General features: G+C 36.4%; 3 protein-coding genes across 4 annotated transcripts; 1 reads left to right on the top strand and 2 right to left on the bottom strand.

The window, feature by feature from the left end:
• Window positions 1–11379: 11379 nt before the first annotated feature.
• On the top strand, window positions 11380–16469 carry LOC120857979 (C-type lectin domain family 1 member B-like). Its single transcript, XM_040233897.1, has 3 exons — window positions 11380–11472; window positions 12617–12768; window positions 16359–16469. The coding sequence occupies exons 1-3, from the start codon at window positions 11400–11402 to the stop codon at window positions 16467–16469; spliced, it is 336 nt and encodes a 111-aa protein (XP_040089831.1). The 5' UTR covers window positions 11380–11399.
• Window positions 16470–27567: 11098 nt separating this feature from the next.
• Window positions 27568–34820, bottom strand: LOC120858838 (NKG2-A/NKG2-B type II integral membrane protein-like). 2 transcript variants are annotated; one of them, XM_040235176.1, is made up of 7 exons: window positions 34583–34820; window positions 34093–34191; window positions 33563–33616; window positions 32863–33014; window positions 30097–30197; window positions 29663–29783; window positions 27568–27742 (listed from the first exon to the last, which is right to left on the bottom strand). In XM_040235176.1, the coding sequence occupies exons 1-6, from the start codon at window positions 34764–34766 to the stop codon at window positions 29666–29668; spliced, it is 708 nt and encodes a 235-aa protein (XP_040091110.1). In that variant the 5' UTR covers window positions 34767–34820; the 3' UTR covers window positions 27568–27742; window positions 29663–29665. The 2 variants fall into 2 exon arrangements, with proteins under 2 accessions (XP_040091110.1, XP_040091109.1); XM_040235175.1 differs by lacking the exon at window positions 27568–27742 and having other exon boundaries at window positions 29052–29783; window positions 34583–34816.
• Window positions 34821–63029: 28209 nt separating this feature from the next.
• On the bottom strand, window positions 63030–67716 carry LOC120858813 (NKG2-A/NKG2-B type II integral membrane protein-like). The gene is made up of 6 exons (XM_040235136.1): window positions 67512–67716; window positions 67026–67124; window positions 66482–66535; window positions 65806–65957; window positions 63633–63733; window positions 63030–63310 (listed from the first exon to the last, which is right to left on the bottom strand). The coding sequence occupies exons 1-6, from the start codon at window positions 67696–67698 to the stop codon at window positions 63193–63195; spliced, it is 711 nt and encodes a 236-aa protein (XP_040091070.1). The 5' UTR covers window positions 67699–67716; the 3' UTR covers window positions 63030–63192.
• Window positions 67717–72089: the final 4373 nt, after the last annotated feature.

The following is a 72089-nucleotide window of genomic DNA, read 5'->3' as shown; positions in this document are numbered from 1 at the left end:
TCTATTCTCTTACAAATTCTTTTCCCATTTATGTTTCTACAGACTATTGAGCAGTGTCAAAGTGAAAGAGGAGAGGGGAAAAGTTGGCTTAAAGCTCAACATTCAGAAAACTAAGATCATAGCATCCAGTCCCATCACTTCATGGCAAATAGATGGGGAAACAATGGAAACAGTGGCAGCGTTTATTTTTTGGGGCTCCCAAATCACTGGAGATGGTGACTGCAGCCATGAAATTAAAAGATGCTTACTCCTTGGAAGGAAAGTTATGACCAACCTGGACAGCATATTAAAAAGCATTTAAAATGCAAATCAAAACCACAATGAGGTACCACTTCACACCAGTCAGAATGTCTGCGATCCAAAAATCTGCAAGCAATAAATGCTGGAGAGGGTGTGGAGAGAAGGGAACCCTCCTACACTGTTGGTGGGGATGCAAACTAGTGCAGCCACTATGGAGAGCAGTGTGGAGATTCCTTAAAAAATTGCAAATAGAAATGCCTTATGACCCAGCAATCCCACTGTTGGGCATACACACAGAGGAAACCAGAATTGAAAGAGTCACATGTACCCCAATGTTCATCGCAGCACTGTTTATAATAGCCAGGACATGGAAACAACCTAGATGTCCATCAGTAGATGAATGGATAAGCAAGCTGTGGTACATATACACAATGGAGTATTACTCAGCCATTAAAAAGAATACATTTGAATCAGTTCTGATGAGATGGATGAAACTGGAGCTGATTATACAGAGTGAAGTGAGCCAGAAAGAAAAACACCAATACAGTATACTAACACATATATATGGAATTTAGGAAGATGGCAATGATGACCCTGTATGCAGGACAGCAAAAAAGACACAGATGTGTATAGCGGACTTTTGGACTCAGAGGGAGAGGGAGAGGGTGTGATGATTTGGGAGAATGGCATTGAAACATGTATAATATCATGTAAGAATCGAAATGCCAGTCTATGTCTGATGCAGGATATGACACGCTTGGGGCTGACGCGCGGGGATGACCCAGAGAGATGTTGTGGGGAGGGGGGTGGGAGGGGGGTTCATGTTTGGGAACACATGTACACCTGTGGTGGATTCATGTCAATCTATGCCAAAACCAATACAGAATTGTAAGTAAAAATTAAAAATAAATAAATACATAAAAAAAAGAGGAAAAAAAAAAAGCATTTAATATGCTTTTTTTTTAACCATTACTTTGACAACAAAGATCTCTCTAGTCAAGGCTATAGTTTTTCCAGTAGTCATGTATGGATGTAAGAGTTGGACTATAAAGAACACTGAGCACAGAAGGATTGATGTTTTTGAACTGTGGTGTTGGGGAAGACTCTTGAGAGTCCCTTGAACTGCAAGGAGATCCAACCAGTCCATCCTAAAGGAGATCAGTCCTGGATGTTCATTGGAAGGACTGATGTTGAAGCTCAAACTTCAATACTTTGGTCACCTGATGCAAAGACCTGACTCATTGGAAAAGACCCTGATGCTGGGAAAGATTGAAGGTGGGAGGAGAAGGGGATGACAGAGGATGAGATGGTTGGATGGTACTGACTCAATGGACATGAGTTTGGATAAACTCCGGGAGTTGGTGATGGACATGGAGGCCTGGCATGCTGCAGTTGATGAGGTCGCAAAGAGTTGGACTTGACTGAGTGACTGAACTGAACTGAAATGAAATTGTGCCATATAGTCGGTCCTTTATATATTTGAAATATACATATTTCAAATGAACAGTGTACTCATTAATTTTTTTTTCTTATTGTGATTGAAGTCAGATAGTGTAAAACATACTATTTTAACCATATTTAAGTGTACAATTCAGTGGTACTAAGTATATTTACATGGTCATGCAACTCTCCATTATCCATCTCCTGGATTTTCACCTTCCTAAAGTGAAACTGTGCCCATTAAATACTAACTTTCCATTCCCCCTCCCCATCCCTTATCCTCCAGCCCTGGCATCTACTAGTGTATCAGTACTTTCTGACTGTATGAATTTGTCTATTCTAGATACCTTGTGTAAGGGAATCAAACAATATTTGTCTGTACCTAATGTAAATTGGCTTCCCTGGTGGCTCAGTCATTAAAGCATCTGCCTGCAGTGCAGGAGACCTGGGTTCAATCCCTGGTTGGGAAGATCCCCTGTAGGATGAAATGGCAACACACTCTAGTATCCTGGCCTGGAGAGTTCCATGGACAGAGGAGCCTGGCAGGTTACAGTCCATGGGGTTCCAAAGAGTCAGACATGACTGAGCGATTTTCACTTTCATTTTCACAGTATATTGGAATGCATTTTTAAGGCTAACTGAATATTTGTCCTACAAGCAGATTGTACCTTTTTATTTACCCCTTCATGCTATACACAATACAGTGTGTACACGTTAATCAAACTCCCACTCTATCACCTTCTTCTGTTCTTCCCCCTGGTAACCATAAATTCTTTCTCTAAGTCTCTGAGTCTGTTTCTGCTTTGTAAGTAAGTTCATTTGTACCATTTTTTTTTTTTAAGATTTCACATATAAGTGTACAGATGAACGTGTTTCTGGGGCAGGAATAGAGACACAGAGGAAGAGAATGGGTGTGTTGACACAGTGGGAGGAGAGGGTGAGGAGAATTGGTAGATTAGAATCAACATATATACACTATCATGTAAGACAGCTAGTGAGAATCTGCTAAAAAGCACAGGTTGCTCAGCTCGGTGCTCTGTGATAATCAAGATGGGTGGGGGTGGGGTGGGGAGGGAGGAAGGTCCAGGAAGGAGGGAACATATGTATACATATAGCGGATTTGATACGTTGTACAGAGAAACTAACACAATATTGTAAAGAATTATATTGCAATAAAAAAGTTACTAAATACCACTAGTAGACTCCTTAAGTCTCCCAACAGACTACATTTGTGGGAAGGTATTCCCGATGCTGCTGAAGAGGATGAGGCTTCCAAAGTTAGCTGCCTCACTCACTCTTGCTACAGAGAAAGTCACAAGTATGAACTGCAGTCAGCTCTTACCACTGGATGATATCACTGCACTGAGAGCATTGAAATCATATGTATTCACCCCTACAATACATGTTCAAAGTCAATTTACTGTCTTAATTATACTTTACCAATAAGAATGCTATTTAGTTGCAAAACAAACAGTTATCAAATGCATTTCTGTTCAATGATACATTTTAGGATTGGAGAATTTGACATAGAAGGTGTAAATTGAGATGTACCACAGCCAAGTAGAGTAATTACATCCGTGAGCCTTGAAGTTCATGGCACACAAGTATGCCTAAAAAGTAAGCTTTGCCTTTATGAGAAAGTCCTCATGCATGGAGAATTTCTAGAACACTTTTCTTGTTGTCTTTATTTATGTCAGAAACCTCCTCCCCAAAAGCAAACCATTAGATCCTAGCAAAGAAAAATAAGTCAAAGACAAACATACAAGGACAAAAAATAGAAATTTTCATATGTGCTACCATTATTTAAAGAAGATAAGACAGTTTTGCTTTGGAGGCAATGGGGGAAGGAAACATAAACCATGGAAAAGTGCTTTTGAAAAGACTTCAAACAATACAGCTGACACAGAAGTGGGTTTTGGTTATTACTATACATTTCTAAGAAGAATTTTGAAGCATCGGACATAGGGGTCCTTTGATGCACAGATCAATGTGGTTGATAAAAAAAAAAACAACACTTTTATTCCTGTCTAACACATACTTCTAGGGTTAAATGGTGCATTGAACTATTCATTGAATTAAACAAATCATAATTTATAAATACATGCTCTGACAATTTTGACTATAACAAGAACAGATGATTTTTTACTCTGATGCCTTAAAAGGACTACATTCCACCCCACTCAACATTTTGAGCTTGTCGCTTTGTTTCTTTCTTGATTTCTATTTATTATTTAAACAGAAAATCTGCTTCTTTAGATAATTTAAAAAGAAGATAAGAAATAACTAGAAATCTATTATTATTCAAATTGGCCAGCCCAATCATGTATGTATTTATATTACTGCAATCTGTCAAGCAATGTGGTTATCAAAATGTTTGTTAAAGATATAAGTTGCTTGTGCACATTTTGACATATACTTATTTTCACAGTTTTTATCTCATATATGTATCTATACATATTAGGGATTTACCTTCATTCTTTAAAAAGAAAAATGTATGAATCATGTCAGGTAGAACATGGGTATTTCCCCTTTTGTTTTTATTAATATAACCTTTATTTTGTTGTTAACCATTTTCTAATCTCATGAGATCCTGAGATGACCATTTTATTTCCTATTTATGGTAACTGCTACAGTTCAGACTTGAACTGATCTACAGATGTCCTCAAAATTTGGGGCTTTAGTTCTTTGTGACTCTTGTCTGACAGAGTGTGGAGTAAATGAGATACTGACACCAGTGGAAACTTTCTGTGTGGGAATATTGAAGGCCGTTTGATCATTGGCTATCTTTTTCTCTGACATTGTCTCTCAAGGCCAGTCATACATTTCCACAAGGACGTCCTAGTCTCAAAGCAGAAGTGAAAGGCCAGCAGAGTGAGCTCATCCCAGCTGTGCTCCTGACCAAGCTTGTCCTCCTGTTGGTGAAATCTCAAGGCATAAACACAGGTACTCTCAGGCACTGTGGGTGTGCCTTTGCTGTCACGCTGTTGAACAAAGAAGGATAAAGCAGGTAAAGGAGAATTTGCTAGTGGGAGACCATGTAGAAAGTTACAAGGATTTTGTATCATTGCAAGAAAGAATTCACTCTGGGGTCCATGTTAATTAATATCTAATGTTAACCCTGTTTGACCCTATGGGTCAAAATATTTAATATGCAGAATATGAATTTTAAATATACTCAAATGTTTTGGGGAATATTTAACTCTTTTTTAGGTAATATAAATGTGTGTTTTTTTTTCTCTCACCTCTAGGGGTGGCAGCCAACTGGTTAGCAACTAATTATGCAAAGCTTGAACTCCCTTGTCTTAAAGTTAAATGCAATAGAAAAAGTTCAAGTGTTTGGATAATATGATTACTTTTCCATTAAAATATACCCAGGCTTATATAACAAATGTATTTTCTTGTTATTTGGATAGACGGTTATTGAATTATAAAGTAACTAAATAAAAATCAGTGAGCTAGGAAAATATGTCCTTGAAAAAGGATTTACTTTGTAATTTGTCACTGTGGGAGAAAGAATATTTGTTGAAAAATAATTGGTAGTATATTCATACATCTTATCATAATTTGATGATTGTTCAAATCAAGTTCCCTCAAATTATAAAGAAATTAAAAGGTGAAATACTATAATATTAATATTTTAAGAACCAAGAATAAAATCTATTTAGGAAGACCAGTTATCTGGTTCTTTCTATCGAGTTACCAAAAACATTATTTTTTGAAAGATGTTTTTCCTCTTTAGTCATTATTTATTTATATTTCTAGGGAAATATGTATTTTTTGTGGAAGTGTTTATATAAACTAAGTGTAGGAGAAAGATCATAGTTTTGTAATTTTAGAAGCAATTGATATAATGCACATATTTGAACTAAATAGATATTACATATAAAATATATACTTTGATATGTACTTATATATATTTATTCATTTGAACTAAATACTTTTGTTTATAACAAACTGTGGAAGAATCTTAAAGAGATGGAAATACCAGATCACCTTACCCCCCTCCTGAGAAACCTGTATACAGGTCAAGAAGCAACAGTTAGAATCGGATATGGAACAATTGACTGATTCCAAACTGGGAAAGGAGTACCTCAAGGCTGTATATTGTCACCCTACTTATTTAACTTCTATGCAGAATACACCATGTGAAATGTCGGGCTGGATGAAGCACAAGCTGGAATGAAGACTTTGGGGAGAAATCTCAATAACCTCATATATGCAGATGACAGCATCCTTATGGCAGAAAGAAAAGAGGAACTAAAGAGCTTCTTGATAAAGGTGAAAAAGGAGAGTGAAAGAACTGGTTTAAAACTCAACATTCAAAAAATGAAGATCATGGCATCTGGTCCCATCACTTCATGCAAATAGATGGGGAAACAATGGAAATAGTGACAGACTTTCTTTTCCAAAATCACTGCAGCCCTGAAATTAAAAGATGCTTGCTCCTAGACAGCATATTAAAAAGCAGAGACATTACTTTGCTGAGAAAGGTCCTTCTAGTCAAAGCTACAGTTTTTCTAGTAGTCATATATGGATGTGCGAGTTGGACCATAAAGAAAGCTGAGTCCTGAAGAACTGATGCTTTTGAACTGTGGTGTTAGAATTACAAATTATGCCTCAGTTGTTTGATGTTACTTCCTAAAATGCCTTTTCTTGAATCCTCCTACAATTTCTGCCTTTTTCTCAAAATGAGAAGATTGTCAAATTTGAGTGTGTGTGTGTCTGTCCTAAAGGGGGATTACCTATTCAGTTTCAGACTATGGTTACCATTTGGGCATGATATAGGTACTAAGTGACCAAATACAAATTTGCAAGAGAAGCTATAATTCTAGATATTTATATAAGAATGAAATATACCATTTCCTAAATTGTTGCAGTGAATTCATTTATTTTAAAAACAGTAAAAGCTTAACATAACATGCCCATGAACTGTAATGGCCTGTTAATTAATCATGTAGAGACCATTGTAAGTCATCACAAAGAGAAAATTTAGAAGTATATTTTCAGATCAATAATTACTTGGCATCACTTATTTCAGATTATCATGCTGATCATTCATTTAGCTCTTTCTATTATTTCATGATAAATATTGCCATTTTTCAATGCTATTAAAATGCCTTATTCAATGCTGCAAAGGATTCTTGCTGTGTTCTTTGCCTCCAGCCCTCAGAAATGAGCCAGGAGAAAGTGATATACATGGAGCCCAAATTCCTGTATTCAAAGAAAAAGAAGGACAAAAGATATCAGAGTCACAAAAGGAGAGGTAAAGTTTCTTTTTCATTTGTTTTCTTGTTCTCTGAGAATATTATGATGTTAATTAAGAAAAAATGAAGTCATAATTGTGTCCACACATATGTGATATTACATGCCTAGTTCTATTATATACTGAGATGTACAGACGTGCTAAGTTGCTTCAGTCATGTCTGACTCTTTGAGACCGTATGGACTCTTGCCTGCCAGGCTCCTCCGTCCATGGGATTCTCCAAGCAAGAATCCTGAAGTGGGCTGCCATGTCCTCCTCCAGGGGATCTTTCCCACCCAGGGGTCGAAACTGTATCTTGTGCAGCTCCTGCATTGCAGGTGGATTCTTTACCACTGAGCCACCAGCGAAACCCTTATATGTTGCTTTTCAGTCAGTCATGTCTGATTCTTTGTGACTCCATGGGCTGCAGCATGCCAGGCTTCCCTGTCCTTCACTGTCTCCTCAAGTGTTCTCCTGTCCATTGAGTTGGTGATGCCATGCAACCATCTCATCCTCTGTGTCTCCTTCTCCCACCATCAATCTTTCCCAGCATCAGGGTCTTTTCTAATGAGTCAGCTCTTCTTATCAGGTGGCCAAAGTATTGTAGTTTCAGCTTTAGCATCATTCCTTCCAATGAATATTCAGGGTTGATTTCCTTTAGGATTGGTAGATTTGATCTCCTTGCATTCCAAGGGACTCTCAACAGTTTTTTTTGAGCGCTTATATACTGAGGGATAGAAAAACATAATAGTAATGAGATTTGTGGTCACAGTAATTATAGGTATTAATTTTAAACTCCAGAACAAAGTTCCATTTTGTTCCAATTCTGTTTTTCTTAATGCTTAATGCTTTATATATGTATATATTTATATATATTTTGCTTTTTGATTTTGTACAGAATCTCCATGGCATATCATTGCAATAATCCTGGGAACTGTATGCTTGTTTCTCCTGCTGGCAATCACAGTCTTAGGATATATGTGTGAGTACCATATATATACATTTCTTATGAGTGAAAAGAGCCAGGATGAAAAATGAGATACTATAACTAATGAACTTCTGTTGATATAAAGTTGTATAGAAATCATTAGTGATCATGGATGGTGTTGATGATAATATTGAAGATGATGGTTTTATTATTTTGCTGTCACTGAATGTTTATGCCACACAGAATAGTGTGATAAGTGTAATGGCACAAAAATCTTGCTGAGTATACAGTGTTGTTTACATACACAGTGGAAATTACCTTTCAAGTAGGATGAGGTTTTCCATATGACCAAAGAGTTAGGAAAATATTTATTTGAATATTACTTTTATTATTATATGCATTAAGCATACTGTTATATATTTAAAGATAATGATGTTTAAATTACAAAGGAAAATAAATGATTTATTTCTATATGACTAAATGTTATCATTTTACATAGTTCATATAAATTTTCAAAAATTCTTATACAATGCTTGTTTCCAACATCTTTTCCTCATGATTATTAATTCTTTGTTTCACTCATTGAACAAACAATTTTGAGGAACTCTTATGTATCAGGAACTATGTATGGCATCAAAGATAACAAAAATTAAAGGAAAAGTCATATTTTCCTTAAATATATATATATATATTTAAATGACACAGACTAGGGGTGAGAATTTCACACTTGTTCAGTGGGAAGCACAAATTTTTTCTGCAATAAATAGATTGATGGATACCTATGTGTTTATAAAAACGGAAGCAAGAAAGTGAGGGGAACTTAGCCTTGATGGGGATTGTTTTTATGTGAAGTTCTGATAGCAGATGAAGCCATCTTTTGAGAGAGAGTCAGGAGGGGTCATAGATAATTAGGAAAAGACTGAATAGCTATTGAATTAGGGAAAGAATGTGACTCAATAAACACATTGTGTAGTATTGAAGAGCATAATGATGATGAGAATTGTAAATGTCAATCAGCACTAGTTTGTATCTGAACAGTTTTGCAACATTTTTGTCATTGGACTTTCAGAAGTTTGTGGGAAGGCAATGTGATGAGATGAGTGATACATGTCTATCAGAGTTGGCTATTTTCAGATGTGCCTAAAGACTCTTCTGCAAATTGTTGGAAGTCTTGCCCAAATTAGTTCTCTACTGTGTGGCCTCCAGTTCAGTTCAGTCGCTCAGTCGTGTCTGACTCTTTGTGACCCCATGAACTGCAGCACGCCAGGCCTTCCCTGTCCAACACCAACTCCCGGAGTCCACCCAACCCCATGTCCATTGAGTTGGTGATGCCATACAACCATCTTCTCCTCCGTCGTCCCCTTCTCCTCCCACCCTCAATCTTTCCCAGCATCAGGGTCTTTTCAAATGAGTCACCTCTTCACATCTGGTGGCCAAAGTATTGGAGTCCAGCTTTAACATCAGTCCTTCCAATGAATACCCAGGACTGATCTCCTATAGGATGGACTGGTTGGATCTCCTCACAGTCCAAGGGACTCTCAAGAGTCTTCTCCAGGACCACCATTCAAAAGCATCAATTCTTTGGTTCTCAGCTTTCTTTATAGTCCAACTCTCACATCCATACATGACCACTGGAAAAACCATAGCCTTGACTAGATGGACCTTTGTTGATAAAGTAGTGTCTCTGCTTTTTAATATGCTGTCTAGATTGGTCATAACTTTCCTTCCAAGGAGTAAATGTCTTTTAATTTCATAGTTGCAATCACCATCTGCAGTGATTTTGGAGCCCAGAAAAATAAAGTCAGCCACTGTTTCCACTGTTTCCCCATCTACCTGCCATGAAGTGATGGGACCAGATGCCATGATCTTAGTTTTCTGAATGTTGAGCTTGAAGCCAACTTTTTCACTCTCCTTTTTCACTTTCATCAAGAGGCTCTTTAGTCCTTCTTTACTTTCTGCCATAAGGATGGTGTCATCTGCATATCTGAGGTTATTGATATTTGTCCAGCAATCTTGATTCCAGCTTGTGCTTCCTCCAGCCCAGCATTTCTCATAATGTTCTCTGCATGTAAGTTAAATAAACAGGGTGACAATATACAGCCGTGACATACTCCTTTTCTTATTTGGAACCAGTCTGTTGTTCCATGTCCGGTTCTAACTGTTGCTTCCTGTGTTAGCTTAGATAGACAAAAAGGAAAGGGAGGTGGGTGTCTACTAATCACAAGAAATGGCAGTATTTAGAAACTAGAAGTCTTGGTGTGTTTTTTACATTCAGGTCCAAAATATAAACTTTGAAATGGATTAATGAATTGGAGCAACAGTGATATTTATTGTAACCAAGAACATTAAGAGACTGTGCAATTAATGTTTCTAGTGGTTTTTTGGCACTCCACTCTAGTACTCTTGCCTGGAAAATCCCATGGACAGAGGAGCCTGGTAGGCTGCAGTCCATGGGGTCGTTGAGGATCGGACATGACTGAGTGAGTTCACTTTCACTTTTCACTTTCATGCATTGGAGAAGGAAATGGCAACCCACTCCAGTGTTCTTGCCTGGAAAATCTCAGGGACGGAAGAGCCCGATGGACTGCTGTCTATGGCGTCGCACCGAGTCGGACATGACTGAAGCAACTTAGCAGCAGCAGCAGAGCTTTTTTACAAGTAGACATTGCATTTGGCTGAATGGTGATGAGTGTTAGCCCAGTTTGAAACAAAGATTCTCAATTTTGTAACAAATTCTCCAGTGTTTTGGGAACGCATGTACACCTGTGGTGGATTCATGTCAATCTATGCCAAAACAAATACAGAATTGTAAAGTAAAATTTAAAAATAAATAAATAAATAAATTAAAAAAAAAAAAGTATATGTGATTCAGAGCTCAGGGCCTTTGTCGGATTCCACTGTGCTGGATGAAACCTGGGCCCTGGCTCAAGCTAGTAATAAACCCCTTTACGCTTTTGAAAAAAAAAAAAAAAGAAAAGAAAAATGTTCCTACACTTGCTTTTACAATTTTTATGCATGATTTTTTGAAAAGATGACTGTTTCTCAGAGATTTTTAACTCTCTTTTTTCACATTAGAAGTAGCCCTCTGAATTTTTTTCCCATAGGTGTTCAATCAATCCATTATAAACTTGTGCTAAAAAAAGCCAAATCCCTTAGGTTACCCTTAAATGAAAATATTAAATGCTAAATCAAATAGTGAATACTAAATTTCACAAATTTCAAAATCTTTATTTGAAGAGTAGATGACATAAAAGCCCTTTATTTACAGTTTATATTCTCTGTTTTATAAATGTTGATTACTGTTTTACATATTTGAAATAAGTATAATAATTTATAGCTATATATAAAAATAAATTTTATGTTCTAACACTTTAAAATAGTTTAACGTTACATTTTCTCTGATCATACTTTAACTTAGTCAACATTATTTATTTTGTAATTCAGAATTAAATGTTTGTAATAAAATGATCTATTAAAGCCATTCATTATCTTAATTTTACAATATGGATTGAAGATTTTCAGACAAACTCTAAGTGCAATACACAAGATATGAAAAACACAAGTGAAAGCAATGCTTCTGTACCAGGAGCTGAGGATCACTCAGTTTTACCACTTGGCACAGGTAAGTACTAAATATTTAGGTTGACAGCTGACAGAGTTTTTTCATGGAATTATCCCCTTCTGTACCCTTTCAGTGTTGTTGGTCACTCGCTCAGTCCTGTCCTACTCTGTGACCCTATGTACTGCAGCAAACCAGGCTTCCCTGTGTTTCACCATTCCCGGAGCATGCTCAAATTCATGTCCATTAAGTTGGTGATGCTATCTAACCATCTCATCCTTTGCCACCCTCCTCTCATTTCCCAGCATCAGGGTGTTTTCCAATGAGTCATCTCTTTTCATCAGGTGGCCAAAGTATTGGAGCTTCAGCTTCAGCGTCAGTCCTTCCAGTGATTATCAGGGTTGATTTCCTTTAGGATTGACTGGTTTGATCTCCTTGCTGCCCAAGGGAATCTCAGAGTCTTCTCCAGCACCATAATTCAAAGGCCCTTTCAGTATTGTAAAATTTTACACTCAACTTTGATAGGACCTTTAATTATGGTCATTCTTTCTTATCAAATCAATTTTATCAATTATAGTTAATTGAACACAGACTTTCCAAAGTAAGAAGCTCCTATTAGCCCTTTTGTTTTGATTATTTTGTGCTTGTGGATGAATTTTTGCCTATATAGATTCCTTGGAATTAGTGCTTATGTCATGCTCAGGCTCTCGGTCGTTGTCTGAGTCTATGTGACTCCTGGACTCCAGCAGGCTCCTCTGTCCATGGGTTTCTCCCAGCAAGAATACTGGGTTGGGTAGCCATTCCTTTGTCCAGGGGTCTTCCTGACCCAGGGACTGAACCTGGGTTTCCTGCATTGCAGGCAAATTCTTTATCATCTGCGCCACAGAGACACGTGGAATTAATACTATTTCTATATACTTACACTGATGGGTTTCTTCCTTCAGGGAGAACTGCTCCACTTTTCTGCAGTCTATTTGTATTCAAGAAGTCAAGATTTATCAGTCTTAACAATGGCCTTGGGTCTGTCAGAGACAGTCTCTGGCTCAACAGTATTCTTACCTACAGAGTTTGGCACGAGAACTCTTCCTAAGATAACTTTGGGGATGCAGGAGAGTTCATTCAGTTTGAAGTAAGCAGTGAGATACAGAAAAGTGCAGGTCTCCAAATGGTCTTGAGGTTGTGGCTGATGGTGGCTTTTATTTTCAAGTTAAAGGCTATGGTACATGTCAAGGAAAGTGGTCCTGCTGTGGAAAAGACTGTTACTATTTTTCAAAAAAAGAGGAAACTTGGATGGAGAGTAAGAAGTCATGCCAAGACCTGGGCGCTAGTCTCATTAAGATTGATGACCGAGAGGAGCAGGTATGTTTACTTTACTACATCTGAATAAGTGCTTTAGAAGTTTGTATGTCTTAATAAGTTAGGATAATTGTATAGGCTTTTCCTCCAATGTTATTTCATCAGTTTTATTTGAAGCCCTGGTCCATGTAGGTGCAGCCTTACCTGAAGGGGAGGGGACAGAGGTGTAACAAAGACTTGGAAGAATTATTTGTTTTTTTTTTTAAATTAATTTATTTGTTTTTAATTTTTACTTTACAATTCTGTATTGGTTTTGGCATAGATTGACATGAATCCACCACAGGTGTACATGTGTTCCCAAACATGAGCCCCCCTCCCACCCCCCTCCCCACAACATCTCTCTGGGTCATCCCCGCGCGTCAGCCCCAAGCGTGTCATATCCTGCATCAGACATAGACTGGCATTTCGATTCTTACATGATATTATACATGTTTCAATGCCATTCTCCCAAATCATCACACCCTCTCCCTCTCCCTCTGAGTCCAAAAGTCCGCTATACACATCTGTGTCTTTTTTGCTGTCCTGCACACAGGGTCATCATTGCCATCTTCCTAAATTCCATATATATGTGTTAGTATACTGTATTGGTGTTTTTCTTTCTGGCTCACTTCACTCTGTATAATCGGCTCCAGTTTCATCCATCTCAGCAGAACTGATTCAAATGTATTCTTTTTAATGGCTGAGTAATATTCCATTGTGTATATGTACCACAGCTTTCTTATCCATTCATCTACTGATGGACATCTAGGTTGTTTCCATGTCCTGGCTATTATAAACAGTGCTGCAATGAACATTGGGGTACATGTGTCTCTTTCAATTCTGGTTTCCTCTGTGTGTATGCCCAACAGTGGGATTGCTGGGTCATAAGGCAGTTCTATTTGTTAAACCAAGAGAAATAGCTTTCCTGCGCATGTGGGTGCCATGGGGTGACTTTCAGTCTTTCGATTATATGTGTTACCTCTTCACATTTTAGTTTACATCAGATTGGTATTTAGCCAATAGGGGCTAGTTCAGGACAAATGAAAAACTGCCTTCGATGATATGAACAGTTTAAAAGAGACAACATCTCGTTGAACTGAGTTCTATTCTTTCACCATCAGTGTTCGGGAAGGAACACATTTGTAGAGAAAGATGTTTTTTATTTTCATGATAGTAGGAAATATAGAATGAAAATAAAAGTGAATGAGACTAGCTGGAATAACTCTTCAAAAATGAATTTTTACCTCACTTATAATCCTGAGTGACAGAGGAAGCTTCTTTTTCCTAAAGAGAAAATCTAGATCACATTTGCCGTCACTTATAAGATATGAGAACATAACGCTTATCTAACAGATTGTGTAGATTTCCTTCTAATGATTCAATTCAGGCATTGAATTTAATTCTTAATAGTTAGTCCTGGAAATGTTATTTATATTAGTGTCTTGTGAAGTACAAGTTAAGGCCCTATGTTTTCTTGTTTATGAAAGTTATATTATCATCATAATAATATGAATGAATCAATCTTTACTATTTAAGTAGTGGGATACGAAGCCAAAGAAATACAAATATCCAGATACAGATTATAAGTTCCTTGATCAATTTAAACCTCAGTTGTAATCAGTTCCTAAGTGATATGAGTTTTATTTTACTCCCGAGAGCTTATTTTAATCCATATTTTTCTTGTAATTTCCAATTGTGTTTTCTTCAGTTTTATTCCTGCCATTGAAGTTTCTGGACTTAGAGCTTCAGTGAATCTGCTTATGCTGTTATTTCTGTATTTCCATGAACTATTCTAGTTCCTTTGAAATTTCTGAAAAAATTTTGATGTTGTTTAGAGCAAAAGCCTTGCTTCATACTCTATTACCTCTTTTGGTGATAGCCTTGCTGTCAGTATTAAAAGCTGTGAACTATACACTCTGCAAACTCTGGGATGGACTTTGTCCTAGAACAGCATTATTCTCACACTAACATTTAAGATTTTCTGTCTTCTACTGTGTTACAGAGCATAAGAATGTAATTAGAACAGTGACTTAAGTCCAGTGATATTTGAAAAGAGAGACTGGTTTTTATGCATTTATATACCTAACACCTAGCAAAAATATATAAATGAAAGAACTAATAGACATTTAAAGCTTTTTCAAAGTTCTAGAAATAATAAAGTATATTTTTGACATGTCTCTACAATACCCATACATTTTTCCTAGGCTTTAAAAATAAACTATTAAAGTATTCCTCTTATACAATTTTACTATGGTGTAAAAACATTGACTTGTGTATGTGTTTGTGAGAGAAACAGACTAAGATGTTCTTTTAGGAAAGAGATTTTACTGCTTCACATTTGTGCCCATTCAAAAACAACTGATGTGAGTAAAATATACCAACTGGAATAATGATTACAAATAACTAACAATATTTTATGTCAAACATGTTTCAGACACTGCCTGCATTATTTCAGTACACAAAATCTCCATAACAGATAATATGATTCCCATTTTATAGACAAAGAGAATGCTTAAGAAAATGTATTTGCTTAAGTTTACATGCACGTAAATGGGATGACCTATTTTAAAACTTGTAGGTAAATTTCTTCATTTTCACTCCTGCATAGTATTCTGTACTGCAGGTATACTTTATTCGTAGTCTAGATGATGGGAATTTGGGTCATTTCCAGCTTTTGTTGTTATGAATGGTCCTTCATTAAACCTTCTTAAACACATCTCTGCAAGATTTTTCCCTCTGCCCTATGTTTTATCATACATCACCCTAGGATTGGAAGCACTAGGTATGTAAGAGTTGAACTTCATATAATATTTCCAAATTAGTTTTCAATATAATTTTAGCAGAAGTTTTTCTGTTTATTTGTTTGTTAAATTTTGGCTTCTTGTGGGATCTTAGTTCCCTGATCAGGGATTGAAGCCAGGCCCCTTGCCATGGAAGAACAGGGTCCTAACCACTGGACTGCCAGGAAGTCCCTAGTAACAGTTTTAAAGATACCTTTGTTCTCTACCTTCAAACAAGCTTGGTGTTGTTATTCTTAATTTTTCACCAAGTGAATAGCTGTCAAGATATCTTTGTACTTTTGATTTGCATCTCCCTGACATCTAGTGAGCTTGTTATATCTCCACATTTATAGCGCCTGTGTTTTATTTATTTGAAATATAGGTTCTTAAATTTTGCTTATTTTTCTTATTGAATAACTTTGCTTTCTTATTGATTTATAGGGATATTTTATTTGTTCATCAAACTAAATCACTACAGACATCTGCAGATTTCAGACTTGTCTTTTTGTATTCTTTAAAGTATCTTATGATGAAGAGAAGTACTAGGTTAGAGCAGTCATGTTTACCTATGTAATCTATTTTACACAGTGATTTTTTAAAAGTCCATCATGTTCATTCTTTTATATATTTCATCCAGACATGAGGAATAGAGTGATTCATTCACGAGGCCTTTCCACTTTCATTTCTTTTCTTCACAATGGAGAAATTAGTGTCTACTCTATTTGTCATAGGGGTATTTAAGAACAAATGTGCCCAGCATCTTATGAGAGTTCCCTGTAGTAAAGTGTATTATTGATATTATGAATAATGCTAGTGATTCTAATTTTCCCACAGGTCTTCATTCAATCAAAAATAAAATACAATCACTGGATTGGGTTAGAGAAAAGAGGGGTTCATCATCCCTGGAAGTGGCTGGATGGCACAAACGTTTCTAAGAATCTGTAAGATTTTATTTCATAGTCTCCCCACTCCCTTTCATTCTCAGTACCTGATTCATAAATTACAGGTCAAAAATAGGAAATGGTCCTTGGGAATTTAGGGAACATCTTTAATTCCAGTCATTTCACTTCTCAGACCAGCAACCAAGTGCACAGCTCAGGCCCCAGATAATCACATCCAAAAAGCATTATATCTACACTCATTCTTTGGCAGTGGGAGAATGATAACAAACCAAAAAGTACCAAGTAATTTATATAGCATATTGCTGCTGCTGCTGCTGCTAAGTCACTTCAGTTGTGTCCGGCTCTGTGTCACCCCATAGATGGCAGCCCACCAGGCTCCCCTGGGATTCTCCAGGCAAGAACACTGGAGTGGGTTGTTATTTCCTTCTCCATGCATGAAAGTGAAAAGTGAAAATGAAGTCGCTCAGTCGTGTCCGACTCTTTGCGACCGCATGGACTGCAGCCGACCAGGCTCCTCTGCCCATGAGATTTTCCAGGCAAGAGTACTGGAGTGGGGTGCTATCGCCCTCTCCGATATAGCATATTAGAGGATTGTAAATGCTATGATGTGATATGAAGCACTGTCATAAAAGTGCTATATAAGTACCTTCCTATGATGGAGGTAAAAAGAGACTTCAAGCTTCTTTCTTAGCAACTATAAGAATAATTGCCAGTAATTTTGATGGGGCATACCTGGAATTCAGTTTTAGATATATGGTAGATAAACATATTAAACGCTTAATTACCTGCAGGACATCACATGAACATTTTGGCACACTATTATCAAGTTCAAATGAGAGGTCTAGTCATGCCTCAGTGCAGAGATGGTATTAATACTATGAGGCTGGAAGTGAACATCAGGAAATCTAAGGTCTGGGCCCTTGGACACCCAAATGTTTAAGATTATGTAACTCAAAGACATTACTGAGAAAAGTGGTTAAAAATATGGTTAAGTCAATGAAGAGGGGAGGTTCATGGGGTACCTTAAAAAGAAGGACTACTTCAATAAGCAGAATGTGAAAGGCTGGTGACTTTTCACTGCTAATTTTGTTACTTGATATTAATACTTTTACTGAGAATCATGAACAGTTGGAGCAAAATTAAAATACATTTTCTTCTATATATTGTAGCCTTGCCCTAAAGTGCAAAATCCATGTTCCTTAATGTCATTGCTCAGTTTCACAGATTTGTAATGCTTTGTTTCATGTGGAAGGCATTAGGTTCAGTGGGGGGGAGAAATACACTCACATTTTCTTACTTTCTTTTCACTGAAGAATAGATGACATACTATATTATATTATTAGCTTCAGGTATATGACATAGTGAAATGATGCTTACTTACACCATAAATTGATCATTACAATAAGATGAGTCACCCCATCCCCCGAAAAGACTAGTAACCCTCTGTCACCACAAAAATGTATTGCAATATTACTGACTATATATTATATTCCCAGTAACTTACTTGTTTTATAATTAGAAGTTTGTAACTTTTAACCCCCTTCATCTATTTTTCCCAGCTTCCCACTTCTCTTCTCTCTGCAACCACCAGCTTTTCCTCAGAATCTATGAATCTGACTATGTCTTATGGGACCCAGTGGCACAATCCACTCTGGTCACTGGAGCCCGGTGCCCCGGGGTTTCTCCTGTAGGGGCTGCATGTGTCCTTTTGTTGTGGTTGAACTGCAATTGTTGTGGGTGTGCAGGTTGGTGGGTTTGGCCTGCAGGTGGCCAAAGTTTTGGTGCTTCAGCTTCAGCATCTGTTCTTCCAATGAATATCCAGGGTTAATTTCCTGTAAGATTGACTTGTTTGGACTCCTTAGAGTCCAAGGACTCTCAAGAGTCTTCTCTAGCACTACAATTTGAAAGCATCAAATCTTCAGAGCTCAGTCTTCCTTATGGAACAACTCTCACATGCTAACATGACTACTGGAAAAACCAATAACTGTGACTATATGGACTTTGTAAGCAAAGCGTTGTCTCTGTTTTTTAATATACTGTCTAGGTTTGTCATAGCTTTGCTTATCATCAGACAATTCAGTCTCTCAGTCATGTCCAACTATTAGAGACCCCATCCACTGCAGCACACCAGGCCTCCCTGTCCATCAACAACTCCTGGAGTTTACCAAAACTCATATCCATTGAGTCAGTGATGACATCCAACCATCTCATCCTCTGTCAATCCCTTCTCCCCCTGCCTTCAATCTTTCCCAGTATCAAATGAGTCAGCTCTTCCCATCAGGTAGCCAAAGTACTGGAATTTCAGCTTCAGCATCAGTCCTTCCAATGAATATTCAGGACAGATTTTCATTAGGACGGACTGGTTGGATCTCCTTGCAAGGGACTCTTAACAATCTTCTGCAACACCACAGTTCAAAAGCATCAATTCTTTGGTGCTCAGCTTTCTTTATAGTCCAACTCTCACATCCATACATGATTACTGGAAAAACCATAGCTTTGACTAGATGGACCTTTGTTGGCAAAGTAATGTCTCTGCTTTTTAATATGCTGTCTAGGCTGGTCATAACTTTCCTTCCAAGGAGCAAGTGTCTTTTAATTTCATGGCTGCAATCACTATCTGCAGTGATTTTGGAGCCCCCTAACATAAAGTCTCTCACTGTTTCCACTGTTTCCCCATCTATTTGCCATGACGTGATGGGACCAGATGCCATGATCTTAGTTTTCTGAATGTTGAGCTTTAAGTCAACTTTTTCACTCTCCTCTTTCACTTTCATCAAGAGGCTCTTTAGTTCTTCTTTGCATTCTGCCATGAGGGTTGTCATTGCATATCTGAGGTTATTGATATTTCTCCCAGCAATCTTGATTCCAGCTTGTGCTTCTTCCAGGCCAGTGTTTCTCATGATGTACTCTGCATATAAGTTAAATAAACAGGGTGACAATATACAGCCTTGACATACTCTTTTCCTGATTTGGACCCTGTCTATTGTTCCATGTCCAGTTCTGTTGCTTCTTCACCAGCATACAGACTTCTCAGGAGGCTGGTCAGGTGGTCTGGTATTCCCATCTCTTTAAGAATTTTCCACAGTTCATTGTGATACACACAATCAAAGGCTTTGGTGTAGTTAATAAAGCAGAAGTAGATTTTTTCTGGAACTCTCTCTCTTTTTTCATGATCCAATGGATGTTGGCAATTTGATCTCTGGTTCCTCTGCCTTTTCTAAAACCAGCTTGAACATCAGGAAGTTCACGGTTCACGTATTGCTGAAGCCTGGCTTGGAGAATTTTGAGCATCACTTTACTAGCGTGTGAAATGAGTGCAATTGTGCAGTAGTTTGAGCATTCTTTGGCATTGCTTTTCTTTGGGATTGGAACGAAACTGACCTTTTCCAGCCCTGTGGCCACTGCTGAGTTTTCCAAATTTATGGCATATTGAGTGCAGCACTTTTACGGAATCATCTTTAATGATGTGAAATAGCTCAACTGGAATTCCATTACCTCCGCTATCTTTTTTCATAGTGATGCTTCCTAAGGCCCACTTGACTTTGCATTCCAGGATGTTTGGCTCTAGTTGAGTGATCACACCATCGTGATTATCTGGGTCATGAAGATCTTTTTTGTATAGTTCTTGTGTATTCTTGCCACCTCTTCTTAATATCTTCTGCTTCTGTTACTTGTCATAGCAAGCATCTTTTAATGACATGGCTGCAGCCACCATTTGCAGTGATTTTGGAGCCCAAGAAAATAAAATCTTTCACTGTTTCCCCTTTTCTGTTTCTATGTAGCATAAAGTGATGGGACCAGATGCCACGATCTTAGTATTTTTAAGAAAGAGTTTCAAGCCAGCTTTTTCACTCTCTTTCCCCCTTATCAATAGGCTCCTTGGTTCCTCTTTACTTTCTGCCATTAGAGTGGTATCATCTGCATTTCTGAGGTTATTGATATTTCTCCTGGCAATCTAGATTCCATCTTGTGATGCATCCAGCCTGGCATTTCACAAGATGTACTCTGTGTATAAGCTAAATAAGCAAGGTGACAATATACAGCCTTGACATACTCCTTTCCCAATATTGAACCAGTTCATTGTTCCATGTCCACTTCTGGCTGTTGTTTTTGACCCACACACAGGTTTCTCAGGAGGCAGCCTACATGGTCTGGTACTCCCATTTTTTAAGAATTTTCCAAGGTAAGCTGTGATACACACAGTCAAAGGCTTTAATGTAGTCAATGAAGCAGGATTAGATACTTTTTAGGAATTCCCTTGGTTTCACCATTATCCAATGAATGTTGGCAATTTGATTTCTGGTTCCTCAGCCTCTTTGAAACCCAGCTTGTACATCTGGAAGTTCTTGGTTCATGTACTGCTAAAACCTCACTTGAAGGATTTGGGGCATAACTTCACCAGCATATGATATAAGTGCAATAATACGGTAGTTTGAGGACTTCTCAGATGGCACTAGTGGTAAAGAACTTGACTGCCATAGCAGGAGACATAAGAGACACATGTTCGATCCCTGGGTAGGGAAGATACCCTGGAGGAGGGCCAGTATCCTTGCCTGGAGAATCCCCATGAACAGAGGAGCCTGGCAGGCTGTGGTCCATAGGTTTGCAAAGAGTCAAATATGACTGAAGTGACTTAGCAGGCAGCAGACAGTAGTTTGAACATTCTTTGGCATTTCCTTTTTTGGGGATTGGAATAAAAACTGATCTTTACTTGAAGATATCTCTAGTCTTTTCCTTGCTATTGTTTTCCTCATTTCTCTGCATTGCTCATTTAAGAAGACTTTTTTTTTTTTCTCTACTTGCTATTCTTTGGAGCTCTGCATTCATTTGGATATATTTCCATTTCACTCTTGCCTTTCACTTGTCTTCTTTCTTCAGATATTTGTAAAGCATCCTCAGACAACCACTTTGCCTTGTAGCATTTCTTTTTCTTGGGAATGGTTTTGGTCACTACCTCCTGTACAGTGTTATTGATTTCCATTCATAGTTCTTCAGGCACTCTATCAGATCTAATCCCTTGAGTTTATTTGTCACCTCTACTGTATAATCATAAGAAATTTGATTTAGGTCATTCCTGAGTTGCCTAGTGGTTTTCGCTGCTTTCTCAATTTAAGCCTGAATTTTACAATAAGGAGTCATGATCTGAGCCAAAGTCAGCTCCAGGTCTTGTTTTTGCTGACTATGTAGAGCTTCTCCTTCTTGAGCTGCAGAGAACATAATCAATCTAAATTCATTATTGGCCATCTGGTGATGTCCATGTGTAGAGTCTTCTCTTGGGTTATTGGAAAAGGGTATTTGCTATAACTCGCATAATCTTTTGACAAAACTCTGTTAGCCTGTGCTATGCTTCATTTTGTACTCCAAGGCCAAACTTGCCTTTTATTCAAGTATTCTTGCTGTGAGTATCCCATGAACCCTTAAAAAAGGCAAAAAAGATATGACACCAGAAGATGAGACCCCAGGTCAGAAGGTGTCCAAAATGCTACTGGGGAAAAGCGTAGAGAAATTACTAATAGCTCCAGAAAGAATGAAGCAGCTAGGTCAAAGCAGAAATGATGCTCAGTTGTGGATGTGTCTGGTGGTGAAAGTAAAGTCTGATGTTGTATAGAACAATATTGCACAGGAATCTAGAAGGTTAGGTCCATGAGTTAAGGTAAATTAGATGTGGTTAAGCAGAGATGTCAAGATTGAATTTCAACATTATAGGAATCAGTGAACTAAAATGGACAGGTATGGGTGAATTTAATTTTTGTGTGTTAATTGCTTAGTCATGTCTGACTCTCTGCGACCCTGTGGACTGTAGCCCACCAGGCTCCTCTCTCCATGGAATTCTCCAGTTAAGAATACTGAGTGGGTTACCACTTCCTTTTCCAGGGGAGATTCCTGACCCAGGGATCAATCCCATGTCTCCTGCATTGCAGGCAGATTCTTTACTATATGAGCTATAGGGAAGTCCTGAGTTTAATTTGGTTGACCATTACATCTACTACTGTGACTAAGAAATGAAGTAGCCCTCATAGTGAACAAAAGAGTCCAGAAAGCAACTTCAAAATGGGTTGCAACCCATTTTGGGTGCAACCTCAAAAATGACAGAATGATCTCAATTTGTTTCCAAGATAAAACATTCAAAAGCACAATATTCTAAGTCTATGCCCCAACCACTGATGCCAAAGAAATTGAAGTTGTCCAGTTCTGTAAAGACCTTCAAGATCTTCTAGAAGTAACACCAAGAAAAAGATGTCCTTTTTAACATAGGGGATTAGAATGCAAAAGTAGGAAGCCTGAGTCATAGGAAACTAGATCTATTTTTATTTCTGATTACAATGAACCAAATAATATTTTTTTTACACACTTCTCAAATTTTCAGAAGTCTCAGAAGACTTTTTCAAACTACACATCTAGTTCATGTATATATCCCATTCTATACTATCCTTTCTACTTCTTCCTTATCTCTCATATTTTCTTTAGTTTTAGACATAGTCATACTTTATAATTCCACAGGTAAATATCTGTTGCAAGATAAATATTCCATTGAAATAATTACATCCATATGTTTTAAATTTGTGATAATTAAATTTTGCTAAAGAATAACTTTCTAAAATAAATATATTTTCTGATGCAGGGATTTCCAGAATTCGAATGGAAAATGTGGATGCCTCAAGTCAACACATATTATTCCTGATATTTGTACTAAGCAGTTTCATTATATTTGTGAAAAAACGTTTACTTGCCTTAATAATTAAAGGAATTACTGTGATCAATGTCTTAATACATTCATCCTTTAATAGATGTTAGGGAACAGACTTTAATTATTCACTAACTTAAATCACAAACTTAAATTACTCAACTATGTATGATTTTAAAAGGATTATGGTATCTCAACATCTGTGAGAAAAGATGAATAAGTTTTATATATAGAAAATGATAAATCCAAAATTTATTTTTTTTTTATTTCAAGAATCAGTGAATCAGAGAACATGATACAAATTCATTGAACTGAATAATGCTTTTATATTTATTTTTCTTAATCATTTAATTGAATTTATTTGAATAGACAATTAATGCATTCAGATTGCTCAGACTATGAGATATGAAATAATGAGCAAAGTCTCTTTACTTATCTTATTTCCTATCACCCAGTTTCCTTGTTAGAGGCAAATACACAACTAGTTTCCTGGATAACTATAAATAATGGCTCTGTTTCTTTATATTTTGATGTAAAATGTATATTGCAGATTGTTCCATATCAGTACTTAAAGAGCTGTCTCATTTTTTGTAAAAGATTGCAAGTATTGCACCAAATCCCTGGAGAAGGAAATAGCAACCTACTCCAGTACTCTTGCTTGGAAAATCCCATGGACAGAGGGATCCCCAGAGCCTGGTAGGCTACAGTTCACAGAGGGGCAAAGAGTCAGACATGCCTGAGCGACTTCACTTTCACTTTTTAATTGCACTAAATGGACGTGCCAAAATTTATTAAACCAGTTTATTTCAATGAGTATTTAGGTTTTCCCCAGAGTTTTGTAATTCTAGAAAAACTTTACAGCAAAAAGAACAATATATTAAGTGTTATTTTCTATACATCTTACCTATATGGGAAATATCCACGAATGTAATTTCTGTGTCAACAGATGTATATATTACATTTTAATTGATATTTGTTGTTTATATAGAGATTATACACCTGTTATATCCAAATAGCAATGTTCAAGGGTGACACTTTCTCATATCTTTGCCATAAAAGCGTGTTAGCAATCTTTTTGATTTTACCAATAAAATATTTACCAAAAACCTTTTGTTTTGTGTCAATTAAATTACAATTCTTGATTACCTGAGCATCTCTTGATAGCATTTATTTTATTTAAACTATTTGTTCACATCTTTGTCGATTAATATCACCAACAATTCTGAGCAAAAGAAAGCAGACACATAATAGTTTATCCTATAAAATTCCAATTATTTGTATAGAATGAAATGAGATAAATCAACACTCTGATATTAGGAATTTAGGATAAGAATTATACAGTGTGAACTTGCTCCCAGAAGGAATAGTAATTGGTAATAAATATTAGTTACCATGACGAGGAATTATTCCTGGAGATAATGTACAAGGGGCATTTCTCAGTTGATGATAATATTGTGTTTAATAATCTGAAGGTGAATTACAATGGTGTTATATTTATTTCTTGGGGGTGGCATAACAAAGTGTCACAGCTTAGGTGCCTTAAAACAGCAGAATTTTTTTTTTATTTTTATAGTTTTGTAGGCTAGCAGTTGAGAGTAAATCAACTGTTGGCAGGACCAAGTTTTGTGAGACTCTGGCAAATCCTTCATTGCTCTTCCTAACTTCTGACGTTTCTTTTCATTTCTTGCTTTGTCCCTGTGTCACTCTGGTCTTTGCCCTTGGTACCATACAACGTTTTTCTTTTGTGTCACTGTACAAATACGCCTCTTTTTGTAAATAGCCCCATTATATTTGATTAGGCCTTTCCTTAATGGCATCTACAAAAATTCTATTTCCAAATAGGACACCTTGACCTATTTTACCTTGAATATACCTGCAGTGACCCTATTTCCAAAAATGGTCATATTCACAAACATAGGAGTTTTCAGCAAATACATTTTTTGGTAACACAATTTAACCCATAACAATTGTAAAAATTAATAACATGTACATAATGATTTATTTGGATTTCTTTATGAGTGCTTTATCTTCATAAAATTTTGTTTAATAAAACATACCATTTACATTAGAAAAATTAGATATTAGGAGTTAACAATAAAAAATGAATGCTATGTAGAAAATTATAAAAAATTCATAAATATTAAAAAAGATCTAAATTACTAGAGACATAGCTCTTAACAATGCATAGAAAGATTTAATAATATTAAATATGTTGCCCCTCCCTAAAGTGTTTTGAAAGTTTAGAGAAACTAAAACAAATCCTAACTTAATTTTTTCCTGGAACTTAATCATTTAATTCTAAAATATCTATGGTAGGACAAGGAGCCAACAAGAGCCATGATATTTCCAAAGTTAAAGAATAAGAGAATTTGGAATGATAAATGCTAAGCTACTTAGTATGAAAATAATAATTTAGATCATTTGATATTGAATCAGGGAGAGGTGAATTGACCACTGGAACAAAAGAGAAGCATGGCAATGCATAATGAGATTCACCAAATATGTAAAATTAGAAGAGAACTGCTATCAATTAAGCAGTATCAAAACTAGAAATAGCTGGAGCTGGCATGCTCCTTCTGAGAAGGCATCCTTTTTGAAAATTAGCTTTCTTGAGGAGTACTTGACATCCAATACATTGTGGATATTGAAACTGTAGAATGAGCTTCTCTGGTGGCTCAAATGGTAAAGAATCGGCCTACAGTGCAGGAGACCTGGGTCTGATCCCTGGGTTCGGAAGATCCCCTGAAGGAGGGCATGGAAACCCACTCCAACATCCTTGCCTGGAGAATCCCCATGGACAGAGGAGCCTGTGGGCTACAGTCCAGGGTCACAAGGAGTCAGACATGACTGAACAACTAAGCATGGCACAAACTGTAGAATATGACATTTGACAAATATATTCATACCTGTGAAATTATTGAAATAAGTATGGTATGAATATTTCTATTACTCCAAAAAATTTGCTTGTGTCTCTTCACAACCTTCTCCTTGCCACTTTTTGCCCACCTTCGACACCACATGACCACTGGTATGCTTTCTGTCACTTTAGATTGGTTTGCATTTTCCAGAAATTTATAAATGTGAAATTATACAGTATGTACTTTTTCTGACTTCTTTCACTCAGCATCATTATTTAGATATTCATTCATGCTATTGTATATCAATAGTCCATGCTTTTTCATTGCTGAGTAACATTCCATTGTACAGATATACCATCATTATCCATTCATCTGCTGTTGGAGTGCTGGGGGAGGTCTTCAAGAGGGTCATAACTACTAGTTGACCATGCAATTGGAAGCTCCTCTGTCCTTGGAATATACACCTGTACACTGGTCCCAAAGTAGGAGCCATTTCATTTTCAAGGATGCAGATCTGAGAGAGCAATGTTGAGAGCATCTTGACAGTATACATGGCTGAACTCATTAGAGCCTGTTAATAAACTTTTGAAATTTTTTTGGAGTGATAGCAAGAAACACCAACATTAAGAAGAAACAAAGAGATCAAATGAACAACCCGATCTTCCACTTCGCAGAACCTCAAAAAGAATAAAGGCCAAAGTTAATCGATGGAAGGAAATAACAAAGATTGAAGGAGAAATAAATAGAGATAGAAAAACAATATAAAAGGTCAACAAAACTAAGAACAAACAGAAAACTTCAAAAATACACAATAAATCGTATTTCCAAGCATATTCATATCGCACATAGCTGTGGTGTCACTGCATTAGCTTCTAGACAAGCTGACAACTGGGCGCTTGAAAGGTGGGTGCTGTGCTCTGCTGTGCTTAGTTGTTCAGTCGTGTCTGACTCTCTGTGACCCCATGGACTCTGGCCTGCCAGGTTCCTCTGTCCATGGGGATTCTCCAGGCAAGAATACTAGAGTGGGTTGCCATGCCCTCCTCTACGGGATCTTCCCAGTCCAGAGATCGAACCCAGGTCTCCCACATTGTAGGCAGATTCTTTACTGTCTGAGCCAGCAAGGAAGCCCTGAAAGGCGGGTATTTAAATTTAACTTTTAATTAGTTAAAAATAAGGAATATTTCAATGTTGGTTCCTATTCACACCACATTGAACAGATGTGGAACATTTCAAGCATCACAGAAAATTCTCTAACCAAATAGAACTCTCTTTTCCATGAGCACAAGTCAATAACCAAAAATTTGAAAGTCCTTAGATGGTTTTAAATTTGGTCATAAATGTCTCAATAACAGGTGGACCACAGAAATGATCACAATGAATGTTCAAAAATTTTATAAGAATTACATGATAAATACAAAACCAAATGTCTGTCTTGTGAAGAATTGACTGCCTTACATGCTTATTTTACAAATGAAATAAAACAAAACAAAGTAGAAATCTAAGCTTGCATCACAAGAAATTAAAAACAAAAAAGGTGAAATTAGGTGAAATAAAAACCAAATGAAGTAGAAGGAAGAAAATAATAATTAGTACAAAATCAAGACAAAGTACAAAATTGCAATATGGAGAAACAACAAGACCAAATGTATTCTTATTGAATATATTTAATAAAATTGATAAAAGACTGATGAAAAAAATTGAAAAGGGGGAATTTCCAGGTGGTTCAGTGGTAAGGACTCCATGCTCTCACGGCTGATGGCCCAAGTTCAATACCTGTTTGAGGAAGTAAGACCCACAAGCCATGAGGTGAGGCCAAAAAACTTTTTTTGAGAGGAATCAAATATTTTACATGTATTAGAAATAAAGGGATAATGTATAGTTTTTTCAGATATTAAACAGATAAAAAGCAATATTACGAATACATTTTAGTGTCCATATAAAATAGAAAAATCCTAAAATACAGATTACCAAATTAAAGCAGAGCAAAAAAAAAAAAAAAAAAAACCTGAGTAAACCTAACATATATTGTGAAACATTAAGTTCATTATATAAACCTTTCCACAAAATAGTTCTAGATGCTCAGATGGCATTGGTAGTGAATAATAACACTCAAAAATGTAGCAGTCCTCTTTCACAAAGTTTCAGGTAAAAGAAAAAGAGAAATACTTCCTAATAGCTTTCACAACAACCTGTCAAGTATATATAACATAACTGAAAACTCAGTTAAAGCTCTTTGTGAAATAGATGAAGAAAAATAGCTTAATCTACATATAGCATATGCATTGATTTTTTGAGAAAATGGGCAACACAGATGATCATTGTGATTTTATTTCAGAAGTGCAAGATTGATTTAATATTGGTTTAATGGAAGAAATAAAGGTAATTTACTTCATAATCGTTATACAAAGAAAACAATTACCCTTCCAACTGATAGAAAATAATGCAAACATAACATCAACATCAATTGATTATAAAATTTGTTTGAAAAATGAGAATATTATGGTTTCACATGAGAAACATATGATGAAAAAACCTTAAGATAAATCTCATATTTAAGGATGAAATATTGAAATCTCTTCCTTGACTAAGAAGAGATAGATACAGAACATTTACTGTACCTTCTATTCAACTTTGGAAATTAAATTGTAGCCTATGAAAATAAGTCAAGAAAAAAAAATAATTGCACCTGGAATAAAAATATGAACAGCTGTTATATAAAGATATAAAAATCTCATATAAAATCCATAAGAATAAATATTTGAAATGATGGAATTAATACAAAAAGTCAGAGAAATTATTGACTATAAGACCAACATGTAAACCTTAATGTACTACTTTTTACTGCACCAAAAATTACTAAAATTTGAAAAATAAGAGTGTCACTTACAAAATCATGACTATGAAACACCCATGTATATTTAACATCTCAAGATAGAGAAACACAAAATCTGACAGGGAAAATTTAAAGAAAACTTAACTCATGGAAGGATAAAGCATATTGACTGGAACAGCCAATACTGTAAAGATGACTCTTTACAAATTATTTTAAATATTAAATGCAGTCCCAAGAAGTTTTTTTTTTAAACAGATTTATTGAGGTATAATTTACACACCATAATATCCATCCGTTTAAACTGTGTAAATCAGTGATTTTAAATATGGTTATAGTTTACAACCATCACCACTATCAGTATCTAGAAAATATTCATTACTGATCAAGTAGCAGTCATTTTCTTTCTCAGCTCCCCATAGCTCTTGGTAATTGCTAAACTACTTTTGGTCTTTGTTCTCAAATAGCAAATTTTTTCATATTTCATGTAAACAGCCTCAGAAAACGTGACATTTTAGAAAGTTTGAATGTCATAAACATATTGTTGAGCAAAAAAGGCCAGACACAAAAGAAGTGATATCTATACTTTTTGATATGCATATTACATTTAAACAGTTTTCAAAAATTAATTTATTTTTTATTGAAGGAATTTTTTTGAATTTTTATTTTGATTTTGAATTTTTATTGAAGGAATTTATTGAAGAAATTTTTATCAATGGAATTTACAGAATTTTGATGTTTTCTTTCAATGTTTTTTGAAACCTTATTAGAACAAATAACATAATTCATTTCAAAATGTATATAATCATAACATTATTTCCTTTTCATAAAAGATAAAATTACTCAACAGCATCCAAACTCACTTTTTAATTCTCAAGCTTATGCTTGCAATTATATGTATTTGGAATCTGACAGCTTTCTGCTTTTATGCCCCTTGAGGATAGTACAGCACAATTACGTTCACCAGATGTATGGTCTGTTATCCTGTTATGAAAAAAATGCATAATTCTGTTATATTCTATGAAGGCAACTCATGAAACAATACTCTTTCTATGTAACTGTAATAAAAGACATTTTGAAAATGGGTAATGATGTTTTTAATAAAATTTCAGTAAGAGCTTGTTATTGGGAAAATGGGCTACAGAGTAACCTATTTTTGAACATTTATATCAACATTTTATTAACTTTCAACATCTTCTTCAGCTTTCTATAATTCAATGAAAACAAATGTGTTCATATTATTAATATTTCTATTTGTATTTTCCTCCTCTATATAGCATTCATTTAAAAAACTTACTTTAGTTTGAAAATTGAACCATTTTGCCACATCCATGGATGACCACGACCTTCACGAAGGACTGGAATCCATGATATAGTTTTCAGGGACATCAGAAATTTCTAGCCCAAAATAAAGAATTTTCACTAAAATATCATCATGAAAGATTTTTATTAATTTTTAAAATGCAAGTCAAAGGATGCATTCTTTCATAGGATCTTTAGTTCTTTGAACAAAATGAGTATGTTAGATTTTACATCTAACACTATAATACATAAAAGTTGACTACACCAAAGCCCTGGACTGTGTGAATCACAACTGTGGAAAATTCTTAAAGAGATTGGAATACCAAAGAAATTGGTATTTCTCACCTGCCTTACCTTCCTCCTGAGAAATCTGTATGCAGGCCAAGAAGCGACAGTTAGAGTCAGACATGGAGGAATGGACTGGTTCCAAATTGGGAAAGGAGTACATCGAGGCTGTATATTGTCACCCTGCTTATTTAACTTCTATGCAGAGTACATCATATGAAATAGCAAGCTGGATGAAGCACAAGCTGGAATCAAGATTGCCAGGAGAAATCTCAATAACCTCATATGTGCAGATGACACCATCCTTATGGCAGAAAGCAAAGAGGAACTGAATAGCCTCTTGATGAAGGTGAACGGGAGAGTGAAAAAGCTGTCTTGAAACTCAACATTTGAAAAACTAAGATCATGGCATCTGGTCCCATCACTTCATGGTAAATAGACGGGGAAACAATGGAAACGGTTACAGACTTTATTTTCTTGGCCTCCAATATCACTGCAGATAGTGACTGCAGCCCTGAAATTAAAAGACACTTGCTCCTTGGAAGAAAAGCTATGACCAACCTAGACAGCATATTAAAAGCAGAGACATTGCCGACAAAGGTCCGTCTAGTCAAAGCTATGATTTTTCCAGTAGTCATGTATGGATGTGAGAGTTGAGCCATAAGGAAAGCTGAGCGCTGAACAACTGATGCTTTTGATCTGTGGTGTTGGAGAAGGCTCTTGAGAGTCCCTTGGACTGCAAAGAGATCAAACCAGTCAATCCTAAAGGAAATCAGTCCTGAGTATTCATTGGAAGGACTGATGCTGAAGCTGAAACTCCAATTCTTTGGTCACCTGCTGTGAAGAACTGACTCATTGAAAAAGACCTGAAGCTGGGAAAGATTGAAGGCAAGAGGAGAAGGGGACAACAGAGGATGAGATGATTGGATGGCAGACTCAATGGACGTGAGTTTGAGCAAGCTCCGAGAGTTGGTGATGGAGAGGGAAGCCTGGCGTGCTGCAGTCCATGGGGTTTCAGAGTTGGACAGGACAGAGTGACTGAACTGAACTGAACTTAGTTCTTTGAATAGAATAAGCATGCTAAATTCTAAATGTAATACTAAAATCATAAAAGTTGCAAGTTGGAATATTTAATATTGCCATAAATATTAACCATGTCTATACTTTTGATTCAAAATTAATTCACATTTATACTTATCAGTTTCACTGTTTTCTAATGTTAATAAGGAAAATCCTTTTTTTTTTTTTTTTTTGAGGACCATTTAATAAAGGGAGTATTTACAAAGACATGGATTAGTTGTACAGACCCCACAAAAGAAGACACTTAGTATACCAACTTGGGGATATTGACAACTGTGAATTGTATCTAACATTAAACCTGAGGGATAAGAAGGTGGAGTAATTGAATACCTGTGCAGTAAGGAAAATTCTGATTTGTGTAATTTATTTTTTACTCATGGCAAAACTAACATAACAAGGCTTTACATAAGTTTTAAGATTCTGTGATGTTCTTTTTTCTGGATACTGTGAGTATATAATTGCATTTCTCTACTACTATATGTTCATTAGAATTTCAGTTTTAGAAGAAAATTAAGGGAATGAAATCGAGAAAATAAGTGACATGAGAGCCAAATATTTGGTTTTCTGAGTTTGACACCATTCTTTGACTAGATAAACCCCAAAGCAATCTATTTCTGTGGAATCCAGTGGACAAGGGGTCAGAGAATCATTTCTCTCTGTTACTCCCTGCTCAGTTGAACTGTAGACACATGAACTAATGAAAGACACAAGAAAGGAGAACCCTGCATGGTGGGAAGAGAAAAGTGAAGAGGTCTGAGAGTATCCAGCAGCCCTAATCCTCTGTAATCTCTAATCTCTTCTCCATGATGAGAGAACAGGGTGGGAGGTGCAGGAACAATAGTTACGGCATCTTGTATAGGGGACGACAGAGGATGAGATGGCTGGATGGCATCACCGACACAATGGACATGGGTTTGGGTGGACTCCAGGAGTTGGTGATGGACAGGGAGGCTTGGCATGCTGAGGTTCATAGGGTCGCAAAGAGTCGGACACGACTGAGTGACTGAACTGAACTGTATCTTCCCCACCATCAGATGAAAGTGACCTAGGCCTCTTACTTCCCAACACCCAATACCTAACCTAACTGTTGGAGGTGGCACAGGTAAACCATTCTTCCTGTGCCCAGAGAATCCCGTAGGTAACACAGGTGAGCCTTACAAGGTGCAGGACACGTGCTAACAAGGAGCAGAAGAACTGGAAATTACCAAACATGCATTAATGGTTTTAAAATGAAAATAAAGTATCATAAAGTCGTATTCCACTGTTTAATGGAATATTAACAGATCTGAAAATAAGCAAACTACAAATATGTACAAAAACACACGTGAATTCTAACAAATATAATGTTGACTGAATCAAGCCTTTAACAAACTGTTGGAAACACTTAATATCTTACCATTTCCTCTTCACTATCTATGTAAAGCAGAGTAGAATTCTTAGTAGTGCAGGACATCAAACTCTCATTCAATATTTCTTTTTCCAAACTAAGAGAATAGCAATTGTTGGAATATGTAAACCACTCTTTTGGACAACAACCACAATGAAATTCTGGAGAAAGATTATGAATTACTATTCAAAGGCAATTTGAATTTTAAAAAAAACAAAAATTGACTTACATATATGCATAGATATAAACATGTATATATATATACACATATATAAAACATTTAAATTTATATTAAAAAACAGCCATGTGCCCTCAAGTTTGGTACATATGAAACAAATCTCACTCCTACATTCACAGCATCAGTCTCTCACACCGCAATTTATGTCTCCATATAAAGCAGACGTAAAAAAAATCTCCTCTTTACATGTCCTAAAAATCAAGAAATGAAACTTCTATTTTAGAGTAGCAAAAGTATTTGTCTTTTACCATATTACAGCAGGCAAAAATTGGAATCAATTGCCAACAATGGATATGGTGATCATATTGTTGTATAGGGAAAAACACTCTCCCATAATCATTATTTACCCATGTTTGTTGCCCGATTTTATAATTTATCTTCTACCCCTAAATCTTTTCTTATTTTCACTAGCCTAAGATAGAGACAAAATTCAAATTGTATTTATATCAGAGTTTTAAAATCATTATGTACCTTTCTGGAGTCTTGCTATCGGAGAGGAGTTATTCTGCTCCCGTATTACAGTAGCTACAAAATTAAACATTATAAAAATTAACATTACTCTAAATAAATCATAATCATTTAATTTAGTGAGTTTGAAATTCAGTTTATTGTTTAGGATTAGAGTAGTCTGGAATAAAGCTGATTTTACCAAGAAAAATTAATCGGGTAATGAAGATTTGGTGGAAAAATCGTTTAAAAACCTAAAGGAGCAGATTTTACCACCTCTTACCAATCTCAAAAATTAATTTGTGTTTCTCAATAAGATCTTTCAATCTCCTAAAGCATGCTTTTGAATTATGAAATCAGAATATCCATATACATACTCTCTGTAATTATTTTGTATTGTATGTATTTCACAAATTCCAAATAACATTCTGCATTTAGTCTAATTGCATGTATTTTTAATGATAGGCACATTCTATAACATTGTGAAAATGTTTAGAGGACTGATCATCGTTAAAGTGAAAAGTTCCCTTATAGTTTTTAAAAAATGTACTTACAGGGAGTAACAACGATCATTGTCACCACAGTGGACATCAAGACAAGGCAGATGATTCCCAGGATCCCAGCAATGAACTTCTCTGAAGGTGACGGTGAGCCTGCAGGGAGAGAAAAGGAAACGGTGAGAAAGGAGTGAAGGAGTGATGGGGACAGCTGGTTAGATTTTCTGTACACGAGAATCGATATGAACAGGGATTTATGGATATAAACTTGGACCCCAACCCATTTCTACCACTGTAGTCTTTCTCTAATATGTTCCATTTTCAGCGAACATAATGGTGAATGAGTTGTTGATCAAAGACTTCAAATTATAGCAATGCCAGAATAAAAGTAGCCTTCCAATTTCATATTAGAATACCGTAGCCAACTTTAAGCTCCCTTTCTCAAAATGAAAAATATGCGAGCTTTTCCCCTGCTCTTCCTCCACACCTCTGCACCCCAACGGCACATCCTAGAGCAGTTTCATTGTGTGACTAGTAAGTGTTTCACCTTTGGAGTGATAGTTCTTATTCTCATGAAGATTCTGAGGAGCATTTTGAAGATTTAGTTCTGCATATGTTAATTCCTGCTCAGTTATTGAACTGGAACTTTTAGAAATCTTAGGTTTCATTTGCTGTCTCTTTGAGCTCTTGGCTGCCTTCAGTTCTACATAGGTTACTCCTTGGTTATTCATCTTTGCAGCTGAGTGAAGTCAAGGACCATGCTCCAAGTGAACTGAGGAATAAGTGGTGTAGGTGAGATAAGAACCTTAGTATAATAAGATGGGTGGGGCAAAGAGTTTAGTGTTCACTTTGCAGCTGAACAAATGTAAAGCCTGCTTCTAAATTCCTCAGTACTTTAAACAAGGCTTTCATGAAAGAATACTTTTTTAAACTGTATTTGACAATATATTATTGGTTGAAACAATGAAAAGCAATAAATTAGGGAGCAATAAAGAAGTTTGTGGCTAATAATATCCTCACTGAAGTCAGATTCCACAGAAATATTTAAAAATCATCATAGTCCTTGTATTAAAATTAAAATGTTTTATTAACAAGAGAGATTCAGCTATATTTATAATAATCTTGAAATTTAATAATGATTTAATGACTAAGTTCTTTAAAGATGAGGAGAGAGTAATGTTGGCATACACAACAATCTCCTGCACTATATTACATTATTTGGTGACTTTGATCAATGAAAAGGTGTACCAAATGGTCTTTATTTTGAATGGTTGAGGAGTTCTGAGAAATCATTAAAAACTGAGGAAATGTTTCATATATTGTAATATGTCACATGACACACTAATCATATATAAACTAAACAATATGAAAAATAAAACAACAGAAAAAGACTAAAACATACTTATTTTACAAAAGTTGTTGATAAGTGATTTAATGGCTATGATTTGAACCTACAAAATGAAAAACAGGTATATGTCATTTATGGAAGACACTGTTGGTTCAAACTCCCAGAAAGATCCTATAGATGTTAAAGTTAGTAAAGGTCATTTTAGTTGTATAAGCGATGGTGATTACTTATGAAAAATCCAGATAACATAACAATAATTATAATTCAGACAGTTGATGCAGTAGTCAAAAATATCTGGAAATGAATTATAGTTTTTAAATTTATAAAATGTGATCTTCAAAAAGTTATTTAGTGTCTAGTATCATATTGTAATCTAAAATGGAAATAAGGTTATGTAATATATAATGCATGTAACACTGAGCACTCAACTGGGCACTTATAAGTTCTCAATAATTATCAGTTTTAATTATTATTTTGGTCATCATTTCTATGATATTATTTCTGATTTATATCTGTTAGTGTCTTTAATTAGTTTAGCATATCATTTATGCTGTTTGATTTTTTAAAAAAAAATACTTCCATTGCTTACAATTAAGTTTAAATTAGCCTTTAGGAAGTTACCTCAACCTGATTTTTATTAAAAATTTGGATTGTTGTATTCAATCTGATACATGTATGAGGAATTATGTTTGTCCTTTGCTATACAATGAATTCCTTTCCAAGAATATATTTATAAAGTTTGAGCAAAAATATATTAACATATTATTATACAAAAAACTTACCTTCTGCTGATCATAAAATCTCAAACTAATTGTTCCCTGTCAGGAGGTCTTTGGGTTTTACTTAATATTATATACAAACCCACTCATGCCTTTTGTGTATGCACTTGAGTAACTTTCTACAGACAATAATTTGAATACTTGGAGAAATGGTCCATCATATTTGATAATTTATGATTGCTTTTTACCCCAAATTATTTTAAAAAATAATGTTCTACTTTGATTTTGCCATATATAAACTGTACATCAGTTGTATCACATTTAATATTTGTTAGTTCCCACTAAGTGAGATGGTCTAATAGAGAGACAGGAGAGGAGAGACACATACCTTCTGTTGGCCAGAAAGTCATGCATTCTTTAGTAGGGAGGTCAGGATACTCTCATAAAAGAGGCCTGCTATAGCTGGGTAATAAACGGAGAAATTTAAAAACATAAATCCAGGACAAGACTAAGCAATGTCTGTGACTTTCACAGAGTGCCCTGTGAAGGCTCAGAGTGAAGCAAGAATGGAAAAAGTTGATTTGTCATCAATGTGTCACCTCAAGTTTGAACAGGAAATTCTCACACTTAGGCTATTTGAGGAGAGTTTAGCTCATCACACACCTCCAGAAAATAGGAGACTTTGGGCTGCCTTTAAAAGCACAAATGGATCTCTCAGTGTGTTATTTATACTTTCCATTTTAAATGCCTCTGAAAAATTGTTATCATATTCTAACAGATCTGAGGAAGTGGAAGTTTAATCACCTATGCAGGTATCTTGTTTCCATCTTAGTCACATACACCACAAACTTAGAATACCTCAAGTTTTACTTTTAAAACTAGATTGCTAAATCTTGGCAGTGAATATACCTTTCCTTCACATCCATTGTTATTTCATTTCTATTGTCATAGAAAAAGTTCTAAAAATCATAATCCCATTTTCAAAAGGTATTTAAGGGTATTTTTCACTAATTATTCTGCAGAATCACTACATTTCCAACCATATTGTATCTGGAACAAAGACCATCATTTTCAAAATACCATTTGTTTTCTCTGCCCTAGTTCTTATATTCAGTTTTATCCTTATTAAATAAAAAATTTTAATCTTCAGACTTTCTGTGACAAAAACACATGCCCTTGAAATAACAAAATAAGAACATCATATTAATAAAATATACCTCCATGACAAAGGTTGAAATATTAAATAAATAGTCATTATGTCATTCATGAATTCATCCTCCAATCATGGCTAGTTGGATTTTACTAGGAATATTTGATGTAACAACATAGATTCAAGTACTACTATACAGTTCAAGAAAAGATAAATTTTTTAAATATCACCTAATCAAACAATGTCAAGGAGATGAAGAGAAGACAAACCACAAGATAAATAGAAAATTCAAAGGAAAATTACAAGAAAGGACATGTAACAATGCTCTTATAAGACAAAATAGTCTTTAAAGGAAAGTTCATAATGAAACATAAAGAAGAATATTGTGTAATGATAAAGGGGTCAATACACGAAGAAGATATTACACTTGCTAATATATGACCCCAATATGTTAATGGCTTCCTAGGTCCATCTAGCCAAGGCTATGGTTTCTCCAGTGGTTATGTATGGGTGTGAGAGTTGGACTGTGAAGAAAGCTGAGTACCGAAGAATTGATGCTTTTGAACTGTGGTGTTGGAGAAGACTCTTGAGAGTCCCTTGGACTACAAGGAGATCCAACCAGTCCATTTTGAAGGAGATCAGCCCTGGGATTTCTTTGGAAGGAATGATGTTAAAGCTGAAACTCCAATACTTTGGCCACCTCATGCGAAGTGTTGACTCATTGGAAAAGACTCTGATGCTGGGAGGGATTGGGGGCAGGAGGAGAAGGGGACGACAGAGGGTGAGATGGCTGGATGGCATCACCGACTCAATGGACATGAGTCTGAGTGAACTCCGGGAGTTGGTGACGGACAGGGAGGCCTGGCATGCTGTGATTCATGAGGTCCCAAAGAGTCGGACATGAATGAGCGACTGAACTAAACTGAACTGAGGTGGTACTGGTCTAAAGAATCTGCCCATCAATGCAAGAGACACAAGAGGCATAAATTCAATCCCTGGGTCTGGAAGTTCCCCTGGTATAGGAAATGACAACACCTAAATACATAAAACAAACACTAATGATATAAAAAGAAAAATTAAATGGAATACAATAATAGTAGGAGATCTTAATACCCCATTGACATCACTGGACAGATCTCCCAGTATAAAATCAATAAGGTAACCAAGACTCTTAATGACACAATAGAACGGTTGAACTTAATTGATGTCTGCAGGACTCTTTGCATACAACAACCCCAGAACACACATTCTTTTTAAGTGCACGTGAAACATTCTCAAGGATAGATCACATTCCAGGACACACAACCAGGCTCAAGAAATGTAATGGATAGAAATTATTTCAAACATCTTTTCTGACCACAACTGTAGGTAAGTAGAAATCAACCACAGAAAGAACAAGAAAAAAAAAAAAAAGATAATTACATGGATACTACAAACATGATACTATGAATCAATCGGTAAATGATGACTTGAAAGAGAAAGTCAGAAAATACGTGGAGGATGTGAGGGTGATCTGGTTTTGACATCTGTCACCCCATTGATCTCTGAGGATGATTCAGCTGATCTGGCTGGCTATGTGGGTGTCCCTTTCCTCCCTCATCATTCCATGTGTGTCCCTCTTGAAGCTGCACACTTGGTTGAAGAGGACAGCCATCCCTGATAGAGGAGGACTGGTCTTCAGTCAAGGGTATCAGTGGAACAGATCATTTTGATTCTGATGCTTTTAATGGGAAACTTTCAAAACCACTCAACATTTTAAGCTTTTCAATTATAGCTGCCATTTTTTTTATTGGAAGCCAATGTCTGTTTCTTATGAAAATTTAAAGAGAACACAAAAAAGACATAGAAATCTGCCATTATTCAAATCAGTCAACCCAATATTGTATATATTTACTCTATTGCATCAATCAGTTTGGCTATTCTCAGTATGTGCTTAAACATATAGGGTAATATTTATGTACAGTTTGATATTTTTTAATTTTTATCTATAAATCATCAACTAATCTATTGTTAGAGTTTTTGGATTTAATTATTAACCATTTTGTACCCTCATGAGTCTGAAGAGGCTTTGATTTTTCAAGTTTATGTTGGCCGCTAAAGTTCATGTTTGGTTTGATCTACGAGATGATGATAAAATTTGGAATTTTAGTTCTCTATGGTTTTTGTCTGACAGTTTGAAGTAAGTGAGATACCGAAACCAGCAGAAACTTTCTGAGTGGGAATATTAAATGTTATTTGATCATTGGCTACCTTTTTCTGAGTTTCCCTGGTGGCTCAGATGGTAAAATCATCTGCTTGCAACGCTGGAGACCCGGTTCGATCCCTGGGTTGGGAAGATCCCCTGGAGAAGGAAATGGCAACCCACTCCAGTATTCTTGCCTGGAGAATCCCATGGACTGAGGAACCTTGTAGTTTACAGTCCATGGGGTCGCAAAGTCAGACACGACTGAGCGATTTCGCTTTTCACTTATCTTTTTCTGACATCATGTCTCTGAAGCCAGTCATAAATATCAACACGGACCTCCCAGTCTAAAAGTAGAGGTGAAAGGCCAGCTGAGAGAGCTCGTCCCAGCTGTGTTCTGATCAAGCTTATCCTCCAGTTGGTGAAATCTCAAGGCACAGACACAGGTGTAATCAGGCAGTGTGGGTATGTAATTCTGCTGTCACACTGTTGAACAAAGACGGATACAGGAGAACTTGCTATAGGTAAGCTATGCAGAAATTTTGGAGGGCTCTGGATTGTTGCAAAAGTAGGAAGTCAAGAAACACCTGGAGTAACAGGCAAATTTGTCCTTGGAATGCGGAATGAAACGGGGCAAAGACTAATAGAGTTTTGCCAAGAAAATGCACTGGTCATAGCAAACACCCTCTTCTAACAACACAAGAGAAGACTCTACACATGGACATCACCAGATGGTTAACACCAAAATCAGACTGATTATATTCTTTGCAGCCAAAGATGGAGAAGCTCTATACAGTCAACAAAAACAAGACCAGGAGCTGACTGTGGCTCAGATCATGAACTCCTTATTGCCAAATTAAGACTTAAATTGAAGAAAGTAGGGAAAACCGCTAGACCATTCAGGTATGACTTAAACCAAATATCTTATGATTATACAGTGGAAGTGAGAAATAGATTTAATGGTCTAGATCTGATAGATAGAATGCCTGATGAACTATGGAATTTACAAATGGCTGTGAAAAGAAGAGAGGCGAAAAGCAAAGGAGAGAAGGAAAGATATAAGCATCTGAATGCAGAGTTCCAAAGAATAGCAAGAAGAGATAAGAAAGCCTTCTTCAGCAATCAATGCAAAGAAATAGAGGAAAACAACAGAATGGGAAAGACTAGAGATCTCTTTAAGAAAATTAGAGATACCAAGGGAACATTTCATGCACAGATGGGCTCGATAAAGGACAGAAATGGTCTGGACCTAACAGAAGCAGAAGATATTAAGAAGAGGTGGCAAGAATACACGGAAGAACTGTACAAAAAAGATCTTCGTGACCCAGATAATCATGATGATGTGATCACTAATCTAGAGCCAGACATCTTGGAATGTGAAGTCAAGTGGGCCTTAGAAAGCATCACTACGAACAAAGCTATTGGAGGTGATGGAATTCCAGTTGAGTTGTTTCAAATCCTGAAAGATGATGCTGTGAAAGTGCTGCATTCCTTATGCGAGAAAGTTTAGAAAACTCAGCAGTGGCCACAGGACTGGAAAAGGTCAGTTTTCATTCCAATTCCAAAGAAAGGCAATGCAAGAGAATGCTCAAACTACCACACAATTGCACTCATCTCACATGCTAGTAAAGTAATGCTCAAAATTCTCCAAGCCAGGCTTCAGCAATACGTGAACCGTGAGCTCCCTGATGTTCAAGCTGGTTTTAGAAAAGGCAGAGGAACCAGAGATCAAATTGCCAACATCCGCTGGATCATGGAAAAAGTAAGAGAGTTCCAGAAAAACATCTATTTCTGCTTTATTGACTATGTCAAAGCCTTTGACTGTGTGGATCACAATAAACTGTGGGAAATTCTTAAAGAGATGGGAATACCAGACCATCTAACCTGCCTCTTGAGAAATCTGTATGCAGGTCAGGAAGCAACAGTTAGAACTGGACATGGAACAACAGACTGCTTCCAAATAGGAAAAGGAGTACGTCAAGGCTGTATATTGTCACCATGCTTATTTAACTTATATGCAGAGTACATCATGAGAAACCCTGGACTGGAAGAAACACAAGCTGGAATCAAGATTGCTGGGAAAAATATCAATAACCTCAGATATGCAGATGACACCCCCCTTATGGCAGAAAGTGAAGAGGAGCTAAAAAGCCTCTTGATGAAAGTGAAAGAGGAGAGTGAAAAAGTTGGCTTAAAGCTCAACATTCAGGAAAGGAAGATCATGGCATCTGGTCCCATCACTTCATGGGAAATAGATGGGGAAAGAGTAGAAACACTGTCAGACTTTATTTTTGGGGGCTCCAAAATCACTGCAGATGGTGACTGCAGCCATGAAATTAAAAGACGCTTACTCCTTGGAAGAAAAGTTATGACCAACCTAGACAGCATATTCAAAAGCAGAGACATTACTTTGCCGACTAAGGTCCGTCTAGTCAAGGCTATGGTTTTTCCTGTGGTCATGTATGGATGTGAGAGTTTGACTGTGAAGAAGGCTAAGTGCTGAAGAATCGATGCTTTTGAACTGTGGTGTTGGAGAAGACTCTTGAGAGTCCCTTGGACAGCAAGGAGATCCAACCAGTCCATTCTAAAGGAGATCAGCCCTGGGATTTCTTTGGAAAGAATGATGCTAAAGCTGAAACTCCAGTACTTTGGCCACCTCATGTGAAGAACTGACTCATTGGAAAAGACTCTGATACTGGGAGGGATTGGGGGCAGGAGGAGAAGGGGACGACCGAGGATGAGATGGCTGGATCGCATCAAGGACTTGATGGACGTGAGTCTGAGTGAACTCCGGGAGATGGTGATGGACAGGGAGGCCTGGCGTGCTGTGATTCATGGGGTCACAAAGAGTCGGACATGACTGAGCAACTTAACTGAACTGCATCTTAACTACAGATGAAGACAAGAATGAATCAAAATGAAAGTCGGTTAAAAGTATATTATGCAGAATATAATCTTTATATCTCCAGATGTTTTAGGAAATATTTAATTGCTTTTTGATGTTAAATTTTGTGTGTGTGTGTGTGTAGCTGGGGGTGGTTTCTCCACAGCTATTGGCGTTACCAGCCTGGTGAGCAATAAAATTTCCAGTGTTCAAATTCCCTCATCTTTAGTTCAATGCAATATGAAAGTTTAAATGGTTTGGTATTATGATTATCTTTCTATCAAAATAAATCCAGTTTTGCATTCATAAATTTGTTTTTTTGTACATATAATCAAGAAGTCGATGGTGAATAAAGCTAAATGAAAATAGTTTGCCTGGAAGTTATTTTATCTATTACAGGATTTACTCTATAATTTGGCATTTTATGAGGGAGAATATTTATTGAAAATTAAATGGTTGTATATTTATCCATTTTATCATTATTAAAGATTGTTCAAATCCAAATTTCTCAAATTACAAAGTAACTAAATGGCAAAATATTAAGACATTTTAACCCAAGAATCAATAATAACCTATGAGAAACAAAGTTCTGGCAATGTTTACAGGTCATAAAAATATTTTTCTGTAAAAATACGGGTTTTTATTCCTTTATTTACTAGTACTTTCAATTTCCTCAGTAATTTATTTTGTATTGAAAGTGAAAGTGAGTGAAAGTGAAAGTCGCTTAGTCACGTCCGACTCTTTGGGATCCATGGACTATACAGATCATGGAATTCTCCAGACCAGAACACTGGAGAATTCACTTTTGCAGATCTTCCCAACCCAGGGATTGAACGCAGGTCTCCTGCATTGCAGGCAGATTCTTTACCAGCTGAGCCACAAGGCAAGCACAAGAATATAGGAGTGGGTAGCCTATCCTTTCTCCATTGGATCTTCCCAACCCAGGAATTGAATCAGGGTGTCCTGCACTGCATGTGGGTTCTTTACCAACTGAACTATGAGGGAAGCCCATAGTCATCCCATATTTGGTATTAGTCATCTGCAAATTCACCTAAAATTTTTAAAATATTTGTGTATTGAGACTATGAGATTCAGTGATATCAATTTTGTATTTGTTTATTTAAATAAATCAGAAATTAACATATATTCATAGTATATCATATGGAAGATAGACAGGTGTCACTGACTCCACAGTCTTCACTGAACACTGACTGTGCTCTTTGAAGTCTACTATGCTATGAAAAGGCATTGTGAGGTAAACAGACCCTTACCTCATTAACATATATTTGGGAGGACATATTTTGTTTTGTTTTGTTTTAGGAGCAAAAGCAAATATTTAAGAAAGACACATATTGAAAAAGAAAGACATATATTTTTTCTTTAAAAATTTTTTTCTAAATTGGATTCTAGTTGATTTACAACATGTGTTAGATTCAGGTGTACAGCAAAGTGATTCAGTTATACACACACCCCTATCTACTCTGTTTTTAGTTTCTTTCCCCATATGGGCCATTACAGAATATTGAGCAGAGTGCCCTGTGCTATACAGCAGATGCTTATTAATTATCTGTTTTATATATAATAAATAGGGGACTGGAATGCTAAAGTAGGAAGTCAAGAAACACCTGGAATAACAGGCAAATTTGGCCTTGGAATGCGGAATGAAGCAAGGCAAAGACTAATAGAGTTTCACCAAGAAAATGCACTGGTCATAGCAAACACCCTCTTCCAATAACACAAGAGAAGACTCTACACATGGACATCACCAGATGGTCAACACCAAAATCAGACTGATTATATTCTTTGGAGCCAAAGATGGAGAAGCTCTATACAGTCAACAAAATCAAGACCAGGAGCTGACTGTGGCTCAGATCATGAACTCCTTAATACCAAATTCAGACTCAAATTGAAGAAAGTAGGGAAAATCGCTAGACCATTCAGATATGACCTAAATCAAATCCCTTATGATTATACAGTGGAAGTGAGAAATAGATTTAAGGGCCTAGATCTGATAGATAGAGTGCCTGAGGAACTATGGAATGAGGTTCGTGACATTGTACAGGAGACAGGGATCAAGACCATCGCCATGGAAAAGAAATGCAAAAAAGCAAAATGGCTGTCTGGGGAGGCCTTACAAATAGCTGTGAAAAGAAGAGAGGTGAAAAGCAAAGGAGAAAAGGAAAGATATAAGCATCTGAGGGGCTTCCCTGGTGGCTCAGAGGTTAAAGCATCTGCCTCCAATGCGGGAGACCCGGGTTCCATCCCTGGGTCGGGAAGATCCCCTGGAGAAGGAAATGGCAACCCACTCCAGTATTCTTGCCTGGAGAATCCCATGGACTGAGGAGCTTGGTGGGTTGCAGTCCATGGGGTCACAAAGAGTTGGACATGACTGAGTGACTTTACTTACTTACCTATAAGCATCTGAATGCCGAGTTCCAAACAATAGCAAGAGATAAGAAAGCCTGCTTCAGCGATCAACGCAAAGAAATAGAGGAAAACAACAGAATGGGAAAGACTAGAGATCTCTTCAAGAAAATTAGAGATACCAAGGGAACATTTCATGCACAGATGGGCTCGATAAAGGACAGAAATGGTCTGGACCTAACAGAAGCAGAAGATATTAAGAAGAGGTGGCAAGAATACACGGAAGAACTGTACAAAAAAGATCTTCGTGACCCAGATAATCATGATGATGTGATCACTAATCTAGAGCCAGATATCTTGGAATGTGAAGTCAAGTGGGCCTTAGAAAGCATCACTATGAACAAAGCTAGTGGAGGTGATGGCATTCCAGTTGAGTTGTTTCAAATCCTGAAAGATGATGCTGTGAAAGTGCTGCACTCAATATGCCAGCAAATTTGGAAAACTCAGCAGTGGCCGTAGGCCTGGAAAAGGTCAGTTTTTATTCCAATCCCAAAGAAAGGCAATGCCAAAGAATGCTCAAACTACCACACAATTGCACTCATCTTACATGCTAGTAAAGTAATGCTCAAAATTCTCCAAGCCAGGCTTCAGCAATACGTGAACCGTGAACTCCCTGATGTTCAAGCTGGTTTCAGAAAAGGCAGAGGAACCAGAGATCAAATTGCCAACATCTGCTGGATCATGGAAAAAGTAAGAGAGTTCCAGAAAAACATCTATTTTTGCTTTATTGACTATGCCAAAGCCTTTGACTGTGTGGATCACAACAAACTGCGGAAAATTCTGAAAGAGATGTGAATACCAGACCACCCAACCTGCCTCTTGAGAAATCTATATGCAGGTCAGGAAGCAAGAGTTAGAACTGGATATGGAACAACAGACTGGTTCCAAATAGGAAAAAGAGTCAAGGCTGTATATTGTCACCATGCTTATTTAACTTATATGCAGAGTACATCATGAGAAACGCTGGACTGGAAGAAACACAAGCTGGAGTCAAGATTGCCGGGAGAAATATCAATAACCTCAGATATGCAGATGACACCCCCCTTATGGCAGAAAGTGAAGAGGAGCTAAAAAGCCTCTTGATGAAAGTGAAAGAGGAAAGCGAAAAAGTGAGCTTAAAGCTCATCATTCAGAAAACGAAAATCATGGCATCTGGTCCCATCACTTCATGGGAAATAGATGGGGAAACAGTGGAAACAGTGTCAGACTTTATTTTTCTGGGCTCCAAAATCACTGCAGATGGTGACAGCAGCCATGAAATTAAATGACGCTTACTCCTTGGTAGAAAAATAATGACCAACCTAGATAGCATATTGAAAAGCAGAGACATTACTTTGCTGACTAAGGTCTGTCTATTCAAGGCTATGGTTTTTTCCTTTGGTCATGTATGGATGTGAGAGTTGGACTGTGAAGAAGGCTGAGAGCCGAAGAATTGATGCGTTTGAACTGTGGTGTTGGAGAAGACTCTTGCGAGTCCCTTGGACTGCAAGGAGATCCAACCAGTCCATTCTGAAGGAGATCAGCCCTGGGATTTCTTTGGAAGGAATGATGCTAAAGCTGAAACTCCAGTACTTTGGCCACCTCACGCGAAGAGTTGACTCATTGTAAAAGACTCTGATGCTGGGAGGGATTGGGGGGCAGGAGGAGAAGGGGACGACAGAGGATGAGATGGCTGGATGGCATCACGGACTCGATGAATGTGTGTCTGGGTGAACTCCAGGAGATGGTGATGGACAGGGAGGCCTGGCGTGCTGTGATCCATGGGGTCGCAAAGAGTTGGACATGACTGAGTGACTGAACTGAACTGAACTGAACTGAATGTGTATACATCAATGCTAATTACCTAGTTTATCCCTCCCCCTCATCCTCTGTTGTTGCTGTTGTTCAGTTGTTCAGTTGTTTCTGACTCTTTGAGACCCCATGGACTATAGCACACCAGTTTTCCCAGTCCTTCACCATCTCCTGGAGCTTGTTAAACTCATGCCCATCAAGTCAGTGATGTCATCCAACCATCTCATCCTGTGATATCCCATTCTTCTTCTGCCTTTAATCTTTCTCAGCATCAGGGTCTTTTCAAATGAGTCAGTTCTTTGCACCAGGTGGCCAAAGTACTGGAGCTTCAGCTTTAACATCAGTCCTTCCAATGAACACCCAGGACTGATCTCCTTTAGGATGGGCTGGTTGGATCTCCTTGCAGCCCAAGGGACTCTCAAGAGTCTTCTCCAACACCACAGTTCAAAAGCATAAATTCTTCGATTGTCAGCCTTCTTTATAGTCCAACTCTCACATCCATACATGACTACTGGAAAAACCATAATTTTGATATAGAGATCTTTGTCAGCAAGGCAATGTCTCTGCTTTTTAATTTGCTTCTGCGTGATAACCATAAATTTGTTTGCTACATCTGTTGACTCTTCTTCTCTATTGTAAAAAGTCATATAGATTGGAAAGAGAAAACAAAACTATGTTTATTTACAAAATGACATAATTGTCTGCATAGAAAATTCCAAAGTATCTCCAAAATCCGCTAAAACTAATCAGTAAGTTAAACATGGTTTCAGATAGAACAGCATATCAAAATCAGTTATATTTCCATATACTAAAATTAAATTATTGAAAATTGAAATAAACAAAAAGTACCATTTGCAGTAATATCAAAAACATTAAGTTGATAGTATAAATGTACCAAAGCATGTGCACTATTTATATGCTGAAAATTATAAAATACTAGTGAGAAAAGTTGAAAAAGACAACTTGATAAATAAACTGTGTTCCTAAACTGAAAATCTAAACATTATGATGATTTCTTTTCTCCCTTAATTGCTCTATGAATTTAAGTCAATCAGAATCAGAGGCACACAACTAGGTTCTCTGTGACAACCTAGAGGGGCGGGATGGGGTGAGTGGAAAGTTAAAGAGGGAGGGGACATATGTACACATAAGACTGATTCCCATTGTTGTATGATAGAAACCAATAAAACATTGTAAATCAATTTTCCTCCTATTTCAAAAAGAAGTTAAAAAATCAGAAACATATTAAACATTTATTTTGTAGACATTTACACACTGATTTTAATTTTTTTAATGCATTTTATTTTTTATACATTTACAGAAAAAGTTTCACGATGGTATAGTGTTCTATATACTCTGCACTCAGTTCCTTTTCAATGAATTTTATATTAGTATTGCACATTAGTTATAATTAATAAAATAACATCAATATACTTTTAGTAACTAAATTCATAGTTTATCCATGCTTCCATAAAATTTTTTCCTATGTCCTTTTATATTCCAGGATCCCACCAGGTTACCACATGACATACCAATTGTCATGTCTCCTTAGTCTCCCCTCGGCTATTACAGACTTTCCTTGTGTTTGGTGATCTTGATGTTTTGAAAAGCCCTGCTGCTGCTGCTGCTGCTGCTGCTAAGTCGCTTCAGTCGTGTCCGATTCTGTGCGACCCCATAGACGGCAGCCCACCAGGCTCCTCTGTCCCTGGGATTCTCCAGGCAAGAACACTGGAGTGGGTTGCCATTTCCTTCTCCAACGCATGAAAGTGAAAAGTCAAAGTGAAGTTGCTCAGTCAGGTCTGACTCTTAGCGACCCCATGGACTGCAGCCTACCAGGCTCCTCCATCCATGAAATTTTCCAGGCAAGAGTACTAGGTAAGTATATTTTAGAATACCCCTCACTGGGATTTGTCTAACATTTTTCTCATGAGTAAATTGAGGTGTAAGTTTGGGAGAGGACCACAGACTGCAAATTTTATCACATCACATCAAGAGAACAAACTGTGAGCATGACTTATTACTGTTGATGCTACCTTTGCTCACTGAGGTGGTGTTTGTCAGATTTTCCACTCTAAGGTTACTCTGATTTTCCCCTTCCATTTGACTGTATAATAATTTCTTTGGAAGGAAATCATTATGTGCAGTAAGTACTTAAGGAATAAGGAGTCCCATAACCTTTTAGGCAAGAGCATCTACATTATTTATTTAGAATTTTTTTAACTTTTATTTATTTATTTATTTATTTATTTTTACTTTACAACATTGTATTTGCACAAAGATTTGTTTCCTCTCCCTCATTCACTTAAGTATTTAATCATTTTAGACTACTATGGAATCATGGATATTTTATATTGAGGTTATAATTCACTACTATTTCTTATTTTGATTTTTGCTGCTTAACATTGTTCCATCTTTGGTCACTGGAAATTCCTTTATCTAGTTCCTCAATCTTGTTGCATACCCCTACCGTTTTAAGTACTTCTCCATTTTCTAGAACTACAAAAATCTCCAGGCTCTTATGTATTTCCTACGTCTATCTTCCAGTAGTCATGTATGGATGTGAGAGTTGGACTATAAAGAAAGCTGAGCACCAAAGAACTGATGCTTTTGAACTGTGGTGTTGGAGAAGACTCTTGAGAGTCCCTTGGACTGCAAGGAGATCCAACCTGTCAATCCTAAAGGAAATCAGTCCCGAATATTCATTGGAAGGCCTGATGCTGAAGCTGAAACTCCAATACTTTGGCCACCTGAGGCGAAGAACTGACTCACTGGAAAAGACCCTGATGCTGGGAAAGATTGAGGGCAGGTGGAGAAGAGGACAACAGAGGATGAAATGATTGGATGGCATCACCGTCTCAATGGACGTGAGTTTGAGTAGGCTCCAGTAGTTGGTGATGGACAGGGAAGCCTGGAATGCTGCAGTCCATGAGGTCACAAAGAGTTGGACATGACTGAGTGACTGAACTGAACTGATCTGAGAATCAGTCATTTTTTTCAAGTAGCTAAGATTTTATTTACCAGATAATGAAATTATAATAAAAAATGGCCACTAAGTAAATTTTTTTTCTTTGCACAACAAAAGTCAAAGCAATTTTGAAAAAGACAAAGTAAGAGAGAACTCACATTACTTCAAGACTTTCTATAAATTCACATAATCAAGATACTGGTGAAAGAAGGCAGATATTCAGATCAATGAAATAGGGTAAAGATTTTAGAAATAGATCTATGCACAAGGGGTCAATTGATTTTTGACAAAAATGTCATGATAATTCAACAGGAGAGTAAAATTTTTTTTAAAAGTGATGCTGAAATAACTAGACATCTCTTTGCCAATAAAAAAAGTAAAAAGAATTCAATCCATACTTTGCACTATATACAAATATTAACTTGAAATGGAATATAGAATTCTCTGTTAACTTAGACCTTCTAGAAGAAGGCATAGGAGAAAAAATTTCAAGTTCAGGTTAATTAAAGATTTCTTAGTTAAAAACTTCTTAAATATAAAAATGTAAATTTAAACCTTATTAATTTCATTTCATCTAGTTACAAGGCTTCCCTGATAGCTCAGTTGGTAAATTCGCCTGCAATGTGGGAGGCCCTGGTTCGATTCCTGGGTCAGGAAGATCCCCTGGACGAGGGATAGACTACTCATGTCAGTATTCTTGGGCTTCCCTGTGGCTCAACTGATAAGGAATCTGCCTGCAGTGCAGGAGACCTGGGTTTGATCCCTGGGTTGGGAAGATTCCCTGGAGAAGGGAAAGGCTGCCCACTCCAGTATTCTGGCCTGGAGAATTCCATGGATGAGTCCATGGGGTCGCAAAGAGTCTGACACAACTGAGCAAGTTTCACTTTCATTTAGTTACAAAGTTCTGCTCATCTAAACCTCTAAAAACAATGTTAAGAGATTACAAGGTATACTTCAAGGCAATATTTATAAATCACATGTCTGATAAAATATTAGCATCCAAAATATATAAAGAACTCTCAAAGTTCAATAATAAGAAAATGAGCAAACCAATAAAAATAGGCTAGATATTTTAATCAGTACTTTACCATAGGAGATCTGTGGTTAATAAAATCATATGAAAATATACTGCACATTATTTATTCATTAGATATATACAAAATAAACACACCTTTATTAAAAATGGTATTAAAGATTATCAATATTAACTGTTGGCAGGACACAAGCAAATGGAATTGTCATACACTGCTAATAGAATACAAAATGGTACAGCCCCTTTGTAATATGGAAACACACCCAGAAGTTTTGACTTACTAGAGAGCACTCAAGCTATTAGTTGTGGTGTAGGTCACAAACATAGATCTGATTCAAGATACTATTTATTTTCTTTACTGTTAGTATCCTGTCTTTCTGCTAAAATGTAAGGAATCAAGTAAATGTATATACAGTATAGAATAATGACATTATTCTTAGCATTAAATCCAGGTAAAATGTACATGACAGTAGCAACAGGTTGCAAGATTACTTACTAGATCTGTCTGAGTTGCAGAAATTGAGTATACAGAACTTTGTGTCCTAAGGTGCATGAGAAGCACTGATACTTTCTCACTCTACCAACCTGTGCTCATAATAGTGTGATCTGAGATCTACATTTGAAAGAGGCAGAAGTGGCGGGTCCACAATGTATTTCTATCAAGCTAGAATACAGGTGTAGCCCATAACAAAGCAAAGATATTCTGAAATGAGAGATATACAGACTGGACTTCCAAGGGTCTGAGTTTTTACAAGGAAAAGTTGTTGTATGTGTCTTTGGTTGTTTCATTAGGTAGCAAGACAAGCAACTTACTTCTCACAAATAATGTGTATGAGTCTGGAGCAGTCAGAAGCAGCCACTTGCGTTGGTTGAATACTTGCACAGTTTTCCTTGTTTGACTCTTTCCAATCACTTAACATAAAATAAGAGCATATAAATAATGTAAAATAGATATTCACTAATGCAGACATAAGAAATATTGGTCCAAATTTAAGGTATATATATATATATATATATATATATATATTTCTCTTTCCTTTAAGAAACTATCCCTTGGTGCTTTAGCCTTTCCTAAAGCATACTTTATGAGGATTATAGCAATCAAGATGAAAAGCCTCCCTCTCTCCATATACTCATTTTCTGAACTTAAATTCTTTGTATGTGTGTATCTGTATGTACGTGTGTGTGCTCAGTTGCTAAGTCATGTCTGATAGTTACAACCCGATGCATTGTAGCCTGCCAGCCTTCTCTGTTCATGGGATTTCCCAGGCAAGAATATTGCCGTGGGTTGTCATTCTTCAGGTGATCTTCCTGACCGAGGGATCAAACCCGAGTCTCCTGCATTGCTAGCAGATTCTTTACCACCTGTATATGCTCATATATGTATGCATATATGTCTAATATTGAATGTCTGCATTTTCCTGTGTACTTTTCAAAATGTAAACTAGAAGATGAAATGTATTAATTACTATCTGTTCTAGAAACTTACAATTTGAGAAAGGTATTGACTTATCTTCCCATGTCCATTGATTTCTGGTTCCTTTATGAGATAATCCAATCCAATAGAAATAGGATAGATGGCTTTGAATGAAGTTCTGCAGTAAAAAGGAATATATTCTATGAGAAAAAAATAGACTTTTATACTTCTGAACTGAAATAATAATCTTTATATACTTTCTATTTTTTGAATAACAAAACAGTATAAAGATCAATTTCATCCTAATTCTGTTCAAATGATAAAATAATAAATTTTAGTTATATTTTATTAAATATAGTGTCATAATGAGACATAAAACAGCACTATCTTAGCTTACTTATCCTTTTTTTAAAACAAAATATATATTTTAATGTGGGCCACTTTTTTAAAGGCTTCATTGAATGTGTTACAATATTGCTTCTGTTTTATGCTTTGGATTTTTAGCCAGGAGACATCTGGAAATTACTTGGTAAGTACAAATGCAACTGATGCTCATCTTGTAACTTAAGTTTTTAAAAATGTATGCACATATGTCAGAGAAGGCAATGGCAACCCACTCCAGTACTCTTGCCTGGAAAATTCCATGGATGGAGGACCCTGGTAGGCTGCAGTCCATGGGGTCGCTAAGAGTCGGACCTGACTGAGTGATTTCATTTTCACTTTCATTTTCATGCATTGGAGAAGGAAATGGCAACCCACTCCAGTGTTCTTGCCTGGAGAATCCCAGGGACAGAGGAGCCTGGTGGGCTGCCGTCTATGGGGTCGTAAAGAGTAGGACACGACTGAGCGACTTCACTTCATGTGTTGATAAAAGCCAAGCATATGGGTAATTGGCCTAGTACAGAAAACTGGGTGAGTGAATGGATATTAAAAGATTCTTTTTAACCTGGAATGTAAGAATATTTATTGAAAAATAATAGTAAATTATTTCCCTGTTCAAACCAAGGATAATGATTATGAAATATTTAGTTCAATTTTCTAAGAAACCAGTATGAATTAAAATATGAGTTGCAATTAATTGATCTTCAAAATTAAATTCATACTGAGTTCTTCCTTTTACCTCAAACTCAGTGGTAATGTTGTTTTTCTCGATTTTGTTGGAGGTAAAATGGCTTTTTATTTCAGACTTTTTTTTCATTTATCAATGTGAAAATATAATTATCTCTGATAAAATGATATATTTTAAGCATAATTTTTTTTCTAATTGCTTCATGTTTGTATTATGGGAAAAATTCTGTACTGTGCTTAATCACTCAGTCATATCTGATGCTTTGCAAACTCATGGACTGTGGCCTTCCAGGTTCCTCTGTCCATGGGGATTCTCCAGGCAAGAATACTGGAATAGGTTTCCATGCCCTCCTCCAGGGGATCTTCCTAACGCAGGGATCAGACCCAGGTCTCCTGCATTGCAGGTGGATTCTTTACCTGAAATGCAGGTGAATTCTAAATCCGTGCACCACAAGTGCTGAGCCCACGCTTTAGAGCCCATACTCCACAACAAGAGAAGTCACCTGAGTGAGAAGCTGTCTCACTGCAACTAGAGAAAGCCAAAGGGCAGCAAGGAAGACCCAGGGCAGCCAAAAAACCAAAAACAGATTTAGGCAACAACTAATGGCCAGATAAACACAGTATGACATGGAAAGCAGTAACGCATCTCGAGTTCTTCCTTATCTTCTATATTAAGAAATGTGGAGGCCATTTGCTTGCAGATATTTTTACTGTCTTCAAAATTCTTCAATTCATCCAAAAAATAGTAACATTTCTGTCCACAACACAACCATTTACTTTTATATTCTTTTCCTTGAAAACAAAACATACTCCCCAGAGACCATTCAGAGTGTATCTTGAAAGGAATGCTCTGAAACTTAGCTACTGAGGAATCCTTTCTAGTCCTTGTAAAAACATTGATTTTCCTGGCCTTAGGGAGATGACTTACGTTCCTCCAAATCTATGCATAATATTAGTAAAATTCTCTAGCAAATATATCTTAGAAAATTGATGTTTTTACTCACAACCTCTACAGAGAGGACTTCAGAAGGGAAAACAACTTCTTTGTATTATCTAGACTGAGTAAAATCTATAGGTACAGAGGTGATCTTAGCATTGATACACTAACCTAGTACCTAATCTATATACCCATATGAGAGCATATAATAATGGTTAGAGGATGTGCTAAAGAAGATGTAGACTTTCTTGGTAGAAAAAGTATTATTTTGAGATATGGTGATTGAAAAGAATATATCATGTATACAGAAGAATCTAACTACTGGAAAAGATGAGTATTTATTTTTTCTGAAATTAAATAAAATGAAAGTTGGGCTCCACAATTGGCTGAGTCTAAAATAACATACAAATTGAGCAGGCTATCCACTGATTGAGAGAAGCAGAGAAGAAACTTGTCTGTTTCAGTCTTATATCTACATATCTTTATTAAGTTGTTTCTCTTTGAAAGTCATGTTTTTAAATGCAGAATTTTCTTGTGTCCATTGTCCAATGGAGGGTCTGGTAATAAACCCTGGAAAACTTTACTGTACATTATTAGCTCTAGGAAAACATAACATGGGGCAGACTAATAGGCATAATTTAAATATTAATATGTCAATTAAAGTTCAGGAGTTTTATTCTTGTGCTTTTTCGTGAGATAAGACTATAAAGGAAGATAAAAATTACATCATAAAAAAGCCTTTAGGGATGCTAAGGTATCTGAATTTTTAAGGTAAAGCTTGTGATCTCAACTCTAGCAATAACTAATCTGAAAATAACATGAAGAAAAATGTTCCGTTTATAATAACATCAAAAATAATAAAATATTCAGGAATACATTTGACAAAGGTGTATGAAATATAATGGAGTATTACTCAGCCATTACAAAGAATACATTTGAATCAGTTCTAATGAGGTGGATGAAACTGGACCCGATTATACAGAGTGAAGTAAGCCAGAAAGAAAAACACCAATACCGTATACTAATGCATATATATGGAATTTAGAAAGATGGTAATGATAACCCTGTATGCGAGACGACAGCAAAAGAGACACAGACGTATAGAACAGTCTTTTGGACCCTGTGGGAGAGGGTGAGGGTGGGATGATTTGGGAGAATGGCATTGAAACATGTATATTATCATATGTGAAATGAATCACCAGTCCAGGTTCGATGCATGAGACAGGATGCTTGGGGCGAGTGCACTGGGATGACCCAGAAGGATGGGATGGGGAGGGAGGGGGGAGGAGGGTTCAGGATGGGGAACACATGTACACCCGTGGTGGATTCATGTCAATGTATGACAAAACAGTACAATATTGTAAAGTAATTAGCCTCCAATTAAAATAAATAAATTTATATTAAATTTTTTAAAGTACTTGAACAAAAAATAAAAACAAAATCATAAAAATTAAAGACCTAAATAAATGGAAAGATATCTCATATCTCATATTTCATAGGTGACATATCTCTTATGTCACATATGAAAATTAACTTAAAATGATCAAGCACACACATGAATAAGTTAAAACTATGATATAGATAACATAGGTGAAAGTTATGATCCTGAATTAGGCAATGGTTTCTTAGCTATGATACCAAAAGCCCCTGTTTTAGAATAGCAATATTTATTTATCTCTTCTATTATAGCAGTATAAAATTAGAGTCAATTGCCTACAATGCATATGGTGATCATATTGTTGCATACAGAGACTCTCCTATAATCATCATTTAGGAATATTTGTTGCCTGATTTTTAAAAAAAATTTTTTATTGATGGATAATTGCCTTACAGAATTTTGTTGTTTTCTGTCAAACCTCAACATGAATCAGCCATCAGTTCCGTTCAGTTGCTCAGTCGTGTCCGACTCTTTGAGACCCCTTGAACTGCAGCACGCCAGGCCTCCCTGTTCATCACCAACTTCCGGAATTCATTCAGACTCATGTCCATCGAGTCAGTGATGCCATCCAGCCATCTCATCCTCTGCTGTCCCCTTCTCCTTCTGCCCCCAATCCCTCCCAGCATCAGAGTCTTTTCCAATGAGTCAACTCTTCACATGAGGTGGCCAAAATACTGGAGTTTCAGCTTTAGCATCATTCCTTCCAAAGAAATCCCAGAGCTGATCTCCTTCAGAATGGACTGGTTGGATCTCCTTGCAGTCCAAGGGACTCTCAAGAGTCTTCTCCAACACCACAGTTCAAAACCATCAATTCTTTGGTGCTCAGCCTTCTTCACAGTCCAACTCTCATGTCCATACATGACCACAGGAAAAACCATAGCCTTGACTAGACGGACCTTAGTCAGCAAAGTAATGTCTCTGCTTTTGAATATGCTATCTAGGTTGGTCATAACTTTCCTTCCAAGGAGTAAGGGTCTTTTAATTTCATGGCTGCACTCACCATCTGCAGTGATTTTGGAGCCCAGAAAAATAAAGTCTGACACTGTTTCCACTGTTTCCCCATCTATTTCCCATGGAGTGATGGGAGTAAGTGCAAATATCCTTTTAACAAGATGGCTAAATGGATTCATTTCAAGGAAGTTTTTTAAATGGAGGGAAATGGCCAAAATTATGAAATAACTCTATAAAGGAAACATTTTAAGGTCTTATAATGAAGAAACTATTATTATAGTTGAAAATTTGGATATGCAGAAAGTAAAGAAGAATTGAAGAAAAGAACTTATGTGGATATGTCCAAATAGATATTGATAGGTAAAATAGTAATGACAAAGTATCAAATTGTGAATATATGTTTATATTAGAATTCAAGGGAGCAAAAATAGCATGAGCAGTGAAAACAGTAGAGAGAAATTATGTCTTTTTATTTCAGAAAAGTACAAAAATATGAACTTACTAGACTATTGAGTAAAGAACACATGCTGTAAAATGTAGGGTACTTATAGAACTGCTGCTGAGTTGCTTCAGTCGTGTCCAACTCTATGCGACCTCATAGTCAGCACCCCACCAAGCTCCCCCATCCCTGGAATTCTCCAGGGAAGAACACTGCAGTGGGTTGCCATTTCCTTCTCCAGTGCATGAAAGTGAAAAGTGAAAGTGAAGCTGCTCAGTCGTGTCCCACTCAGCGACCCCATGGACTACAGCCTACCAGGCTCCTCCATCCATGGGATTTTTCCAGGCAAGAGTACTGGAGTGGGTCGCCATTGCCTTCTCCACTTATAGAACTAAGACATTTTAAATTTATAAATTCGTATAAAATAAAGTTAAAAATATTTATTGTGAAAGCTAAGAAAACAACATAATGTAGAATTCAAAGTAACAATATATTATACTTAAATATTACCTATATGTACTTACATATAAATAATATATGTGAATAGAGCATATGATAATCTTAAATTTATATTAAATATATATGGAATAGCTTTCCATTTAAATTCTAAGAATGTTTATATTTTAAAATATTTTGTTTAACACAACTATGTATGTAAAACAGTTATTTCAATAACTGCTAACTTAATGAGCCATATTATTTTATCAAAAGCCATGAACACGAAAGTAAAGAAAAGAACACAAACTGCTTTAGTTAATGAACTCTCACAGTATAAAGCAAGAACAAGATTACAAAAAAATAGGGCATGCTTAATAATTATATACTGAGTATCTAAACTATTAGCAATTAAAAAATGTATGTACTGAATAGTACAAAGTCAACACAGATTTGAAAATCATGCATAAATAATCATAAATGGAGATTTAAACAATTTATCACCACTACTTATCAAGCAAGCAGATATAACAGTAAGCAATAGAAATATCTAAACTAGACAAGTAACCGTACATATATGAACACACACACATATACTAACATGGAATATTCTTATTTTTTAAGTTCAAATGAACATTTCCCAAAAATTTGCTATATATGACCAAGTCCAGTTACATTACTAAAAAAGCTATAGAACTATGGTGTCACAACACTAGCCCCCAGCCAAGTTTGGCAACTTGGCACTTGAAATGTGAATATTCAAATTTTTTAATTAATTAGAAGAAATAAACATTTCAGATTGATTTCATAGTCACATCAGCCATATGTAATAGACATACAGAATATTTCCAGGTTCATGAAAAATTTTCTAACTAGTTTACCTAAAATAGAATTCAATAACCAAAATTTTGAAAATCTTTATCGCTTTTTATATTCAGTAATCTATTTCTAAATAACATATGAACCAAGGAAAAATCAAAGTCAAATTTCATAATTTTATATGAATTAAAAGGAAAATGTAACAGCAAGATTCTGTCTTGTGACTCATTAATTGCCTTAAATGCATACATTATAAACAAAAAAAAAGGAAGAAAAGATCTGAGCATGCTTGACAAGAAACTTGAAATGAAAAAGCAATTTTAGTGAAATTAAAGTAATTGACATAAAGGCGAAGGAAGAAACCAGAAAATATGAAAAATCATGACAAAGAAAAAATTACAGTAGAGGGGAATAAAAGGGTCAAAGCTATTTTCATTTGAAAGACAATAAAATTAATAAATGACACGTGGAGAATAGAGAAGACACAAATCTTTTATATCTATATAAATATGACAATCCAAGGCACCTGCTGCTGCGAAGTCATGTCAGTTGTTTCCATCCCTGGGATTCTCCAGGCAAGAACACTGGAGAGGGTTGCCATTTCCTTCTCCAGTGCATGAAAGTGAAAAGTGAAAGTGAAGTCGCTTAGTCGTGTCCTACTCTTAGCGACCCCATGAACTGCAGCCCAGGATCCTCCGTCCATGGGATTTTCCAGGCAAGAGCACTGGAGTGGGTCACCAGTGCCTTCTCCATGACAATCCAATAGATATTGGCAATTTGAGTCTTTGTTGTTGATAAAATTGCCAACATCTGTTGGATCATCGGAAAAGAAAGGGACTTCCAGAAAAACACCTTCTGCTTTGTTGACTATGCCAAAGCCTTTGACTGTGTAGATCACAACAAACTGGAAAATTATTCAAGAGATAGGATTACCAGACCGCCTGACCTACCTCTTGAGAATTCTGTATGTAGGTCAAGAAGCAACTGTTAAAAGTGGACATGGAAGAGTGGACTGGTTCCGAATTGGGAAAGGAATATGTCAAGGCTGTATATTGTCACCCTGTCTATTTAACTTCCATGCAGAGCACATCATGCAAAATGCCAGGCTGGATGAAGCATAGCTGGAATCAAGATTGCTGGGAGAAATATCAATAACCTCAGATATGCAGAAGACACCACCCTTATGGCAGAAAGTGAAGAACTAAAGAGCCTCTTGATGAAAATGAAAGAGGAGAGTGATAAAGCTGGCTTAAAAGGTAACATTCAAAAAGCGAAGATCATGGTATGCAGTCCCATTAGTTTATGGCAAAAAAAATGGGGAAACAATGGAAACAGTGAGAGACTTTATTATTTTGGACTCCAAAATCGTTGCAGATTTGACTGCAGCCATGAAATTGAAAGATGATTGTTCCTTGGAAGGAAAGCTATGACCAAACTAGACAGCATATTAAAATCAGAGACATTACTTTAAGGTCCATCTAGTCAAAGCTTGGTTTTTCAGTAGTCATACATGGATGTGAGAGTTGGACCATATAGAAAGCTGAGCACTGAAGAATTGATGCTTTTGAACTGTGGTGATGGAGAAGACTCTTGAGAGTCCCTTGGACTGGATGGAGATCAAATCAGTCCATCCTGGGGAAAATCAGTCCTGAATATTCATTGGAAGGACTGATGCTGCAGCTGAAACTCCAATACTTTGGCCACCTGATGGGAGGAACTGACTCATTGGAAAAGACCCTGATGCTGGGAAAGATTGAAGGCAGGAAGAGACGGGGACAACAGAGGATGAGACGGTTGGATGGTGTCACCGAGTCGATGGACATGAGTTTGAGCAAGCTCTGGGAGCTGGGGATGGACAGGGAAGCCTGGCATACTGCAGTCTATGGGGTTGCAGAGTCGGACATGACTGAGTGACTGAACTGAACTGAAACATGAAAAAACCATTATGGTTTTTACGGATGTTAAACAGACAAAAAAGCTGTATTATAAAAACTATTTACAGTCCATATGAAATAGAATGTCTAGAAAATGCAAATTACCAAATGTAGTACAACAACTATAAACCTGTATAAGCTTAACACGTATTAAATATATTAAGTTCACTGTATAAACCTTCCTACAAAAAATTCTAGGAGCCCTATTGGTAACAGTAGTGAATAATAACACTTAAAACTATGCCAGGTCTTTCACCATAAAACAGAGGCTTCCGTAGAGCCTTGATAACAAAACCTGTCAAGTTACATATTATCAATGGACTCAGTCCAAACTCTTTGTGATAATGGATGAAAAAAATCATCTTAATCTAGATATGATATATGCAGTGACTTTTCAAAGGAAGAAAATACAGAATGATTTTTGTGGTTTCATTTCAGGAATGCATAATTGGTCAACATTTGAAGGAAAGAGATATTTCAAAAACATTTAAAAGTTTTCTCATTCCATTGAATGAAAACTAGTAAAATGGTAACATGACTGATTGCATACAAAACCTATAAGAAAATTATGAACACTATGGAATTGCTTTCATGTTAGAAAGGTATATGAAGAAACCTTAAAAAACACCTCATATTTGAGCATGAAATATGAAATATTTTCCCCCAGTATAGGAAGGATACTTATAAGACCTTTACTGTACCATCTGTTCAACGTTGGAAATACAAGCCAACTGAGTAAAAATAAGTCAAAAACAAGAAAAAAAAAGAAAAGAAAAGAAATACATGAAAAAGTTATTGCACCTGGAGGGAAGAAATAAAACGTGAATATTCAGAGATGCAGTATCTATTTACATAAACAATCCAGAGGAATATATATTTGAAATGATAAAATTAATACATATAATCATAGAAGTCATTGGGCACAATTCTATTTGTAGCAGCAGCAATTACTACAAATTTAAAAACAGAATTGCTATTTACAAAAGCATGGCTATGAAATGTCCATATTTGTGTGAAATTTCAATGTTGGAAACTATAAAATATTATAGGGGGATTTGGCTGGTGGTCCAGTGGTTCGGATTACTTGCTTCCCGGTGCAGGGAGTGGGCATTCGATCCCTGGTCACTGAATCAAGGTACCAAATGCTGAACAGTGTCACACAAATAAATAATAAATGAAAATTGATCAATAAAATAGGGAGAATTTAAAGAAAACCCAATTGATTAGAAGGATAAAGCATGATATTGACTGGGAGTCAATATAGTAAGACAATTATCTTCAGAAATTATTGTAAAGATTAAATGCAGTCCCAAAGCAGCTTTTTTTAAAAAAAAAAAAAAAAAACTTTATTGCGGTGTAATTTACAGAGCATAAAATTTATCCATTTAAAATATATAGATCCATGATTTTAAAATTATTCATAGTTTACGACCATCACTACTATCAAACTCTAGAGAACATTCATCACTAATCCATTTGCAGTCTTTCCCTATTCCATCTCTTCACAACCCTTAGTAATCACTAATCTACTTTTGATCTCTCTACTCCTGTTTTTGATATCACATGGAAATGAGCTCATACAATATTCAATCTTTTAGAAGTTTGAATGCCATAAACATACTGTTGAGCAAAAAAAGTGAGACACAAAAGAATGATACCTATATTTTTGGATGTGTATAGGATATTTCAATGGGGTTTTCCAGATGGCACTAGTGGTAAAAAAAACTGCCTGCCAGTGCAGGAGATGAGGATTTGATCCCTGGGTCAGGAAGATCCTCCAGAGAATATGAAATGATAGTCCACTCCAGTAGTCTTTTTTTAAATTAATTAATTTATTTTAATTGGAGGATAATTCCTTTAAAATATTGTGGTATTTTTCTTATACATCGACATGAATCAGCCATGGGTGCGCATGTGTTCCCCCATTCAGAACCCCGCTCTCACCTTCCTCCCTCCTCCATCCCTTGGGTTGTTTCAGAGCACCAGCTCTGAGTGTCCTGCTTCATGCATCCAACTTGCACTGGTCATCTCTTTTATGTATGGTAAAATACACGTTTCAATGCTATTCTCTCAAATCATCCCACCCTTGCCTTCTCATACTCCAAAAGCCTGTTCTTTACATCTGTGTCTCTTTTGTTGCCTTGCGTATAGGATCGTTGTTACCTTCTTTCTGAAGTCCATATATATGCATTAATAGAGTATATTGATGGTTCTCTTTATGACTTAGTTTCCTGTGTATAATAGGCTCCAGTTTCACACACCTCATCAGAACTGATTCAAATGCTGGGAAAACCAGTCAACCATATGCAAAGGAATGAAACTAGAACACTTTCTAACACCATAAACAAAAGTAAACTCAAAATGGGTTAAAGATCTAAACGTAACACCAGAGACTATTACAACTCTTAGAGGAAAACCGAGGCGTAACCTCTGATGTAAATCACAGCGAGATCCTCTATGACCCACCTTGCAGAGTAATGGAAATAAAAACAACAATACAAATGGGACCTGGTTAAACTTAAAAGCTTTTGCACAACAAAGGAAGCTATAAGCCAGGTGGAAAGGCAGCCTTCAGAAGACAATAACAGCAAATGAAACAACTGACAAAGAATCAAGCTCCGAAATATACAAGCAGTTCATGCAGCTCAATACCAGAAAAATGAACAACCCAATCAAAAAGTGGGCCAAAGAACTAAACAGACATTTTTCCAAAGAAGGTATACAGAGGGCTAATAAGACACACGAAAGATATGTAGCTTTCTCATATCACAACCTCACTCATTACTAGAGAAATGCAAATTAAAAACACAATGAGGTATCATCTCTGCCGGTCAGAATGGCCACCATAAAAAAGTAGACAAACAATAGCTGGAGAGGATGTGGAGAAAAAGGAAACCCTCTTACACTGTTGATGGGAATGCAAACTGGTTAGCCACTATGGAGAACAGTGTGGAAATTCCCTAAAAATCTGGGAATAGAACCACTCCAGTATTCTTGCCTGGAGAATTCCTTGGACAGAGAAGCCTGACAACCTATAGTCCATGGGGTCTCAAAGAGTCAGACACAACTGAACAAATGAGTACACACAATTATATTTCAACTGGTTTTGAAAAACTTTCATTATCAGAATAAAATAATATAATTCATTTTAAAATTTATGCAATCAGAATATTATTTCCATTTCATAAAAGGTCAAGTACCCAACAGCATCCAGACTCATGTTTTAATTCTCAAGCTTGTGCTTGCAATGATATGCATGTGGAAACTGACAGTCTTCTGCTCTTATGACTTGTACAGATTGTACAGCACAGTTATGTTCACCAAGTAAATAGTCTGTTATCCTGTTATGGAAAAATGCATAATTCTGTTATATTCTATGAAGACAACTCAGGAAACAATAGCATTTTCCATGTAACTGTAATACAAGATATTTTGAAAATGGGTAAGGAAGTCTTCAATAAAATTTCAGTAAGAGCTTGTTACTCGGAAATTGGGCTACAGGGTAGCCTATTTTTCAACATTGGTATCAACATTTTGTTAACTTTCAATATCTTCCTTCAGCTTTTTATAATTTGACTAAAACAAATGTATTCGTATGATTTTAAAAATATTTCTTTGTTGGTATTTTTCCTCCTCTATATAGCATTCTTTTTACAAACTTACTGTAGTTTGCAAGTTGAACCATTCAGCCACATCCAAGGACGACCGCGGCCTTCACGAGTGACTTGAATCCACGATATAATTGATAGGGACATCAGAAATTTCTAGCCCAAAATAAAGAATTTTCACTTAAATAGTCATTATGAAAGGTTTTTGTTAATTTTTAAAGTGCAAGTCAAAGGATGTGTTCTTTCATAGCGTCTTGTTCTTTGAACAAATTGAGCATGTTAGATTCTAATCTAACACTAAACAACATGAGTTGAAAGTTCGAAGTTTTAATAGCACTATAAATATCAACAAATATCTGTACTTTTGATTCAAAATCAACTCAACATTTATACTTATCAGTTTCACTGCGTTCTAATGTTAATAAGGAAAATTGCTTTTTTTCGACAGCCATTTAATAAAGGGAATATTTACAAAGACATGAATTAGTTGTAGAGGTCACACAAAAGAATATACCTTGCATAACAACTTGGGGATACTTATAGCTGTGAACTACATCTAACATTAAGCCTCAGGGATAAGAAGGTGGAGTAATTGAATATGTGCAATGAAGAAAATTCTGATTCATATAATTTCATTTTTCCTCATGTCAAAACTAACATAGCAAGGCTTTAAATAAGTCTATAGATTCCATGACATTCATGTTTCTGGATATTGTGACAATATCACTGGATTTCTCTACTATTATATGTTTTTCAGAATTTCAGTTTTAGAGGGAAATTAAGGAAATGAAATTGAGAAAATAAGTGACATGAGAGCTGAAGAATTGATTTTCTGAGCCTGACACCATTCTTTGACTAGATAAACCCCAAAGCCATCTGTTTCTGTATTGGTGGAATCCGGTGGACCAGACAAGGGGTCAGAGACTCATTTCTCTCTGCTCCTCCCTGCTAAGGTCAACTGTAAACATGGGAACTAATGAAAGACACGAGAAAGGAGAACTCTGAAAGGTGGAAATAGAAGGGTGATGTGGCCTGAGACTTCCCAGCAGCCCCACTCCTCTGTAATCGCTAACCACTTCTCCGTGATGAGAGAACAAGGTGGGAGGTGAGGGAATGATAATTAGGGGCACCTTGTATCTCCCCACCAACCAGGTGAAAGTGACCTCGGCCTCTTACTTCCCCAACACCCAATACCTAACCTGGCTGTTGGGGGTGGCACAGGTAAGCCATTCCTCCTGTGTGTTGAGAGAACCGTGTAGGCAACACCAGGTAAGCCTTACAAGGTGATCCCTCAGGACACTTAACTAACAAGGAGCAGTCAGAGAAATTGCCTCTGTTTCTTCCACTGAGAGACACTAGGGTTGGGTGAGAGGGGTGGGAGTGGGATCAGCAAAGAGGATGTCTTGACTAAAGCTACTGAAGCTAGGTAGCTTCTTTATCCCTGAGGGTGTAAGACGCCATCTCCACCCAGAGGCATTGGAAAGAATGGATCTTAAATGTTGAATTCACACAATGAGCTGTGGAAATTTACAAACGTCACATAAATGCAAGAATTTGGAGGAACTGCAAAATATCATGTGGCGGTGATGAGACAGGGACAACCTGTGTGATTCCATGTCCTGGAGTAGAAAATGGCAACCCACTTCAGTATTCTTGCCTGGAAAATCCCGTGGACACAGGAGCCTGACAGGCTGAAGTGAATGAGGTTGCAAAGAGTCAGACACAATTGAACGACTAAGCACGAACACGGGATTCCATGGATGCGATTCAAAAGCAATCAAAGAGATTCTATAATATCAAAAGTCAGGACAATGAGTAAATTAGGAGGTGGAGAAGTGATAAGGTATTACAGAGGGGTGGGGCTGCTGGGAAGTTGAAACTTCTATTCCATGATCTGATGTGCAATTACATAATTCTATAGGCAAACTCATATGTTTATTTTCCTTGATGTATGGTAAAATTAGCACAGTGCAATTTAGAATTTAATAGCATTTGTAGAAGCATGGTTTTCTATGAAAAGCAAGAACCAGAAATTACCACACATGCATGAATGGTATTAAAATGTAAATAAAGTATCATAAAGTTATATTCCACTGTTTAATGGAATACTAGCAGACCTTAAAATAAACAAGCTACAAATATGTACAAAAGCACAAGTGAATCCTAACCAATATAATGTTGACTAAATCAAGCCTTTAGCAAAGTGTTGGAAACATTGAATATCTTACCATTTCCTCTTCATTATCTATATAAAGCAGAGTAGAATTCTTAGTAGCACAGGATATCAAGCTCTCATTCCACGATTTTTTTTCCAAACTACTATAATAGCAGTTGTTGGAATATGTAAGCCAGTCTTTTGGGCAATGACCAGAATGACATTCTGAAGAAAGATTATGAATTACTATTCAAAAACAATTTGAATTTGAAAAATAAAAATTAAGTTACACATATGCATAGAGGTAGACATATGTATGCATACACACATATATATAAAATAACATATCTATGTAACCTCGAGGCTGGTACATGTAAAACAAATCTCATTCATGCATTCATAGAGAGGGTCTGTCTTTAATATATGTCCCCATATAAAGCAAACACATAGAAATATCTCCTCTTTACATGCCCTGAAAATCAAGAAATGAAACTTCTATTTTAGAATAGCAAAATTATTTGTCTCTTATCATATTATAGCAGGAAGAAATTACAGCCAATTGCCAACAATGGATATGGTGATCATATTGCATAGGGAGAAGCACTCTCCTATAATCATTTATTTATAAATATTTATTGCCTGATTTTATAAATTATGTTCTATCCCCAAATCTATTCTTATTTCACTAGCCTAAGATAGAGACAAAAATGAACTGTATTCATATCAGAACTTTGAAAATAATTATGTACCTTTCTGGAGCCTTGTTATGAGAGAGGAGTAATTCTGTTCCTGTATTACAGTAGCTACAAAATTAATCATTAAAAAGTTAATATTGCTTTAAATAAATTATAATGATTTTAGTTTATGAGCTTGAGAATTCAGTTTATTGTTTAAAATTAGAGTAATCTGAAATAAAATTGATTTAGCAAGAAAAATTAATTAGGTAATGAAGACGTGATAGAAAAAATATTTCAAAAACCTAACGGAACAAACTTCACCACGTCTTACAGTATTTGCTTTAACCAATCTCAAGAATTAATTTGTACTTCTCATTAAGATCTTTAAATCTCCTAAAGCATGCTTTTGAGTTATGAAATCAGAATATACATATACATGCTCTCTGTAATTCTCCTGTGTTGTATATTTCTGACAAATTAGATATAACATACTGCATTTATTCTAAATGCCTGTATTTTAGTGATAGACACATTCTATAATATTATGAAATGTTTAGCAGCACTGACCATCAGTAAAGTGATAAGTTCCCTTACAGTTTTTCAAAAATGTACTTACAGGGAGTAACAATGATCACTGTCACCACAGTGGACATCAAGACAAAGCAGATGATTCCCAGGATCCCAGCAATGAACTTCTCTGGAGGTGATGGTGAGCCTGCAGGGACAGAAAAGGAAACTGAGAAAGGAGTGATGGGGACAGTTGCTTAGCGTTTACATATACAAGAACCCACACGAACACAGAGTTATGGATATAAACTTGGACCCCCAACCCATTTTGACCACTGTAGTCTTTCTCTCAGAATATACCATTGCACTTTCAGCAAATATAAGACTACATGAGTTGTTGATCAAAGATTTCAAATGATAGTAATGCTAGAATAAAAGTAGTCCTCCGATTTCACATCAGAATCCCATATCCAGCTTTAAGTTCTGTTCCTTGAAGTAAAAAATATGTGAGCTTATCCCCTACTCTTTCTCCACACCTCTGCATCCCCACTGCACATCCTAGAACAGTTCCATTGTGTGTCTAGTAAGTGTTTACCTTTGGAGTGGTAATTCTTGTCGTTCCCATGAAGATTCTGAGAAGCATTTTGAAGATTTAATTCTACATATGTTAATTCCTGCTCAGTCATTGAAATGGAACTTTTAGGAACCTTAGGTTTTATTTTCTGCCTCTTTGAGTTCTTGACTCCCTTCAGTTCTGCATAGGTTACTCCTTGGTTATTCATCTCTGCAGCTGAGGGAGATCAAGGACTGTGCTTTAAGTGAACTGAGGTTGAGTGGTGTATGTGAGATAAGAACCCTGGTATAATGACACAGGCGGGGCAAAGAGCTTAGTGCTCACTTTGCAGCTGAACAAACTTAAAGCCTGGTTCTAAATTCCTTAGAACTTTAAACAAGTTTTTCACGATAGAATGCTTTTTTGAAAAAGATATTCTATATTTGACACATATATTATTGATTGAAACAATGAAAAGCAATAAATTAGGGAGGTATAAAGAAGTTCATGAACAATAATATCCTTATTAAGTCAGATTCCACGGAAATATTTTAAAACCATCATAGTGCTTGTGTTAAAATTAAAATGTTCTGTTAACAAGAGAGATTTACCCATATTTGTGATAATTTTGAAATTTAATAATGGTTAAAAACAGTTCTTTAAAGATGAAGAGAGAGTAATGTTGACATATACAATAAATTCCTACATTAAACTACATTATTTGGTGACTTACATTTATTGACGAAAAGGGATAACAAATGGTCTTTATTTCAAATGGTTGAGGAGTTCTGAGAATGCATTAAAAACTGAGGAAATGCTTCATATATTGGAAAATGTTACATGACCCATTAAACATATATAACAAAGTAATATGAAAAATAAAACAATAGGAAATACTAAAAAATACTTATTTTACAAAAGTAGTTGATAATTGATTTAATGGCTAATATCTGAACCCTCAAAATGATAAACATGTATAGGTCATTTATGGAAGAACATTGTTGGTTCAAACTTCCAGAAAGATCAGATAGATGTCAAAGTTAGTAAAGGTCATTTTAGCTGTATAAGTGATGGTAATTACTTATAAAAATTCCAGATAACATAATTTAATAATTCAGACAATTGATGCAGTAGTCAGAAATATCTGGAAATTAATTATGACTGAAATTTATAAAATGTGACCTTCAAAAAGTTATTTAATATCTGGTAACCTAATTATTAATATAAAATGGAAATTAGTTTATGCAATATATAATGTGTGTAACACTGAGCACTCAACCTGGAATTTATAAGTTCTCAGTAATTATCAGTTTTAATTATTATCTTAGTCATCATTTCTATGGTACTATTTCTGATTTATATCAGCCTTTAATTAGTATAACATATAATTTATGCAATGTTTGATTTTTTAGAAATACTTTAATTATGACAATTAAGTTTAAATTAGCCTTTAAGAAGTTACTTCATCTTTAATTTTATTAAAAATTTAGGGTTGTTTTATTCAATCTAATACATATAGAAGGAATTATGTTTGGCCTTTTGCTATATAATGAATTCCTTTCCAAGTATCTGTTTATAGATGTTGAGCAAAATATGTATAAATGTATTATTATACAAAAAACTTACCATCTACTGATTATAAAATTCAAAACTAATTGTTCCCTATCATGAGGTCAATAAATTTCACTTAATATTATATACACACCCAAATACCCATGTGTGTATGCACTTGACTAGCATCCTACAGACAATAATTTGAATACTTGGAGAAATCACCCAATCTTTGTTTTTTTTATGGTTACTTTTTATACCAAATTATTAAAAAAAAAAAAAAACAATGTTCTACTTTGATTTTGTTGTATATTTACTGTACCTCAGTTGCATCACCTCTAACAATTGCTAGTTCCCACTAAGTGAGACGGTCTAGTAGAGAGACAGCAGAGGAGGGACACATACCTTCTGTTGGCCAGGAAGTTGTGCGTCCTTTAGTGTGCAGATCAGATTACTCTCTAAAAAGAGACCTGCTATAGCTGGTAACAAAAGGAGAAATTTAAAAACTTAAAACCCGGACAAGAATAAGCAATGTCTGTGATCTTCACAGGCTGCCCTGTGACGCCTCAAAGTGAAGCTAGAATGGAAAATATTGATTTGTCATCAGTGTGTCACTTCAGGTTTGAACAGGAAATCCTCACACTTAGGCTAGTTGAAGAGAGTTTAGCTTATCACACCCCTCCAGAAAATAGGAGACTTTGGGTTCCAATTATGTATACCTGTGGCGGATTCATGTTGATGTATGGCAAAACCAATACAATATTGTAAAGTAATTAACCTCCAATTAAAATAAATAAATTTATATTAAAAAAATAAAGGCAAAGGAGAAAAGGAAAGATATATTCATCTAAATGCAGAGTTCCAAAGAATAGCAAGGAAAGATAAGAAAGCCTTCCTCAGTGACCAGTGCAAAGAATAGAGGAAAACAATAGAATGGGAAAGAGTAGAGATCTCTTCAAGAAGATTAGAGGTACCAAGGGAAAATTTCATGCAAAGATGGGCACAATAAAGGACAGAAATGGTATGGGCCTAACAGAAGCAGAAGATATTAAGAAGAGGTGGCAAGAATACACAGAAGAACTGTACAAAAAAGATCTTCATGACCCAGATAAGAACCCAGATCACTTGCCTAGAGTCAGACATCTTGGAATGTGAAGTCAAGTGGGCCTTAGGAAGCATCACTATGAACAAAGCTAGTGGAGGTGATGGAATTCCAGTTAAGCTATTTCAAATCCTGAAAGATGATGCTGTGAAAGTGCTGCCCTCAATATGCCAGCAAATTTGGAAATCTCAGCAGTGGCTAGAAAAGGTCAGTTTTCATTCTAATTCCAAAGAAAGGCAATGCCAAGGGCTGTTCAAACTACTGCACAATTGCACTCATCTCACTTGCTATCAAAGTAATGCTCAAAATTCTCCAAGCCAGGCTTCAACAGTACATGAACCGAGAACTTCCAGATGTTCAAGCTGGATTTAGGAAAGGCAGAGGAAGAAGAGATCAAGTTTCTAACATCCATTGGATCATCAAAAAAGCAAGAAACCTCCAGAAAAGCATTTATTTCTGCTTTATTGACTATGCCAAAGCCTTTGGCTGTATGGATCACAACAAACTGTGGAATATTCAGAAAGAGATGGGAATACCAGACCACCTGACCTGCCTCCTGAGAAATCTGTATGCAGGTCAAGAAGCTGCATTTAGAACTGGACATGGAAAAACACACTGGTTCCAAACCAGGAAAGGAGTATGTCACGCTGTATATTGTCACCCTACTTATTTAACTTATATACAGAGTACATCATGAGAAATGCTGGGCTGGATGAAGCACAAGCTGGAATCAAGATTGCTGGGAGAAATATCAATAACCTCAGATATGCAGATGACACCACCTTATGGCAGAAATTGAAGAACTAGCGTCTCTTGATGAAAGTGAAAGAGGAGAGTGAAAAAGTTGGCTTAAAGCTCAACATTCAGAAAACTAAGATAATGGCATCTGGTCCCATCGCTTCACGGCAAACAGATGGGGAAACAAAGGAAACAGTGACAGATTTTTGTTTTCTTGCGGGGCGGGGGGCAGGGGGCCTCCAAAATCATTGCAGATGGTGACTGCCGCCATGAAATTAAAAGTCACTTGCTCCTTGGAAGGAAAGTTATGACCAACCTAGACAGCATATTAAAAAGCAGAGATATTACTTTGCCAACAAAGGTCCATCTAGTCAAAGGTATGGTTTTTCCAGGAGTCCTGTGGGATGTGAGATTTGGACTATAAAGAAAGCTGAGAGCCAAAGAATTGATGCCTTTGAACTGTGCTGTTGGAGAAGACTCTTGAGAGTCCCTTGGACAGCAAGGAGATCCAATCAGTCCATCCTAAAGGAAACCAGTCCTAAATATTCATTGGTAGGACTGATGCGGAAGCTGAAGCTGAAGCTCCAATATTTTGGCCACCTGATGCGAAGAACTGACTCATTTGAAAAGACCCTGATGCTGGGAAAGATTGAAGGCGGGAGGAGAAGGGGACGACAGAGGATGAGATGGTTGGATGGTATCACTGACTCAATGGACATGAGTTTGAGTAAACTCTGGGAGTTTGTGATGGACAGGGAGGTCTGGCGTGCAGTCCATGAGATCACAAAGAGTCAGACACGAGTGAACAACTGACTGACACACTGAAGTGAAGTGAAGCTGCTCAGTCGTGTCTGACTCTTTGTGACCCCACAGACTGCAACCTGCCAGGATCCTCTGTCCACGGGATTTTCCAGGCAATAGTACCGGAATGGATTGCCATTTCCTTCTCCAGGGGATCTTCCCAACCCAGGGCTCAAACCCAGGTCTCTCGCATTGTAGACAGAGCTTTACTGTCTGAGCCACACACTAGAAGATCTAAAAATTGTGCTATGCTTAGTTCCTCAATTGTGTTCTGACTCTTTGCAATCCCAAGTCTTCCCTGGTGGCTAAGAGATTAAAGCATAAAGACTGTAGCCTGCCAGGCTCCTCTGTACATGAGGATTCTCCATGCAGGAATACTGGAGTGGGTTGCCATGACCTCCTCCAGGGGATCAAACCCAGGTCTGCTG

The sequence above is a fragment of the Oryx dammah genome, unplaced genomic scaffold (genome assembly GCF_014754425.2).
Source record: "Oryx dammah isolate SB20612 unplaced genomic scaffold, SCBI_Odam_1.1 HiC_scaffold_29, whole genome shotgun sequence".
Classification (NCBI taxonomy): domain Eukaryota; kingdom Metazoa; phylum Chordata; class Mammalia; order Artiodactyla; family Bovidae; genus Oryx; species Oryx dammah.
Note: the sequence above shows the minus strand (reverse complement) of the source record. Positions and strands in the feature narration are given on the sequence as shown.

Coding starts and splice junctions, on each gene's coding strand:
- LOC120857979 (XM_040233897.1), top strand. CDS start 11,400: ATGAAAAACACAAGTGAAAGCAATGCTTCTGTACCAGGAGCTGAGGAT. Junction 11,473..12,616: donor AGTTTTACCACTTGGCACAG/GTAAGTACTAAA, acceptor TTTATTTTCAAG/TTAAAGGCTATGGTACATGT. Junction 12,769..16,358: donor TTGATGACCGAGAGGAGCAG/GTATGTTTACTT, acceptor ATTTTCCCACAG/GTCTTCATTCAATCAAAAAT.
- LOC120858838 (XM_040235176.1), bottom strand. CDS start 34,766: ATGAATAACCAAGGAGTAACCTATGTAGAACTGAAGGCAGCCAAGAGC. Junction 33,617..34,092: donor AATGATCGTTGTTACTCCCT/GTAAGTACATTT, acceptor TTAATTTTGTAG/CTACTGTAATACGGGAGCAG. Junction 30,198..32,862: donor TAGATAGTGAAGAGGAAATG/GTAAGATATTAA, acceptor ATTTTGGGCTAG/AAATTTCTGATGTCCCTGAA.
- LOC120858813 (XM_040235136.1), bottom strand. CDS start 67,698: ATGAATAACCAAGGAGTAACCTATGCAGAACTGAAGGGAGTCAAGAAC. Junction 67,125..67,511: donor CAAGAATTACCACTCCAAAG/GTAAACACTTAC, acceptor CTGTCCCTGCAG/GCTCACCATCACCTCCAGAG. Junction 65,958..66,481: donor CATAACAAGGCTCCAGAAAG/GTACATAATTAT, acceptor ATCTTTCTTCAG/AATGTCATTCTGGTCATTGC.